The sequence below is a fragment of the Amphibalanus amphitrite genome, unplaced genomic scaffold (genome assembly GCF_019059575.1).
Source record: "Amphibalanus amphitrite isolate SeventyFive unplaced genomic scaffold, NRLGWU_Aamphi_draft 000007F_arrow, whole genome shotgun sequence".
NCBI classification, from domain to species: Eukaryota; Metazoa; Arthropoda; class Thecostraca; order Balanomorpha; family Balanidae; genus Amphibalanus; species Amphibalanus amphitrite.
Genome location: NW_024881503.1, coordinates 1,216,355 through 1,277,430, shown reverse-complemented (window position 1 = coordinate 1,277,430; position 61,076 = coordinate 1,216,355). Strand labels below are relative to the sequence as shown.

Sequence of the window (61,076 nt, the reverse complement as noted above, 5' to 3'; positions counted from 1 at the left end):
TAATGTTTAAACGTCTCATGATTAACGAAAAACGACTGAACTACTTACCATGGGTGGAGCTTTTCCAGGGAAGTTGGTGGGGCAAAAAGTCGTCAAACGTTCAATGTCAAATCGCTAAGCTGGATAAGGTGCCCTGGTGCAACACTGAATCAATTATTTCATTACAGAGATAATATTATGCATTACACAGACATCTCAGTTCCTCAAAGCGAAGAAGACTGGTTTGCTTAGCATCAAAGTCCTGCAAACCAGCTAAAGTTGGTGGGTCGAAACGCTTATTGGTGGGGCAAAATGGCAAGGGCAGCCATTTTGCCAGTTCAGTTGGTAGCCATTTCAGTTGGTTCAGTTGCAGCCATTTCAGTTGGTAGGGCAGCCGCCCTACCAACTGAATAGGAAGCTCCGCCCCTGCTACTAACGATTTTAGATAAACAGTTTACGAAGTTCATTGCGGGAATGGATGGTGCCGTCAGCCGTCTGCAATAGGTCCGTAAGCGTGCACTGTTTACTTACTAACTGCAGTTGTAGCCGCTTTTAGCCGCTAAATCTGTCCGCATTAGACTGAGCCTTAAAATAGCAAACACAATTCTATGCTACCTGGAGTATACCTAAACGTGAGAACAAAGTGCAATAGCTGCGTACATTTATCGTAAGAGCGTTAATTGCTAAATCACTAAATCGGTATTAACCTTCCTATATTAAACCTCGCTTGTTTTTTGCCATTGCCTTTTTAAGGTGTTTAGCGTGCAGGGGTACGTAGGACCCCCCTCCCCCAGACGTTTGGCCCCTGATCGAGAAAATAAGAGCTTTGCGAAAAAAACTAGCGTGTTCCCCGTAACAAGAGGAAGCCAATGATAACCAATGCTAAGGTCCTAGCACATAAGTTGACATTCCACTTTCCAGGTCAGGTCAACGACCCCAAAGGTCGAAAAAAAATTAGACAGGCTAGAACATTTATTAAAAAGCTGTTAATGTGGGGTTGTTACGGGGTATTTAGGGGTCGTGCTTATGAATTTCATGTCAGTTTTGATCAAAGAGGATGTATGTGTTACAGGCAATGTGTGGAAATGCCTGACCGACCAGACATTCTATAGAATCCCTTACCGCTTAGGTGGCTTAAGCTCCCAGGCATTCTATAGAACGCCTAAGTATTTTGATTGTCCGAAATAACACTTCAAAATTTACGGGTCAGTGGCAGTAATGCTATTTGTTTACCTAATTTTCTTTGTTGGCCTAGGCCGGTCGTCACCTCAAACCATTTCAGGGCAATGAGATGAGAGGAAGCCAGGGAGAAATTGAGCTATGCCGACCACCAAATGGTGCACCGCAAGCAACAATTGATCCCGAATTCCGTTGGCACGGGAGAGCCACGGTGCAAGGCACAGGGCAACCATTCGTTTAAAGGGACTATCACACCTTCAAAAAAGTACCGTTTAGGATTCGGAAATGTTACTCATGATATTTTGACGAATTCTGCAAGTTTTTACGCGTTTTCATCGTATACTTTTTGAGATATTGCGACTTTCATATTTCATCGTGACGTCATTTATATCGAATCTGTGACGTAATGAAGGATTTAATTCATGTCAATGTGAGGGGAAATTTGGCAGCAAATATATTTGCTCTCAAATATGACGCGGCTCATACAATAACAAGAGTGTCTCTGATTGGCTTATTCGTAAATCAAGTGATACTTCACTTGAATGTGTGACAGGCGTTCAAAAGGCAAATGAGTAATGACGTCATCAAATGGCCGTTAATAGTTAAGAGATAGGGCCTTAGCTAAGGCCCACTTTTCAAATGAAGGGAACGAATTTCTTTAACACCACGAAACTGAGGATATTGCGACCAGGATATATAGTGGTTTCTGAACCTGGCCGCCAACTTGGCTATCTCAACTCAGAACTAATGCAAAGGTCCCTTAAACGGTTACCCTCGGAGGATTATGCTGCTACAGATACGAAGCTGCACTAGTAGAGTGTTGGCTGGGTGGATGGGCCGTAGGTTTGAATCGAACGTGATTACGAATGACGATGGCTTTGTTCTGATGTTAAAAATGACAGTGAAGAATATAGCAAAAGGTCACATCTTATGTCGTCATAAGCACTTCGTGTAATTACTCCCAATATACATGGACAGCTCTACCTACACTGTAATGTCAGGGAATAACCTGAATAAATGGTTCATTATTCCACGCCCGGCGGGAGCCGGATTAAGTGTTGTTCGATCTCCCCTTGCAGCGTGACTTCTGGGCCATGCGGTGTTCGAAAGGTCGTCAAAAATCAAAATTATGGAATTTTACCCCTATAATGCTTTGGCAATGTTCGATAGGATGTCAAATCTAAAGCAAATAGCAAAGCTATTGTCACTGGCGGATCCAGGGGGGCCACGGGGGCCATGCCCCCCCCCCCCCCAAGGCCTAAAGTGGCCTGTTTGGCCCCCCCCCCAAAAACGTCAGAAAAATTGCTAAGAAAATATACCTTGATAGAGGTTTTTAGCCACTTGGTGAAGTAAACCTTTCCACAGCATAATATGGAAGCAATATGGTAGCAGTGAGGGTCAGTCAAAAGTTGCGCGAGCGGAGTCGACCTTCAAAAAAAGACTGTTGTTGGCACGTGTTTATGGCGCGGCAGCTGGTAGTTGGCGGTGTTTCGCGTGGTGTGGCATCACTGGCGGATCCGGGGGGGGGGGGGCACGGGAGCCTGAGGTGCCCCTGACAGGCCCGTGGTGCCCTTGCTAGGCCTGTGGTGCCCCTGGACCCTGTCAGGCCTGTGTTGCCTCTGGCGGGCCTAGGGTGCCCCTGCTAGGCCGCTGGTGCCCCTGGGCCCTGACAGGACTGTGGTGCCCCTGACAGGCCCAATGTGCCCCTGCAAGGCCGGTGGTGCCCCTGGAAGGCCTGTGGTACCCCTGCTAGGCCTCTGGTGCCCCTGACTGGTCCATGGTGCCCCTGCGAGGCCAGCGGCGCCCCTGGCAGGTCTCTGGTGTCTCTGACAGACCTGGGGTGCCCCTGACAAGCCTGTGGGGCCCCTCACAGGCCCGTGGTGCCCTTGCTAGGCCTGTGGTGCCCCTGGCGGGCTGGTGGTGTCCCTGCTAGGCCGGTGGTGCCCCTGACAGGCCTGTGGTTCCCCCGGGCGTACCAAGGGGGGGGGGGGTCATGACCCATGTGGCCCCCCTTGGATCTGCCACTGATACATAATATATATTGATTTGTGAAGGCGTTATGGCTTATGCAATATGCAATTGCAGGCACTTGGTAATTGGTATCCCTCACTTATCCCTCATTGGGGGCTCTGGCGGGCTCCTGAGGGCCCACGTCTATCTCCGGGAGCCCTAGACAGGCTCCTTTGGGTCCTTTCAGTCCACTATAGCATAAGAGGTCTCCATGCGAGTCCTATACATCTGAGGGCGTACCCTGACGTCTGAGGTACCCAACTGCAGCCCCAATGGTCTCTTACACTGGCGGATCCAGGGAGGGGGCATTTAGGGCCATGCCCCCTTCCCAGAGGCCTAAAGTGGCCCGTTTGCCCCCTCCCCCAAACGATAATGAAACATAGTTCAATCAGTGCGTGGCCCAGGAGCCGAGTTAGACAGGGGGTGTTTTACCACCTCCCGGCCCGCAAAGGGACACAAGCACTGACTGGAAGCGGGTTAACTGGTCGACAAAAGCAATGGTAAGTGTTTACAAAGTAATATAAAGGCATGGGTCGGGTGGGCTACCATTTATATATTTTTCTTTTTAGTTTAAAAAAAATATTCATAGTGTCAGGGCTGTGACGAAAAATAAGTGCCCTAAATCCGATGAGAAAACAGGATTTGGGGTACCCTAGGTTTGGTTCCTGCATGAGTTGGCCCCCCCAAAAAAACGCAAGCCTGGATCCGCCAGTGGCTATTGTTAGGTCAGGCCAATTTTCGGCCATTTTTGGCTCGTAGCCGTTTGCTCCAGTTTGACCTCCGATGCCTTAGAGGGCAAACACCTCCAAAAATGGACGATTTATGAAACTTTTTTTCCATGCAAATTTTTTTACCAAAGGCGTTTCCGATATTAACATTACCACCATCGTCTTTCTAGCGTTAAGATAAATAGGTACCAGACATGGGCACGGATCCCAGACGACCAAACACGAAAATCAAGATGACCACTAGATTAGTGGTCTTTAAGCGTGGAATTATGGTGGAAAACATGGCTAATAGATGTCTCTCAACGAACCAACTATTTTGCATTCCCTCAGAGTTCACAGTTCTGAGAAAATCCCTCAAGATCCATCTCGGATCCATGGTCACGAATCATGGATCCGAGATGGATCTTGAGGGATTTTCTCAGAACTGTTAACCCTGAAGGAATGCAAAATAGTTGGTTCATTGAGAGGCTTCTATGAGCCACGTTTTCCACCATAATTTCATGCTTGAAGACCGTCAATCTAATGGCCATCTCGATTTCCGTGATTGGTTGTCTGGGATCCGTGCACATGTCTGATAGGTACTATGTACTCTCAGAATGAAAGCCTGAGATAATCTACAGTTTGACCTAATAAGGTTAGATTGAATACCTGACCGGAAAATTTGACTGGATAAACATGAATGACTGAATGAACATTTTACTGAATGAACATAAATAGCTGACCGCAAGGTAGTCCGGCAGAAAATAATAATGTTACATCATTAACCCGCGCCCCGTAGGGGGGGGGGGCGAAACGTCCCCCCCCCCCTGTCTCTTTCCGTCGATATCTCCTAAACGGCTGCAGGTATCACACCAAACTTTCAGGACCCCTTCCGGGCATCAATTTTACACATTGTGAATAAAAATTGTTCCAGAGACTAAAATAGGTTGGCCACAAATGACGTCAGAATGACGTCATGTTCTGCCATTTTCGACCGAAAAAGAGCTTCGCGAGAAGAGCTGTCAGGCCTACAGCTTTGAAGATACAGAAAAAATGATCAATACATAAAAGGTGTATAATTGACAGAACTACAAAAGTGATGTCTTGGATTCTTGAAATTTTTGGATTATGGCCCCAAAAATAAAAAGTGACTTTTTGAATATATTAGCCAAAAAATAAAAAAATTGAGTTAAAAAAACAGAATATATATGATAGTACCTACCGTCTTTTATCTACATAGCAAATTTCAGATCGATATCGCTTTTTTGGCCAAGTTATAGCGAAAACCTGTTCAAATATGATGACGTCAAATTTTCAAACTCAATTTTTGGCAATTCTAGAACACGTAGGGCAAAACAAAGACCACCATTAGACTCCCCGTGACGAGCTGCATCGATAGCGGCGCTGAGAGAGGGTCCGTCGGCACAGCGCTCGGCCAGAGGCGCTGCCATATGGAAGCAGCTACTGGAGCTCACCGCCGGGGACCGAACGGTCACCCTCCAGTGGGTTCCATCCCACTGCGAGATCCCGGGGAACGAGTCCGCCGACGCCCTGGCAAACGAGGCTGCGACGCTGGCACAAGAAGACGTCATGCTCGATGTAGACACCATCTACCGAGCCGCAGTCCGCACCGCCAGAGACCGCGCCGCAAGGGACAGGCCGACATACCCGGACCCCGACCGCAAAGCCGCAACCGGGTGGTACAGAGAGCTCATGGGTGCAAGATGGCCATCACCTCTCACCAACATGGACAGGACGACAGCAGTAGACGTCCACCAGATCCGCACTGGGCGCTGGAGCGGCTCGGCGCAGTTTCTCCATTCTATCGGACGAAACCCATCTACGGACTGCCCACAGTGCAGGAACCTTGACTGCCCTGCAGCTCGTTGCCCGCTGTGCGGCGAACAAGCTGACACACCACGACACATCCTGCTGACCTGCCCGGGACTGATGGGGGTTCGCCTCAGAATCCCGGCTGTCGGCAACATACTGCCGACGGTGGAGGAGGTCAGGCGCGGCGACACGGTGGCGGCCCTGGTGGCCGCCTTCAGGGCCCTCCAGAGCTAAGAAGCTACACCGCGGCTCTGCGGCGGATGGAGGGGACAACAACAACAGCAACAGCTGCATCGAATCGATGCCCATTTTATGCAAAAATATCAACTTTGAAATTTAACCTAATTTAACCTGATATTGACCTGGACTTCACCAGAACGTAACCTAAGCTGGCCCCAAAGGCTGCCTGACCCAAATAATCGCATTTGTCATATAGCATGGACCATAAAACATGCATCACATGACACTTTCATATTGTGACCCCCAGTGACCTGGCCTCTGTGACCTGACCTGGTATCAGTGACCTCAGATAGCAAAGTATGTGTTTCTCGAACAATTAACCATCGATAATTTCAATAACTTACCAATTTACTCGATTTCACAACACATTTCTTGAAATGCCTGTGAACGGTGAAAATCCGATCTTTGACCTGACCTGTGACGCCATCGGTTTGACCTAGGTAAATGAAATTTGGTCACAAGGTAGTTCCCCGGTGGGGCTATCGAACGCCGTTTGAATTTTGAAAATCAGCCGGTAAATTTCCGAGATCTTAGGGGGGGGGACTGAAACGCCCCCCTTGTTGATATATATATATATATATATATATATATATATATATATATATATATATATATATTTATTTATTTCCTTATTTATTATATATAATTATAATATAATTATATAATTATATAATTATATTATAATTATATTTAAGTTGTAATTATATTATAATTATATTAAAGTTATAATTGATACTATATATCATAGAATTATATTAATTGTATAATATAATAATAACTATATATAATAATTCAGACATGATTATTGTCTTAAAATAATCATGTCTGTGCTCATAATCGTACACAACATACACTAATTTGTTGGAAAGATAAGTGTATTTCCTAGGCATTATATAAAATGCCTAGGGATTCTATAGAATGCCTGGTCGGTCAGGCATTCTATAGAATGCCTGATTCCACACATTGCCTGTAACATACCTATGCATGTATTTGGAGCTGGTCGGGTCAGGTGAGGTCAGGTCAACCAAAACTACTTCTCAAATGTTCAAATAGATGGTAAAACGTAATCAGCTCCAAACAAACTACCCTAGAAGCATGAAATATTCGAAAAAGTGAACCAAGGTCATTTGAGTTCAATAACCTTGGCCTGACATTCACATGACCTTGACACCCACCAAAATGCATGAGACAAACATCAACTCACATATCGGAACGTTTACAACCACAAAAAGGCCATGGAAACGCATAGATACTGGATAGTGTGCGCTGACATACGCCGAATCGCGATTCCGGTCTGATACGGTCTCGAGAAAGAGATCACAGGTCAAAGCTATTAGGATCAGGGTCATCAAATGTTCAGAGTAGACGTAAAATTGATTAACGAGGGTACTGAAAATTGTTATCTTTCTTAAACGGCCGCTTTATCGCTCGCAAAAAAAAAACGAGAAGTAGGCCTTTTCAACCCCAAAAGTGCCAAGGAGTCGAGCGGACTCGATGTCGAAATTCATACGCATGAATCGTGTGAAGTTTCGCTGTACCGCTTTTTCCAGTGGGCTCGTGAAATCAGAAGCGCGTGCCTTTACCGAAACGTCGTTACCTATGCGCTTGATTTTCCCCCAAAGGGCGTTTGCTTACCCAGATTGCCCAGCCGAAATGCTGTTTCGAAAAGGGCAGTCTGTTCGACGATATCTGACGACATCCTGGTAGTAGGGTAGGTAGATACCTACTAGATAGTGGGCAGCATCAGATGCCGCCCGTGTTCCGCACGCTTGATTATTAGCACTCGAGAGCATTTTAGAAGCACCGACTACCGAATCGACAACTTATACTTTATCGGTACCTACATAAATAAATATATAAAGAAATAAAACATGTATATGTTTTTATTGAGCCGGTCCCGTAACTCAATGCAATGAGTCTCCTGACGGGCATGGTTCGGGTCGGTGGCAGGCCAGCGGAAGTCACTGAGGGAGACGGGCCGTGCGCAGCTATGTGCCTGTGTGTACACTAAACTTCGGACTCAAAATTTCTGCCATAGACAAAGAATTGCGCGATCGGGAGATGAAGGCAGGGCCAATACAACAAGCTCTGCTTAGCGGGGCCTCTGTCCTTGTAAATCCTTCCATTCAAAAGGTTCGGACTAAATTTATGCATAAAAGAACGCCGAACAATGGTGAATAGCAATGCCTACTATTGACTGTAGCCTGTAGCGCCACACACGGCGCTACACACAAGGCGGCGCAGTTTTCTCTCGGATACATAGGTATTACATAGGTATTATGTAACAGTAGCTGTGTACCGACAAATAGCTTTTATCGAAGGTAATCATTTGCAGTAATGCGCATTCTAAGCAATAAGCATGCTGTCTCTTAGCAAACGTCTCGCCTATCGGCTCGACGTTTAAAAGAATTGTTTTACCTACTCTCGGTTTAATATATAGCAAGTCATAAATATCTAGGTATGAACTAAATTGTCAACCAAACAAAGATGGTGATAACTGATAAGCACCGTGATATTTATTATTTATAGTCACCGTGATATTTATAGTCACCGTGGGGGGAGTGCAATGGTGAGTGCATCAAGTGCACTGCGCATTTGTAGGGTATTTCTTCATAACGCCAAAAACTATACTACAAAAGAATAAAGAGTTCGCCACCAGATGGCCGCGAGGATTTTTCAGATGCTTTGAACGGCGCAGCAGCGGCGTTAAAATTTACGGTTTGTGTGTTCTTTTTTATGCTTGCCGCTGCCAGCTAAAGTCGGGAATATTTGCTTGTTTTAATCTATATTTATTTTCTTTGTGAATGCTGTTATTTTCTTTGGAATGACGCTCGCAATATATAAAGATTCTTATTACAATTACTGAAACCCTTCAATTAAACGGTCTAAAACAAACTGATGCTGCTTTGCAGATTGCGGACGACCGTGATTGCGGAAAGGAATATCAACAGATGTCAGAATACCGATGACGATTGAACACTTGTTTACTCATTGAAGTGCTCAAGTGTTATGTTGTAGTAGTTGGATCTCTTGTACGGCCTTGGTTGAATTGGAGATAATTTGTTTTCTGAATTTTACTGGGTTATTGATAGCCCTCGAAGATGACAGACCCATACAGTGATAATTTGTTTACCAAATTCTGCACATCAGTTTTCAACACAATCGATAAGCCAGTGACCTGGTTTAGAGGTAGGTGAATAAGTTTTGCAAATATAATCACATTTTAGTTAGGTACTTACCTGGTAGTTACTTAGGTAGTTACTTTTGAAAATGTGTGACACAGTTAATACTTCATTGACTTTTCTCGCTGATCCACAGGCTATAGTTGCTTATTTTTATGTTGTCTTTATTCTTAAATTTAAACTGATAAGCCCAGGGTCCCAGGGGTCGGCAACCTACAGCCTGCGGGTGGGATCTGGCCCATGACCATCTGATGTATGGCCCGTGGCTTGTATCAGCAACTAACTTTGTGTTCTGGCCCATGGTTCCTAATCAGAAATTGACTTTTTCCATATGAAAGTGAATTAAGTGTGCAGACTCTTTTAGAAATTGACTTTCCATACAAAAGTGAATGAAGTGTGCATTGGCACAATACTTTCTCCTACACATACTTAACCTGTTTAATATTTAATATTGTATCATGAGATTTGTCTGCTTATTTCATAGCTGAGACTTAAGCTTCGGTTAGAGCTGTACTGTTCATTACACAGCAATCACACTATAGTAGGACACACAAAAACAACCAGCCATATATGGGCAACAGAGAGGCCCCGTGAAAAAGGAAGACATTACACTCATGTCCCTTAAATGCTGCCATTACTCAAGTGCTGCCAGCCAGCTTGGCTAAGGCTAATACACAACAAATATACCATTTGTAAGTACCATTTGCAAATGCTTCCATCTCTATCTCCACTGCCTCTCTCCACTGCTAGAGGACAGGTTCATGAGGTCCAGTGTCAAACAATCCTGTCTACTGTCAGTTAGATAATTTCAGAAATGAAAATGCATACTTCTTGTTTTAATTTTTACTGTTGCTTGCTGGCAAAATTAGAGTATCTATTTTAAAAGAATTATTTTAGGATCAAGCTTGTTTCTGATCAGATGATACATTAGCTCACACATTCCTTCTATTTTAAACTCCCTTTTTCTTTTCCAGTCTGTCTTAAAAAGGTATGCTTCATCAAATGGCACAGGGCAAAGGATGTGAGCTGTCACATCTAAAATTCATCAATAATGCTGTCATATTTCCCAAGCATTTGGCGTCATTGTGTCAAATTGTCTCCTGCCTGCCAGCTGCTTCCAAATCCCATATTCAGCACACATAAAAAAGGCTGCTAACCCCTGGATGCTAGCCCCTAAACATGCTAACTGGTCTCTTTTTATCACTTATGGGATGACTGATATACCTACTGCTTATGTCCCAAGATCTCCAAGCTAGGCTCCAAAATTAGCATTTTTAGTGAAACATATTCAATGGTTCATGTTGAAATCATTTAACAGGTACTTTATCAAATTATTTGCCTACCAAAAAGTGTCATCAAATCATTGTTTGAATTGGTTGAACAAGTGTCGAAATTAAATTTTAAATTAGTTTGAATCTCACATTACTTCAACAGCCATGAAATCGCACAGCTTATGCCTTCAGTCTTCCCAAAATAGGCACTGAATTTCCTATGCATCTGGAGACATTCGTCCACCCACAGACACAGGCTTCCCTTGGTGTGATTGCCCTCAGTGCCTGTATGCTCCCCTCCTCAGCACTGTGTTGTGGTTCCCAGAGCGTGTGGTGGTGCCAAACCGCAAGGAGTACCCCTGGTACCACCGCAGCTACAACCGGGTGCCGACCATCGACCAGTGCTACACTGACGACCCTGTCTGCTTCTTTGAGGCCAACGAACAGTGGATCAGGGACCGGTGAGAACTGACAATTTCGGGAGAGGTCATTCCAAACAAATGCTTTTTTCCTTCTGACTACCAGTGTTTATAACAGGGTTTCGGAGTCGGAGTCGGAGTCGGAGTCGGAGTCGCCCGGAGTCGTGGCAAGCAGCCAGGAGTCGGAGTCGGAGTCGGAGTCGGTTCGGGAGCCTCGACTCCGACTCCGGAAAGTTAACTGAAGTCTAAAATCCGTGCTATCACTTTTCAGTTGTTTTTAACCAGTGGCCCCACGGCAAAATTCGCTTCCGGTGATCACAAATAAGGTATTTTTTCACACATCTTGTTTTTGTTCTGAAAAGCTAGCGTTACATCTTACAAATTTCAAGTCATGTCATAACCTAGTAGGCAAGCAATTTGTATTCGCGTTATAACTTCTACTATCCAGTGTCAAAGACTTAATGACAACTGTATATTTACTTTCTTCTTTTATCGCTCCAAAAAGTGCCTAACACAAACACAGACCGACATGATGGCGATGCCCGTGGTCATGATACGGCCACACTCGTGCTTCTCGGCGGGTTTTCAAGCTGGCCGCCGGCCGCTGGTCTCTAAAGATTCAGCTGCGTCCACGTGGGAGAAATGGTGACCGCATGAACGAAACCGGAGCGATCTCCCGGTGCGCGAACAGGGTGTCCGGAAAGTTCTGGCGCCTCTTTTGGACGTCGTCTAACGCGCGCTGCGATTATTGGACTTTCAACCAATCACCGCAGATATGACCCCTCGTTCACCGCTCAGCTAGGTGTCGTGTGAAGATGACCTTGAAACCGTTTTCAGTGCTCTAGGTATACGGGCGAAGATGCGCCTTGTCGCTGAGAGCCCGCGCGCGGGGGCCCGGTGCGGCTTGAACGAGGCGCGAGTTGCAGCGCGATGCGGCGTTTCCCGGCGAACGGTTGAGCAGACAAAGGTGCATTCCGGATCGGAAATTTCTTAGAAAATATTCTCAATCAGTTACGACCACGGTATGCCAAAGCTGCTGAGACTGAAGCAGCATTTCAGCGGCAATCGAAGAAAATCGTCCTGCATCGTCAAAACCCGCAGGCGTTTCCGCCCTTATGTCGAGGCCGTCGTCGGCACAGACGGTGGTTACAATGAATGGACACTTAAAGCAGAAGCATGTGGCTTGGTGTTTCTGGTCATTGTTTTGTTCTATTGTTGAGTATCTATGGACCAGAGGCATTTATTTTAAAAATGTTGAAAAGCCAGGACTTTCCAGACACCCTACAGACCTAACATGGCTCGTCATATAACGCGGAATTTTGGCAGCCACTATTGCCCTTTGTATCAGACCCGGAGTCGGAGTCGGAGTCGGAGTCGGAGTCGGTCAGGAGCCCGGAGTCGGAGTCGGAGTCGGAGTCGGAAGAGCACTACCACGACTCCGAAACCCTGGTTTATAATATAGCGGACGCGGTAAATGCAAGATCTAGGTACCCAATCCATGCGGAATTAAGTGGAGTTAGTTTAATGTGGCGGTGACATCTAGAATAACCATCGAACCCCCAAGCGGCACATTTTGTAGTCATCGAGGCCTGTCTTTTTGTAAAACCACGCATGTGCTTCGCGATGTAGTGCGCTGTGTGAGACTTCTGGCTGAACACAATTCACAAATGTCGCAGGCTGGAAACCGACTAAAAGCCTATTTCAAATGGTAAGCACTGCTTTAGACACGAGTTTGGTGAACGGTGAACACAAGTTCCTGTGTTTGCGTGTGAATTGTTTGTGACCGTTTCGTTTTCGCTCCCAGGCAGGTGGATCGTGAGATCGTTAACATCTTGAGACAGAGGTGGCGAGACTGTGCCTTCTATGAGGGCGTCGACGCCCCCGTGAAGTGTGTGGAACTGCAGAAAATCTCCGAAGACGCTGAAACAAACTTCTTCATTAAGTGTAAGTGGCGTGACACTATATCTGCATATGACAAGTTCGATTATTAATTCGTTCCGTACATTTTTTTGCTTAAAGTTCGGCAAGTAACTATTTTTTTAGCCCAGAAATTTTTCCTTAACCGGCCTTTTCTGGTGAGGATAGCATGATCGTGACATGCCTGAGCTCAAACACTCCACAGTTCTACCGGACCCGAAGTTGGATCTCAGCTCATGTTATCGGCTGATGTTATCGGCATTTTTGCACCAGTGTCCTGATTTTCGTGAATTTGGGTGGAAACCCACACCCGAACAGATTCTCTTTGCGACGTCCCGGAAAGCTTAACGACGTCCCTGACAGATAAAAGTCGGCAGGTATATCGAACACCAAAAGCAAACAACAAAAAGAAATATCACCTCTGTGGCCTAAAAACACGGCTGTGCAAAATCACATCCCAAGGCCTCACAAACCCACTCTTATACTCAACTCCCCTTTCCTACTCCGCTGGCCAGCTAACAGTAATGCATACAGTAAACAACGCGGTTTTATTTTCGTTTTCTGTGCGTCAGATATGGAATTGTTTTTTCCTTTACCATGTGAAGGTAATAGCTGCCATATGAAGGAGAAAAGATGTCGAAATAGAGGGATCTGAGGACGTCGTTTTCCACTTTTCAGTTTAAGTAACTGTGCAGTGTATAGATAAAAATTAATCATGCGAATATATTCCTTCGACATTTATCTATAAGCACACAACATACCTTTTGTATCGAATCACTGCAACATATTTAATTATTTTTTCCCCTCAGAAGGTCACAGTAACGGGATAGCGCTGCCCCTCGAGCATGCACTTCAAAGGTAGTTAATTTTGCATATGTTGATACTGGTTGTTGAAAAAGCTTGTGTTTATTTGTTTGAATTAAAATAAAGTTACCGAATTTTAAGTTTTAATTTAAGTATGCCGTCCTTGGCTTAAAAATACACGCAATGTTGGGGACGTCGATTGACCTTGTCATTCCCGTTAAATCGACGTCGGTACAAAAGTGAAAAGTGCACAATGATTTCACATTTTTTAGAGCCAAGAAAAATTCAGCGTCTACCTTGGAGTTTATTTAATTGAATTTCATAACAGGAAGCTATGGAAATTAATTTTCCTAACTTTTCCATCTCTTTGTTTGGACGTCTGTTTTTTACGTCACTCCTCTTGCTCGATATAAATATCCCTCCTATGACGTCAATATTTAGAGATAGCCGTTGGCTCTTGGGCTGATTTTTGTTGAAGCATATTTGTTGTTGACTGTTGTGTACGATCATGGACAAGAACTTAACATCTTCAAAGTGTTGTTTTTGTGTTTGTGGTGAATAATTGAATTTTGTATCGTACTAGGGGTAAACTGGCATTACTTTGTGTCTATATATGATCATTTGAGGTGCCTTGAGGTGCTATTATTAAAAATTGCCAGTGAAAATCGCTAATTTCAAGAGATTTAAGGGATCTTCAGTGGCTTAGGCTCCGCACCGATATCGACGTCCTTTTGAAATAGTGACGTCCTTGCGGCTTCAATCACACTCTCCGGAAAATCAATTTCAGGACACTGTTTTGCACCACCTGTGGCGACACTTTTGCACCGTTTCAGGCTAAGACCGTTGCAATTTTTTGTTAGAATATTAACGGATACGTCTCTCGTTTTGTGTTTTTAGGCCTGTCGATATACTTGATTTTATTCACCAACATTGGTCGGAAGTTTAGTAAGACCTGTCCGCCTGGTACTTATTGTTCCCCCTGAGACCGCCCGGTTGGTAACGTTTTCTCTTCTCTCCGTCAAATGGCCCCGTATTCGTCCGACTGGTAACGTGTTCTTTACATCCGCCCGTGGGTACATACCATTTTCCCTGTATCTTCCCGGCCGGTACGGTTTTCCCCTGTATCCTCCCGACCGGTAACGTTTCCCCGTCTCCCTCTGCCACAGACGGTGACCTGAGTGCGTACGCCAACGTCAAGGACTGCTACATGAAGCAGAAGCACCGTATGCTCTGGGAGCGTCGGCACGGCCCCGTCGGTACGGGAATGAAGACGGAACAGTGACGGGCCGCGAGCGCCGCGCGCAGTGGGGCCGACGGCAGCCCGAGAACACTAGCGAATGCCTGTGTGTATGTAAATAAACTGTGGGGACTGTACTCAGACTGTGGCCACTGTGTGCGAGGGTGTGGGAGGGGTTAGGTGCGCGGACATACGGAGTTAAAGGGTAACGGACAAACGCAGGCCGAACGGTATTGCCAGTAGACCGGCAGTTGCATTTCTTTGAGGACGATGGCACTGTCCCCTTTGTTTACCATCACAGGTCCTTCGGTTATGACATTTAGTGTCCATGCTGGCTTTTGCTATTCGCATGGACTTGCAGATTTAAGGTATTCGAAATTCGAATTACTTAAATAATTCTGAAAGTGAAGCAAAAGCAAAGAGGCGGTTGAGGTCTAAGTCGGCGTGATTTCGCAGCGTGTTATTATTTCAACTTTTTTTTAACGCTATGTCAGCGAGGATGACGACAAAAGCGGTAGTCTGGCAGGCCATGTTAGAGTTCCACGACAGGTGCAACCCACGGCCACGCATATGACGTTACTCGCGCTCGTATTTACTATCGGCGTCAGGCCGCCTGTCTCGTCCGGCGCCGTGACTGCGGTGATATACAGCCGATAGGTCGTGTACAGCCGTGACCGGAGCGGCAGTCGCCAGATGTGGAAAATTTCACCTCCGGGCATTGCCAATGTAAATTTGGGTGTGGTTGAGCGATCGCCTTCTATATCAACGATACAAAACACCGAATTATTGATAATGCGGTCTGACCCCTCTCTGTTCGGTGCAAACCCACCTACTGAGCGACCGCACCATCCCAGTCAGTTGGGTCTCAGTCCGGAGCTGCATAGGACCCTGGAAAACCTGAAATTAGGCCCCTCGCAATCTGCCTGATGATCTTCCAATGGACCTACGGGAGTGACATTTCAGTTATACGAACCTTGCCCAGCTCGCGGTCCTTCGCTGCACCGTTTCCTAAACTGAAATGTATCCCAGACATCGTGTCACTCCAGCGGGTTCGGAGAGAAGAGAATTCTCAGCGTATCCTCCGCATCAAGCATCAATCTTCGTGTCGCGACCATAATTGGTTTCATCCAGGGCTGCGGAGTCGGAGTCAGAGTCGGAGTCGGAGTCGACAGTTGTGACCGGAGTCGAAGTCGGAGTCGGAGTCGATTTTAGAAACCCGAGCCGGAGTCGGAGTCGGAGTCACCGAAAATCTGTCGACTCCGCAGCCCTGCTAGGTCTGCGGAGTCGGAGTCGGGAGTTGGAGTCGGTCGGAGTCGACAATTCTGCCCGGAGTCGGAGTCGGAGCTGGTTTTTGAAAGCCGGAGTCGGAGTCGGAGTCGGAGTCGCCGAAAATCCATCGACTCCGCAGCCCTGGTTTCATCCTCCCAAGGAAAAAGCCCCTCTCCGATGCGTTGCTCATGACTGCTGGGCGCTGGGCGTCCATTCAAGCTTCGGATTCCAATGATTCTCGATCAACAAATTTTCATGTGTAAAGTAGTCTCCTTGGACTTATTTTGGGATTTCATGCCATTCCTTTTTGGTACAACAATTTTGACTGACTGAACCGCATCGTTGCCTCTCGCAGTTTTCATTGCTTTTTATCTGCATCACAATGAAAAGTACCAACAAGCGTGGTACCTTAAAGGGGTGTGGACGATGCTCCCGCCTTACAGCTTTTTATCACGTTTCCTAAATTTGCTTAGGGCTTTAGTCTTCTACGCGATGACAACGACCTAGGCTACTTGGAAACAAATTACGGTGTTTCCAAAAACTTAAGAACTCAGTAGATTCAAAGGTGAAGAAAGACGAGATCATCTTTCAATACTTTGGAATGAGCACAATAGCTGACTGTGGCGGGTGGCCCGCATATTTTCAGTCGCGCCTTATACTTTCGATGGGCAACGGCTATCTCACACGTCTCCTTGGGGAAATGAGAGGTACCAACGAAGTGGTGTAGCAGCTGGACACCTGTTCAACGGCATTTTACCTAGGACATCCGATATTGAATGTATCCTCATCACCGGACCCTCTTTCGCTCCACCATCCGTAACAACCCACCAACCCACATGTCTAGAAATCTAACAGTGCATCACGCCCAATTCACGCTCACGATGACCGTGACTTTGACCCAGCACCAGGACGAGCTGTCACCGCACTGACCGCCCCAGTGCCGAACGATCACCGAGAGACCGAGAGACGAGACGCAGCGGGGCAGACGCCTCTCCCCTCTCCATCACACACCACTCCATCACCGCGGCATCCGCCGCACACACAGAACGAGTCCGTCCCAAAATCACTTTATTCCCGGGAGCCGCGCGGGGCGGCGGCCACGGTTGGGCAGCGTCCGGCGGCAGCATTGTCGGTCGGCCGATCAGCCGGCCGGCCGGCGGCGCCGACTGGCGGCGGTGCGACTGGCCGCCTCACGCGCACCGGGTCTCCTCCGCGGCCGGCGGAGACGCGGAGACGCGCGCGAGGGCGGAGACACACAGCGCACTACCGCGCACTCGCTCGCCTAAGGGATGATCGTGACTTCCTTCTTGACGATCAGTTCCACACTTTCTTCTTCCATCTCGCCGCCGCCGGCACTCAGCGAGTCCGTGTCCACGCCTGGCGACGGAACACACCGGTCAGAACGGGCACCGTCTGCTCGGCTTCAGTCAACTGCATGAGCGCTGTAGCAAGAAGATAGGCTCTCATCTTACAGTATGAGCTACGAAGCAGCGCGCGGATGCGAGCTTACAGTTAGAGGGAGTAAAACCATAACCTACAAACACAATTACAGCAGCAACTCGTGGTTTTAAGGCGCCCGGATTTCAAATGTCATCGGCGTCCATATAGCTGAGCTTACCAACTTTAGCGTTATTCCGACACCGGTTACGTAACGTTCGTTCTATCGCCCGTTACGCTACGTTACGTTACGAATCCCGATCTCTCACCGTCGCGGAGCTGCAGACGGCGCGGCTTCTGCTCCTTCCAGAGCTCGATGCACTTGTTCCTGTACTCGGTGAACGCCTTCACCAGACGCTGGCGGCCCTCGATCAGCTCCTGAGGGCGCGTCAGAGGCAGAACGGTCAGAGAAGGTAGCGGGACGGTACAGTGCATACGTCGCCTATATCTCCAACCGCGCATAAGCGCATCGATTAATCAACAGTTGGATTATTACAAAAGAAAGCTGCTGATGGAACTGTCATAAAAAACATGCATTATTTTGATAATGGACTTTGTCGAATACGATGGCTATCATTATTTATAAATCTGGAAACTCGCTAACATCCCTTTCATGCATAAAGCCAGGCAAACAAAAACATTTCCTTCACGAAAACGTGGACACTAGTCTGTCACCCTTCGTTCGGCGTGACCGCCCCGTCTCCTGTGACCCGCACTGACCTTGGAAGCCCTGCTGGCACGCATCTTGTCCTTCAGATCGAACTGAGCGCCGTACTTGTTCAGATTCTTCTTGATGTTCTTGATCTGGCGCTCTGAGAGCAGCGTCTTGGGCCGCGGCCGCCACTGCACGTTGCACATGCGCTGCACGTTGTGGCGGTGCACGACGCGTCCCTGGAAGGTCCACAGCCAGAATCCGTTGTCGATCTTGTGTCCCCACCAGGAGACGGCGGTGAACACGTAGCGGCCGGTCGGGTCCCACTCGACGTCCGTACACATGAAGTGGTCGTTGGCGCCCATCACCGTGAAGTCGCTGTGAAAGGAGAGAGAGCGGAGAGGTCAGAGGGAGAGCAGCCCTCACCGCGGACGGTAGGGAGTCACCAGCCGACACCAGCGGGCGGTGCCACATGAGGCCTAGCCAGGCTGCTTAGTACGGCTGCATAAGGGCAATATACCGTATGTATGGCATACATATTATATAACTTATATGTATGACGTAAGGATTTTTGGTGACGATTACTTACACAGCTCTTCTCTTCGCTTTCGAAAAATAAAACCAAAAATTCCAAAGTATAAATGTTAATGGCCAAGAACATACGCACATAAAATACAGTACCCATAAGGAAAACAAATGCTAACCAGTTGGCTTGGCAGTGCTACCTAAATTTAAATATGCACGCATTTTAAACGTTGTCCCGAGCCCTTTCCTGACACCCGGCCCACGATCCCGGCCGGGTCTCTGATTTGGTGCCGGTTTTAGTGTAGCACACCAGATTCTGAACAGACATGCAGTCGGTCTGGCCAGCAGTATGTGTGTGCACCCCCTATTCGATTACTACGATAGGAGTCGAACATCGAGTGAAAAAATATGAAGCCATTTAATGGTCGAAAAAAGAATAACGATACTCGGAAACACGCATGATAAATTGAATGCAAGCAGACAAAACGAATAAAACATCCACCGGTCTACCCGAATAGACAGCATGATTACTCACATTATATACATACATTAACTTTCGAAATGGAAGGAAAAAATAGGAATATCCATTTCAAGCAGCCTTGTGTGACTGTCTGACACTCCACTTCGATACGTGAACATCACATGCCTATCTTAAGTCAAACATTAGACGTAATGGTGAGATAACCTTATCAGAAAAAAAAACGAAACCAACTGGCTCTCCATCAGACCACGACGGTAGGCTTTAACTGATAAGACACTTTCATACAAAACGAGCCACGCGGACTGCCATGCTACACGGTGCGCCCGCCACCCGCTCCCACACTGTGCGGACGGCTCCCGCCCCCGCCGCACCACTCACTTGGTGTCGACAAACTCGAAGACGCCGTTCAGGTTGAGCAGACCGGCCAGGATGATGTGCTGTCCGCGCGGCGACCAGAACAGGTGGTTGCACGCCTTCTTCTCGAGCGTCTCTGTTGGACGACGAGTGAAGTCGGTGAGAATCAGGGAGCAATCAGATTTACAGCATAATGCGTGGCGGTAGCTGCTCGCAAGTCACAACCAAGCGGATACAAGTAACGTCTTGCAATAATTTATATCATGCACTCATACGACATATCTCACCATGTCACATTTCCACCATCATTCACTATCGATCCATGAATCTGGTGTATATCACAGCATAAGTCTAAGCGCCTTAGCAGTGTAATTGGGTAGCCGAGAGCGGACGACAGACGCCATCTGACTCACTGAGCAACGCCGGCTCCGTGCCGCTCTTGACGCAGTAGAAGCTGACGTTGTTGGACGTGTTGCTGACCGACGTGACGATGGCGAACTTGGAGCCCACCGGCTCCCAGGCGAACGCCATGATCTTGTCCTTGATCTCCATCGAGTCCACGGGCACGTTCTTCTCCCGCAGGTGGAAGATCTCGAAGTTGTAGTGCACGCCCTGGCGGAGTGAAAATAGCGACCGTGTCAGACCGGAGGCGGCAGCGTGCCAAGTGACGCAGACTGATCCTTACCGATTAACAATGCAGACAAATAGCGTACCAAAACGGTCAAATAGCGTTATCAACGCAGTTACACAACGCGTGAATGCAGCCAAATAGTAAATCAATGCAGTCAGGCTGACATAAAATCTATCAATGTTTACGACGTCTTACCAATGGAATCGACATTACGAATTATTAGTCTTCAGTTTTCACACGATCAAATTAACCTTGTAGAGACACGATGTAGCAACGTGCACCGTCCCCCTTACGACACGTACCACGTATTTGATGGTGTCGTCCTTTTCCTTTTTGGCGCGGTTGTACCTGTCCACCTTGACGCAGAGGTGTTCGCCGGAGCTCTGCCAGTGCATCTTCAGGTCGATCACGGAGAACAGGTTCTTGGTGCGGATCACCTCTCGGCTGAAACAGACCGAGACGGAACGTCAGAATGCAGAACACATTGTTATGGAGCATTGCACACACTGTGTGGAGTTCAAACTGTCAGAGAAGCTGAGACGCGTTCCACATCTGATGTGGAGTCAATGTACAAAACGTCATCGACGAAGCTCATTCCTGCGCCACTTGAGAGCTACCGTTTGCCAAAACCTGTGGGTATGAACGCTGAATTCAAAATTGTCCACGCCAACGAAGGCAATGATGATCCAAATCGGCATCAAGTCATAAAAATGCATTAACAACGCATTGAGTGCGCCATAGATCTATGTGCCGTTAGCCATCCTCGTCATCATTCTCCGGGCCATCCCGCCGACCGTCGACTGACCTGGGTATTTTGAGCAGTGTGACGCGCGCGGGCGTCTCGCCATAGTTGACCTCGGGCACCCAGTACGAGATGATGGTGTCCGACGGCGACCAGCTAAAGTCGCGCACTCCGGGCACCTCCAGACTCTTCTTGTCCAGCAGACCGCATGACTGTACAACCACCGACGGACAGAGTTAGGGCCAGGTAGAGTTAGAGTCAGGTAGAGTTAGGAGTTAGGTTAGGTAGAGAGCTAGGTAAATGAGTCTAATATCATATCTAATCAATCATTGACAAGTCCTTAACTAAAGTAGTCTATGATAGTATCATGTTTTTTTTTAACGTTGTCCCGAGCCCTTTCCTGACACCCGGCCCACGATCCGGGCAGGGTCTCTGATTTGGTGCCGGTTTTAGTGTAGCACATCAGATTCTGAACAGACCTGCAGTCGGTCTGACCAGCAGTATGTGTGTGTGCACTGGGGGAGCTAAAAAACAATCAACCAAGCAAAACAAATAAAGCACAACAGTCAAATAGCCTACCAGACACAGAACCCGACTCGACAAAATATAATACACCCAAAAAGCCTTCCGCTATATTATGCTTATCACAGGAACCCGCCCAGTCGTCCATAGCCCGTCCAGTGACCCAAACAGCCTCTCGCCATCCCGACTGACCGGCGTCTCGTAGATGCTGATGGTCTCCACAGGGCCGTCCTTTCGCTCCACGCGCTGCAGGCGGGCAAAGTACTTGTCGTTGTGACTCCAGCGGAGAGCGGGCCACACGGCAGCGGTCCGGTCGGCGGAGAAGGAGCGCTTCTCCTGGCCGGTGAGCACCTCCCAGACGACGATAGCGTGCGCGCCCGGCTGGCCGTGGCTCTCGGCCATCGGCGAGAACGTCACCAGGTACCTAATGGGAGCACCGAGGGCTCGGTCAGCTACAGATGGTGGACGGAGGTAAGGCAGGCAGCGAACGGCGGGGTGGGCTCGACACTGAGAGAGCCGAGGTAGCGCGAAGGAGTGCCAGAGAGCAGAGGATGTGCCCGGTCATTTGTCAGAAGGGACATACAAACGTCGGAACGATCACTTAACTAAAGACTCGCACAAAACAACCACGACCAAATCGCGAGCCCATATCATAACGAGGAACTGGATAACTACTTCATCATAAAAAGTCCAACTAAGACTAAAATGAAAAACTGGTTTGCAGGTATTATTGACTGGAGAAATTCGCCGTCTCTACTGTTTATCATTGATTCACACGTTTGTACTCACTTTTCACACGGTGAAAAGTCGATGAACTCGACGCCCGGGTGCGAGAAGCGTTTGATCTGTCCGAACTTTTCCCCGCCCCAGAGCGCCACGCCCTTGCCGTGCAGTGTGGCCAGGTAGGTGCCCAGCGGCGACCACTTGATGTACTTCTCCGTCCAGAGCTGGGGGTGGCACGACGGCACAAGGTGAGACAACTCGATCGAAAAGACCGTCCAAAACGTCATCGGGAGGGAGATAGGGTCTCTCACCGCTCATAATCTGAGCCTAGGCATATTAAGTTATCAGTTATGTATGAACACCACTTTGAAAACAAGTTACAGGTAACAGCTAACGTTCTCACTACCGCGTGTAGCGATATACGTTCATGTCCCGAGCCCTTTCCTGACACCCGGCCCACGATCCGGGCCGGGTCTCTGATTTGGTGCCGGTTTCAGTGTAGCACACCAGATTCTGAACAGACCTGCAGTCGGTCTGACCAGCAGTATGCGTGTGCAAAACGGGTTCTATCACCATACCTCGCCGTTTTCGTGAGCTGCCAGTAAAAGAACACTAAATACTAAAGAAATGACAATGGCACATGCAGCTGTAAGCAAATACACCTTACCAAACGTTAGTACGCCGACCTCGACAGGCACTCTACCCATATCGTATATCGCGCCGTACACACACCCGGTCGGGCTGTCGATGTCTCACCTTGCGCTCCTCAATCAGCGTCGGCTCCGGCAGCGAGTTGGAATAGATGGCCGTCGAGCCGCCGGCGTCCGACAGCACCGCGTACTGGTTGAAACAATCCGGCTCCTGGCGACGGGTAGCAGCAGACGTGTTAGCGGACGGGTAGGGTGGCGGTGTTAGCTGCAGCCGGGAGTGAAGTGGCAGCAGGGGCAGCAGACTGCTGTAGTGTGACAGTACGGGCCAAGTATATCAGCGCTACTTGCACACTCTGCTACTCTCGACCCTTATTACAGACCTGAACACTCGAAACCGTTTACAATCTCAAACCACTGTCAGCTATAGCGGCACGAGGAGCGTCGCTGCGACCTCTCGGCCAGGACGGAGCAGGTCACGGCGCGCCGGCCGCGGTCCCACAGCCGAGCTCAGCCCGCGCCGGGCCGGACCTACCTCCAGGAAGTAGTGCAGGTTGCCGAGGTCCGGGTAGGGCTGCGGCTCCGGCGGCTGCCACGTCTCAGAGATGTTGGCGTACCTGCGCGCGCACCACACCCGCGGTATCATCAGCAGTCCAAGACCAGTACGGTGCACAATCCAAGGTCTGTGATATATCATTGCACTCCATAATTATTCATTTGGATCGCACTGCTTGACATTACATTTGCATTCATAAATACGCACTACACAGCGAGGCAGGTACATTCCTTATAACTATTACAGCTTTCAAAATAACTTTACAGGAATCAATAAAACTCTATAGACTTGACAGTTCAGCCGGTGTCCTTACTTCTCGAAATCGGTGAAGAGGTTGACAACAAAGGTGTGCGTCTTGTCCAGCTTGTGTCCGTTTGTTGCCTTGACGGCCTCAGCCGCTTGCTCCGGCCTCTTGTATTCAAAGAACACATAGCTGAGGAAAACATCCATTAGTCAGATGACGATAGTTGACCCACACCCAGCTCAGTGTCATCAAAAAGAAAAAAATATGCATCAAAAGAAAATTTAAGTGGGATAACAAAGCCAAGAATGGCTGATGCACATATCGCATAAAAAAATGTTCTAACAGGATTGGAATATTTCCAAATGTAAAATGATAAAATGCAAATAAAAAAGCGTTGTGTCACTGGCTCCTTACCCTTTTGTCTTGTTGTTGGCATCAATCGGCCAGTACTCGTTGGTGATGGTGCCGTAACTGTTGTACAGCTTCTTAATGATGTTCTGTAGCTTTTCTAGCCTGGTTTTCTGATCAGACCCAGGCCTGCACGATGAAACAGCAATCAGTTATGCTTCGTAATTACATATAATTAAGTGCAGGCAAAAATACATGTCATATAACATAGGTAACAATATCATGTGCAACACAAGAATAGGAACAGGGTCAAGAATGATAATGAAACAAGGTATCTGACTGCAGCTATAGTGGCTGTAAACTTTTGGGAAATTTTAGCAAACATTTTAACTGGTACAAGATTGAATTTTTCGACACTTTCTTGAAAAACATTTGTTCCAAAATTTAAGACAGCTTTGCACCCTATGAATGCTGGCATGATTCCATTCTTTTATCAACTTCTTAGGCAATGGGCAGGTCAACCAAAATGATGGTATAGGTACTAGCTCATTGTAAGCTTTGACATGTTAAAAAGACATTCAAAAAGACAAAACTGACCTATGTTAGGTACAAGTGGAGCTGGTCAGATACTCTAACAATGAGCCACCACTGAGGTGGCAATATGGCTTCCTACTGAAGCAAATGAATAAACTGATTTTATATAAAAGGTACCTATTTGAAATTCTATTCAGCAAATAATATTGTGTCACTTAAGTATGGTAGACTTTTCCTGGAATGTAAAGTTTTCATAAATGTTTTTCATAATCTAATGGTTTAGATCACATTTCATGACTATTGATTAACCATTTAGCAATATATAAAAATCAATGAGTATCAATGAAATTGAACAACTGCAGATGGACACAGGTTACAAATCATATAAGCAAGCCTCATAACAAAGTAAGACACACTAAGACATTATCGATAGAATGATTGCTTACTTTTTCTCTTCTTTGGCCACCTGTGGGATTCCATCTACAACAATGATAGAGTCAAATCCTCCAGTTTCTTTTGGCTTGTGTTGCAGGATATCTCCTAGAAGCTCTGAAACAGACAATGATTATGTTCATGGTCAGAATGAGCCAGTTAAAAACTGAGCATATGTTTTTTCATTGTGTGGTCATGCCAAACGTGTCAAGTTGACTAGGAGTGAAGTAGATACCTATTTTTCTAAAAATGTAACACATGACATAAGTAATGCATTCGATCTTTCACTCTCCTGTGTTCATGATTTATGGAATGTGGAACCTCCACAATTTAATCCTAAAAAGTTTTAATTTGCTTTAAACCAGGGGTGCGGTGCCAGAGCCGGAGCTGGAGCCGGAGTCGCCGGAGCCGGCATATTTTACCCGGAGCCGGAGCTAGAGCCGTGAAACAATATAGCCCGGAGCCGGAGCCGGAGCCGTCAAAAAAAGGGGGCGACTCCGGCTCCTTTTTTTAAGAGGAAAAAATTATTGACCTAGTTCGGTTTGACAGTTCAAGGCAGTAAAACATGTGGTATTTAAATATGAAAATACCCTTGTTATGCAAATACAGAAGCAACGTGACCAATCCCATCGTCTTTTTTCTTCCACCCGTATTCAATTGCATAGGGGATGTACTGAGTATTGGAGCCGGAGCCGGAGCCGCCGGAGCCGGACCATTTTACTCGGAGCAGGAGCCGGAGCCGGAGCCGCCATGGCATTTCACCCGGAGCCGGAGCCGATTTTTTATCCGGAGCCGGAGCCGTCTGAAATTTCCACGGCTCCGCATCCCTGCTTTAACCCTCGCCCGCACATGGGGGGGTTACCACCCCCCCCCCCCCAGGTAGTCTTTCTGCTCTGCACTCAACATTTTTAGAGCTAGAAGCCTGATTTTTTGTATAGCTGCTCCTCTATCCTTTCTTGATGTCCACTGAAAATTTCAAATTTCTGTGCTTTTTGGTTTCGGAGATATGACCTTGTTTTTCAGGTCATGTCATGACCCAAATGACCAATTCTCAACATCTGGCGTTGGCTATGGGCCTTGTGAGCTTTTGACACCTTGATTTCGGCCTTTTTTGCCAGTCTTACCTCCCACCTATCATGGAGCATGTTGTTCGACGATGTACAGATGTCAAGGTCAGGGTCAAGGTCAACCTAGGTCATCTAAAATAATTGCGTTTTTGGCAGGCTGAATTTACTTTCGTGAAGTTTTTTGACTGCATTTTTGGTAAAAGCTTCTCAGATCATGATTTCATGTAATATGGACACATAAACAATCGGTGCACACATCAGTATACACACAGACACACACATACATACAAACACATATAATTGACCTTGACCTAACTTGACCTGAAATGACCTCAGCAGCAAAAATCTGGTCGGGTATTGTGAAAAAGAGGTTCTAGCTGGCTTGGCACCAGAAAACGGCATCGCCATCAGTATATGTTAAGCAGCGCACTTGATATCCAACGGTGACCCAAAACAGCGACATTTTTAGTTTGACCTGACCTGGAAGGTCAATGACTGACCTGAGAAGGTAAAATTGGGCATCATTGGATTCGTCTCTTCCCAAAGAATCTTTTTGGTCTTTACCGCGAAGCTCTATCTCCAACAGGAACGAAATGCTGCAGGGGGTGGCAACCCCCCCCCCCCATGTGCGTTCTAGGATGGAAAAATGACATGTGCGGGCGAGGGTTTAACATGTTACTACACAAAAATACATCTATTGCAGCCATGTCAGCATTTTTTAGGTACTAACAAAGTCATTCAAGTAATCAGTCATTTCACTCCACTTTATCTATCAGGCATAACTACTAAGAAACTACAGAAATATCATCAACAATATTGCTCTGTAGCAGCATTGAGACTACATGGGACAACCTCTGCAACAAGGGCTAGTCACAGTCACAGTCACAACATGTCTCACTATATGACAGTGTCACAATATGACAGTGTCGTGTGATGCATGTTTTATGGTCCATTTTACATCACAAATGCAATTAAGTGGGTCAGGCAACCTTTCAGGGACAGTTAAGGTTATGTCCAGGTAAGGGTCAGGTCAAGGTCAGGTCAACTTAGGTCAAATTTCAAAGTTGATATTTTTGCATAAAATGGGTATCAATTTGATGCAGCTCATCATGGGGAGTCTAGTGATGGTCTTCATTTTGCGCTAGGTGGTGTAGAATTGCTAAAAATGAATTCGAAAATTTGACATAATCAATTTTGAACTTTTTTTGGCTATAAGTTGGCCAAAAGAGGTATCAAACTCAAATTTGGTATGTGGATAGAAGACCATAGGGAATATCACATATATTCCATTTCTTTGATTTTTGAAAAAAAACTTTTTGGCTATAATATCCAAAAGATTACTTTTTAGTTTTTTTGTGGATCAAAATCCGGAAATTCATAAATCTGAGATAGCAGTTTTATAGCCCTGTTAGTTCTACACCTTTTATGTTAACCCGCGCCCCAGTGGCGGTCTCAGCCAACTTCGCCCTAGTGGGGGGGGGGGGGGGGCATATGTTACCACCCACCTCTAACTCAAAAACTAAGAGGGCTAGAAAGACGCGGTAAAAAGCAGTCGATAGCTCTCAATGCGTACGTTTGAAAGTATTTCAGTCATTTTTCACCTTAGAGCAATATTGGGATCACCAGAGGTCATCAAAGGTCAAAATTTGCTAATTGTCATTATATTTTTCAGAAAACATGCCGCTATCTCAGGAACTATGGTAGCTAGAAAAAAACGCATGGAAAAGCAATCGATAGCTTTTGAACTCTTCTTTTGAAAAGGTCATTATCAATATTGACCTCAGGTCAACGGTTTAGCCTCCAGAGGGCAAAAACTCCAAAAATAGCTGTTTTTACGAAAAGTGTTTTTCGACAATAACTTTCGACTACAAAACGCCACGACATTTCTATTGCCAGAATCGTGTTCCCCTTGCCGACACGCGTCGAATGAACTATACTTTGACCTTGAAAGGTCAACTTGAAAATTTGACCTCAGGTCAAGGTCATGACCTTACCGGAAAAGGTCATGTTGCATATCAGTCGATGCGTCTCAACAAGACAAACACAATGAGACCATCCCCAGCGTTCTATCTCTTTCCAATCGCGAGTTATTGGCAAAAAACTGTTTGTAGCCTCAAGTGACCTCGGATGACCTGTCTAGAGGCTATCAGCAAAAATGACACCTTGGTCATCACGAGTGGACTAAATCATTGTGATTCTGAAATATTTGGACTGTTCCGATGCGTACACACGGATCTAGAGGCATTTTCATTTTTCTCCATTGACTTGTAATGGAAAGGTCACGCCACTGACCTGACCTTAGGTCACGGATATAAAAATCCGAGAATACAAATTGTAGGCGCCCATAACAGCATACAATCCACCAAGTTTAAAACCTTTCTGACAAACACTGCAGGCTGGACATGATTGCAAACTTTTTTTTAGGCTTGGTCAGTTAACTTGACCTGGTGACCTGACCTGACATGACCTGGGGTCAAAAATTTCACACATTGTCCAAAATTGATGTACCAAAAGCTACCCCAAGCGGCGCGGCGCTACGCGCCGCGGTTTTTTATTCACACGCAAAAAACGCGACAGGGTGGTAACATATGCCCCCCCCCCCACTGGGGCGAAGGTTAATTTTTTTCTGAACTTTCAAGCTGTAAGCCTGGCAGCTCCTCCTGCAAAATCTTTTGGGGTCAGAAATGGCAGGACATGATATCATTCTGATTTCTGACCTCATTAGTGGCCAACCAATGTGTATGTATGTATGTATTGTATGTATTACAATCATGGACAATCCACATGGGGTGTGGCAATTACAGTCCAAAAAATTATGCCTCTGGAATAGCCTCTAGGAAGTTTTTGGTCAGAATGTGTAAAATTGATGCTCTGAAGAGCCCTGAAAGTTTGGTACCTAACAATATCTTCTGTCATTTAGGAGATATCCACAGAAGAGGACAGGGGGCTATTTGGTAAATATTTACTTTAGGTCCACAATATTGTTTTAACAAAAATAATGCACATTCTTACGCTATTTAATGTCCTGAATTCAGATATGATGCTTAAATGCATCAAAAATGTAAAATAAGATACTAAAACCCCAGCACATTACACCGCACTGCTGCACAATACCAATACACACTGAAGAAAGCACGCTTCCGCGACAAAAACGAAACATACGACGCTGCCCTATAAAAGAAAAAAATGATGCGAATATTCATTAGTTTTCGACGTTATGAAAATGACGTCATAATACCAAAGCACAAGAAAAACAGTGAATAAAAAAGAGAAAATATTTAGCAAAGGTAATAGAGCGTGAGAAAATGATCAGAACATAACCAAACCTTACCTAACCTGACCTACTGATGTTTGCCTACTGGGGGAAAAGGAAAAAGTGACTTGCATGAATAGATTGCAAGCAATGGTAAGTCAAATATTTTTTGGGTTAAGTGGTTATGCATCAGGATACACAACCACTTAACCTAAAAATATTTGACTTACCATTGCCTGTAATCTCTCCTAAGGCATTGCCTTCGGCACTGCACCGCACCGCCACGATTATTTTGACGTCACTTTCCGTACAATTTATTATCATCCGTAATTTCGCTCAACCTTGGTTGAACCCTTTGTAGCGGGTGCGCCGCGCAGACGGTCTTTTGACACGTGCAGTTCCGGTCGGAGGTGGGGCCGTTGGTGGTGATACTGGTGATACTAGTGTACTGGTGCTTTTAAATTGGTTTCTAGAAGAATAAGTATCAGAAATGAAATCAGGAGGTCTTAGAGTATCGTGTGAATGACTTTCATTTACCCCTCTCTTTTGCGGACCTAAAGTAAATAAATACCGGCTATTTCACCCCCTATGGGAGGGGGGGGGGCAAATAACAGACATTGGAGGACCCAGAAGAGCAGAAACAAATGCAGCAATAGTCATGGCTACCTAGGAACTTCTAAAAGCTTTCTCTTCGACCTATCCAAAACCTTAATGGATTTCACTTTCTTATGCATTGCCATGCAAAATATTGCTTTGATTCCTAATTTTCCTATTAAATAGGAAAACAAGAGCACCTAAATTTTGAATAGATACTGTAAGGGGCACATCCCCACATAATCTGCCAATAGCTGTCAACCATATGCTGTCGGCATTATGCACTACCTTGCAATGCTGGAGAAGTGAAGCACAATAAAATTGCATGCTGAGCTATTCATTCATGACATAAAGAGAATATTAAGTAGAATATCATTAAAAAGGCAATCATATCACATTCATAAAACCAACAATGCCGGTTAAAATCGTTGACGATCGGAAACACACCCTCTTCAGCAATGTCGTCTACGAAGTCCTCCGGGTCGCTGAAGTCCGGTTCTTCGACATAGTTGTCTCCGAATTCACTATCATTGCCTATGGACTCAGAATTCTTTCGCCGGGACATTTTTAAAACACTTTAAAATCCGACGGTCCATAAGGCACGAATACAGCTACTCTAGCCGGCCATTCCCAGCTTAGAAAAGAACTCGACCACGCTGGAAAATAAATAAGACGATAGTGGCGCATGGCTGTCATGCTGGTTTATGCTAGTTTGAAATGACAATTTTGTTCATTTTTTTGCAAAGTTTTTCCTTAAAAGATTTCAAATTTATGTGATGATTGCAAATAGTTTGGCAGGAGAAAAAAAAAATAATTAAAAATTAACGAAAATTGGTGATATTGAAGTTGGAAATATAGTATGAAAGTATAGCAGGAAATATAAATAAACTGAGAATTTAGGATCAACTGAAAATAAACCAAAAATATACTAACTGAATGAATGAATGAATGTATTTATCCACGACCCCACTGGGGGTATGGGAACTTGGCTCAAATATGCATAATGTGTACACAATACACACAGGCTTCATACACGTGTCCAGGCGCAGCTGGACATGCATAGTTAGCGTAGTTAGCGACTCCCACTATTTGTACATTTGTCAGTACTAGTGCTACACATGAGCGCATACACACGCATACACACACAAAAACAAATACACATACCTTTGATTACATCGCAATCCGACATGTTGGGGGTTGGGGGGGGGGGTAGAGTCTGAGAGAAGGGAGATGGGCTGGGGGGGGGGGGGCACTTGAGGCTGCAGATTTATGGAAAGGCATCGGTGATGTGCTGGATAAGCCTAGATAGGCGGTGAAGAAGTGTCTTCTTGTTTGTCGAGAAGAGAGCCTTAAATTTAGTTGTGTCGGGATATTTCCAATAGTAGGGCGGGAGCAGAGATGTCCGCTGATCTTTGAAGGCCGGGCATTCCAAAACGTAATGAAATTCATCACCAGGCTTGTTGCTTGAGCACTTTTGACATGCTTTCCAGGTTGAGTTATGTTGGCGTCTGCTTTCGGTGATTGGCAGATTATGGTTGCCACAGCGGAACCGAGAGATTGTACGTCGGCCTTTCAGTCCTAAAATTGTTAAGTACGGTTCAAATCTAAGAGATTCTTTAAAAATTCGATAATTTATGCACAGAGAGTTCGTATGCACAGATTCCGCCCATGTTTGTGTCTCTATGTCGACAAGGCGCGTTTCGAGGGTCATTATCACCTCGGCGTTATTGACAGGGTCCTGAAGCCAGTAATTCCCAAGCCCTGCGTTGTCCAGAATACTTTTCACGCTAGACAGCCAGTGTGGATTGAAGTCTGAATTTTGAAGCTTTTTTAACTGCAATTCCATCAATATCCGAGAAAGTTTGCGCGTGCTCCCATTTTTTAACCTTAGCCAGAAGCCAATGACCCTTTTCTTAATTATAACCTTCAGGGGTATTCTCCCGAGTTCTCCATATGCCATGCAATTTGCTGAGTACTTGCTGATCTGTAACAGATGTTTTATGAATTTCTTGTGAAAGTTTTCCAAATGTTGCACATGATCTAGTCCCCAAATTTCGCATCCATACAATAAAACCGGAACCACCATCTTATCAAATAATTCGCAGCAAGTATTCAGAGGAAGATGAAGAGCTGCTGACATCGAACATACTTTAAAAAGGGCTCGATTAGCCAGTGCCACCTGTTTGAGGACAGCAGCCTTCATTGAGCCATTTGACGAGAACATGGTCCCCAGATAGTTGTACTCAGGGACTATTTCGAGTGCCTCGCCTCCGAGATGGAAAGTTGGCGCCTTTCTTACCCTGCCTCTTGAGAATATAATGACTTTGGTTTTTGCAGTATTGACCTGTAATTGCCACTCTTGGCAGTAGCTATGCACAGCGTCTAATGCTGCCTGTAACTCTGCTGGTGATTCGGCAAGCACAACTGTATCATCGGCGTAAAGTAGACAGAATATTCTAACAAAATATTCCACATATAACAACTATATTTGCCAAGTTTGACCTAGAAAAAGGGCGTCTAAAAAACAGACAAGAATAGCAAACGAACCAATAATGAAAAACGACTGGACCAATCACAATCAAATATCAGTTTTTCAACGCGCCGCAGCTTGAAATGGTACCATTTTTCATATTCTCTAGGCGGGCTAAATTGGTTCAAAACACAAATCATTAACCCGGTTTACATAGCATTTTTGACGAGGCTCTAGCTCGTTAATTTGGCGATAATTTCGATGCAGTGGTCTTCAAATATTTAGAGGGGTCATTTTGTAAATTGTTAAGCACCATTGGTGTTATGCCGTAGCCACTCTCCGAGTTGTGAGCCACTGGCGCGGCCAGCTGACTGGCAGTTGGCTGAGAGTGACGACCATGGCGTGACGTGTCCGTGTGCGCTCGTGCTGTGCCGTGTGTTAGCTATGTCCAGACTCAACGTTCGGGGATAATACATCACACTTGGCGACGAAGATCAGATTGGAGCTCGGCATGGCATAACTTTCAAGATGGAGCACAGAGTGGTTGGCTCGGGAATTTTGGCCTTCGGGACTCAGACTGGATCAGGCGTACAACGCCTCGGATGTGTCGCGGCTTGTGATTGGTCGGTCGCTGGCAAGCCCCGGCTGTGCCCATCGTAGCGATTGGCAGTGAGCCAGAGATTCTGCGGGCGGTGCTGAATCTGGTTTGAGGCGGTTTGAGGCGGTGCCTGGCGGTTCGACGCCAGAGGTTCTCAAACTACACCTTTTGTCGCCCGGCTCGGCGGCGCTGCAGCGAACCGGCGGACCGGCCGCGGGCGGAGACTAGCGGACCGATCGAGGGGGCTGTAGCGGACCGATCGAGGGGGCTGCAGCGGACCGATCGAGGAGGCTACAGCGGACCGATCGAGGAGGCTTCAGCGGACCGACCGAGGGGGCTGAGCGGACCGATCGAGGGGGCTGAGCGGACCGATCAAGGGTACTCAGCGGACCGATCGGCTACAGCGGACCTATCGCGGGAGCTCCACCGGACAACAGCCATGGAGCTGCCAGGAATGCAGCTGTCGGCGGTAGGACAATACCGACCGGGAGAAGACTTCGAAAAATGGCTACGGAATGTGGAGCGTTACCTGATCGCGGCCAATGTCAGAGAAACGGAGCGGAAATGCGCGCTGCTACAGTACCTCGTGGGGCCCGATATAGCGGACCTCAGCGAGGCCCTGCCCGAGCCGGCGGGGGAGGGAAATGAGTTCGAGAAGTTGAAGGAAAAGTTGACTACGTACCTGGCCCCAGTCCGGAACACTGTGACGGAGAGAGCCGAGTTCCATCAAATGACAATGCGAACGGACGAAGATTTCGAGCAGTTCCTCGGGCGGCTGCGCGTCCAAGCGCTGCGCTGCGGCTACACGGCTGCAGAAACGGACCGTGAACTACGAGACCGGTGTGTAGTCGGCAGCAGCCCAGGACTGCGGGAAAAGCTCCTCCAAGAGACGGCGAGCAGGGGAGAGGAGCTCACTCTGGAAAACGTTCGCCGAGCCGCACGGGCCTACAGAGACATGCGGCAGCTGTGCGCCCAGGTGGGAGGAGGCCAGTCGGCGCCGGCAGTTACGGCGCCCGGCAGTGTGGAGCCGATGGTGAACGCTGTGGCAATGGCGGGCAGGTCAGCCCAGCCTCGACGAGGACAGTGCTTTAACTGCGGGTCGCAGCAGCACTGGAAGAGAGACTGCCCGACTCTCCAGCGGGGGCGCGGCGGTGGTGGCAGGAGCAGCACGCACCAGCACGCGGGCAGCAGTCCTCGCCAGCTCGCAGACGGGGACGGCCCGCCGCCCGGAGAGTACCGGCGGAACCAGGCCGCATCTCAGTCGGGACGTCGGGGCCGAGCCAGTCAACCACGGCAGGACCAGAGTACACGCCAGACGGCGATCCGGCGCTGCTACCGGTGTGGCTCCCACACTCACCTGCAGCGGAGGTGCCCGGAGCGCGCTGTGGATCACCTGACAGAAGACGGCGGACGGTGGCTGGAGGACAACCAACTGGAGAGCGGTGTCCTGAAGATTGACATGCGGGGTGAAAGAGCGGACCTTCCTCTCGTCTCAGTACGGATAAACGGGCGAGAAATCAGGATGCTAGTCGACACCGGCTCACCAGTGACGATTGTCGGCAGGGACACAAAGATACCGGGAATGTGCGTGCGAGCGTCAGACCTGAGACTGCAGACATTCACGGGACAACTGGTGCCTCTCCGTGGAGAAACGACCGTGCAAGTCGAGCACGCAGGTCAGACTCGGTCCCTGCGCCTGGTCATCTGTGACCGGCCGGAAACGACACCGCTGCTGGGACGTGACTGGCTCCGCCAGCTGCAGTTGGACTGGCGAGCGGTACACATGGTCAGCGGTCCCTCGGAGGCAGATCCGAGACTGACGCCGGAGACCGTCATCAGGAAGCACGAGTCAGTGTTCGCGGACGGTGTGGGCAAAATGACTGTGAAGGCCCACCTGGCACTGAAGCCCGGCGCTCGCCCAGTGTACAAGAAGGCTAGGCCGGTGCCGTACGCGCTCCTACCCCTGGTCGACAGAGAGCTGGAGCGCTGGGTTCGCGAGGGAATCGCGGAGAAGACCGACTCGGAGCAGGCGCCCACCGGCTGGGGAACGCCGCTGGTGCCGGTGCTGAAGCCGACCGGTCAGGTCAGACTGTGCGCCAACTACAGTCTAACTGTGAACCCGCAGCTCATGGTGACGCCGTACCCGCTCCCGGCGCCGGAGGACCTGTTCGCGAACATCAAGGGCCGAGTGTTCGCCAAACTGGACATCCGTCGGGCGTACGAACACATGGAGCTGGACCAGGAGTCACGTGACCTCACCACCGTGACGACACACCGCGGATCGTTCAGAATGATTCGAATGCCGTACGGAATCGCTAACTGCGGTTTCCTGTTCCAGCAGGCTATGGACAAGATCCTGGAGGGACTGGACGGCTGCGTGTGCTACATGGACGACTGCTTGATCGCAGCCGACAGCGAACAGGAGCTGCTGAGGCGCCTGGATCGGGCGCTGGATCGAATGGAACGCAACGGGCTGAGACTGGAGCGGTCCAAGTGCGTGTTCCTGGCCAGGGAAGTATCGTTCCTGGGGTGGAGGATCACTGCAGACAGCATCAGACCGGAGGAGGACGGCACAACGGCGCTCCTGGACGCGCCGGAGCCGCGAGACGTACAGCAGCTCCGATCCCTACTGGGATCGGTGAACTACTACAGCCGCCTCCTGCCGGGGCTCGCCACGACGCTCGCGCCTCTGTACGCTCTGCTCAAGCGCGGCACACCGTGGCGGTGGACGCCGCAGTGCTCCGCTGCGGTCGCTACAGTGAAGCGGCTGCTGGCCAGCGGGCGCGTGCTGGTTAGGTACGACCCCAGCCTGCCGCTGAAGCTGGTCACGGACGCCAGCTCCACGGGGGTCGGCGCGACCCTTCTGCATCAGATGTCCGACGGCACGGAGCGACCAATCATGTTTGCGTCGAGGACGCTGACACCGACTGAGAGGCGCTACGCAGAGGTTGAGAAGGAAGCGACCGGTGTGCAGTATGGACTCAGACGGTTCCATCGATTCCTGTTCGGGAGGAGATTCACACTCACCGTGGACAACAGGGCTCTGTCACGGATACTCAGCCCCGAGCGCGACCTGCCCGGCCTCTCAGCGGCACGTCTTCAGAGGATCGCCATGGAGTTGGCGGCGTACCAGTATGACGTGGAACTGCGCAAAACGGCAGACATGGCTCTCGCTGACAGTCTGTCTCGGATGGCGCTGCCGGATAGTGAGCAGGAGCAGACGGCAGCAGAGGCGGACACCAGCGGCCTGGACTGCCACCTGATGTTCATGGACGGTGCGGGCCCGCCGCTGACGGCCCGCGAGCTCGAAATCGGCACCCGACGTGACCCACTGCTGGCCAGGGTACTGTCGCATGTCCGACACGGATGGCCATCAGTGACGGAGCCGGAGCTGGCCCCCTACAGACAGCGCGAGACGGAGCTGTCCACCGACCGGGGCGTGCTCCTCTGGGGCGGACGGGCGGTGATACCCCAGAGACTCAGAGAGCGGGTGCTACAGGAGCTACACACTGGACACCTTGGTGGGTCCAAAATGAAACAGCTGGCGAGGCGGTACCTGTGGTGGCCCGGTCTCGATGCCGACCTGGAGGCCATGGCACGGGGCTGCCACTCATGCGCTGAGAAGCGCGGCGCTCCACCCCGAGCGACACTCCACCCGTGGGAGCCCACGTCAGGGCCGTGGCAGCGAATCCATGTCGATTTCGCGGGGCCGGTGGAAAACAAGTACCTGATGGTGGTGTGCGATAGTCACACCAAGTGGGTGGAGGCCATCATCATGACAACGACGTCCGCCGGGCGGACCGTTGAGGAGCTCAGGGAGCTGTTTGCGCGATTCGGAATCCCAGACCAAGTCGTAACCGATAACGGACCTCAGTTCACGTCGACGGAGTTTGGGATCTTCCTCTCCAACAACGGCGTTCGGCAGATCCGCACGGCGCCGTACCACCCAGCCAGTAACGGCGCGGCCGAGCGAGCTGTCGGTGTGTTGAAGAGCGGGCTCCGAGCGACCGCACGGGACGGCGGCTCGCTGCATCAACGTGTGCAGAAGGTGCTGATCGCGTACCGGACAGCTCCACACGCGGTCACAGGTCGGCCGCCGGCGGAGGTAATGTTCGGACGCCCGATCCGCACCAGGCTGGACCGTCTGCACCCCAGCATCATTCGTGACGTAACGGACAGCCAGCAGGACCAGAGAGAAGCGGCCGGGGGACGCCCGCGCGAATTTCAGGTCGGTCAGGCCGTGTGGGCGCGGACGTATGCTGGACCTCAGCGCTGGCGACACGGCCAGGTGATCGGCGTCACGGGCCCCGTATCGTATCAGGTGGACGTCGGTGGGGCCGTGTGGGCGCGCCACGCCGACCAGCTGCTCCCCACCGCCGGCCGAGCACAGCAGCAGACGACAGAACCGACTGCCGGCCGAGCGGAGCAGCAGGAGACAGAACCGGCAGCAGCACAGCAACAGCACCAGTATCAGCTCCCGGCGAATCCTGCAGCACCGTCGCGAGAGCGCCAGCACCCACGCGGTGGGGGCTCCCTCCGAGACGGCGAGAGAGGAGAGGGAGGACAGGAAGAGAGAGCAGAGGAGGAGAGAGCGAACGAGCAAGAGCACGAGGCGGGGGACGGAGCGGCTCAAAACGAGCGGCCTGAGCCGACCGAGCCACTGCGCCGGTCAAAACGGACAATAAACGTGCCGGTCAGATATCGGTAGAGATGGCTGGAGCTATCCGTGCCAGCCGGCGTTTGGTTTAGCCAAGAAGTGCTAACAGCTATTTTCGTTGATTCAAATGTTTCATGTTGTGTTATAGGGGCGGAGGGTGTTATGCCGTAGCCACTCTCCGAGTTGTGAGCCACTGGCGCGGCCAGCTGACTGGCAGTTGGCTGAGAGTGACGACCATGGCGTGACGTGTCCGTGTGCGCTCGTGCTGTGCCGTGTGTTAGCTATGTCCAGACTCAACGTTCGGGGATAATACATCACAATTGGCATCTTTTGCAACATCACGGACGGAGATATAAGCTTGCAACAAACCCTATGTAAACCGGTCTATTGCCAACACCTAAAAACCGTTGCAGCCCAAGCTCCAAAGTCCAAAACAGCTAAACTGCTTTCCATGGAATCGATCAAACCTTTTGACGTGTCGTGCTCTGAAACGGTGCAATTTATGGATTTTGTCAGTTCACTTAAAGTGGACCAAATCGGTTCAAATTTCAAAACATCTAAGGCCGCTGCGGGCGAGCCCATGCTCCTCAACTGTAAAACCAATTTCGATGAAACCTTCATCCTTTGGCGCGCCGTGGTCTGAAACGGAGCGACTTTGGATACTTGTTCGATCTGTTCACAAAAAGTGGACCAAATCGGCTGAAATGGCTGAAACCCATAAAACTTCTAACCCGCGCGGGGCTGGGGGTGGGTAAATTTTACCCCCCCCCCCCCCTGTTATCTCCCGAACTAATGTTCCGATTTGGAAAATTCAAACGCCAATCGAAAGATCTCATCACGAACAACTAAAAACATGTACTTAATTTAAAGTTTGAGCCTTGAGGTCAAGGTCAAGGTCAGGTCAAGGGTACAAATTGCAAGTTTCTACAGTATCGGCCTTGCACCGTAGTTGCCGAAGAATGGACTGAGACTGATTGCCCAAAACGTGTTCTTAGGCTACCAAGACAATATTCGCTGCTTACAATATCATTCAGAGGTCACGGTCAAGGTCAAGTCAGGTCAGGTTAGGTCACCAAAAACAAAATATAGAAAAGGGCATGTGCGACACATGTTTTATGGGTTATTTTATTCATAGAATTCAATAGGCACACTCAATAGGTGATATGGACCACATCTGGATGAATTTCAGCTGTCGAGGTCAGGTCAAGGTCAGGTCAAGTGAGGTCAAATTTTGAAGTTGGTTGAAGTTGGAAGGCCTAATTAAAAGGTGTCTATCTGATGCAGTTTTCACGGCGAATCGAATGGTGCTATTTTTTCCGTACGAGGTCTAGAACTTCCAAAAAATTCATTTTTCAAAATTTTTGTGTGTCGTGACGTCATGAAATTTTTAATAACTCCCACATTTGTGAACCGATTCTTCTAAAAATTGGTATGTAGGTGCACATAGACCACATCTCTGACATATATTCCGGTTTTTTCGATACACTCAAAATTTTGGATTTTATAATTATTTTCCCAAAAAAGTCAGTTTAATTTTTTAGAAAAAATGGCCAAAATCCAAAATTTTCCGAGATAGCCATTTGATAGACAAAGTAGAATTACGTATAACCTTTTTGTTACGTCTTGATTCTTTTAAAAATGAAGATGTTAGCGGCGTTTGAAATTTTGCCGTTTTTGAGGCGAAAATGGCGAACATGACGTCACTAAAACGTCAATTTCTCAAAAATTTTCCGACGGATTTCGCTCAAATTTTCAGGGAACGTGTCAAATTGATGTAGGAAAAGGTACTGAAAGATTGGCGGCGCTGCGTGCCGCCGTTTTTGAGTTATTGCAAAAATTCGCGAGGGTGGGTAAAATTTACCCCCCCCCCAGCCCCGCGCGGGCTAAGGACGAGCCCAATGCTCCGAAACTACCTACCAACTACCTCCGAACTCCCTACCTCCAAGTGAACAAAACCGGTCCAATATCCCCTTAAAAGCGTGGGGTTCGGTAACAGTCATTGCCTAAACATAAAGATTCTCAGAAAAACCATAAAAGGTGAAGATTCGGTTGATTGCATAGACAGCTTTTTAGAAAACGCGCGTCACCAAAAGTTGCAGTATTTTAAAAATATTCATAAAATAACACAAACCTTCGCATCGCCCGGCAAATTGCAGCAGTAGGTGTGGGAGAGGGGATATATCGATATTGGAAAGGATTTAGCTTTTTTTAGAATTTTATCAAGACCTGTGTACGCAGGCTCGTCTAGCTGGTCAAGCTCGGGTAAGATTGATGGGTTCGGCCCGAGGGTCAAGGCGGGGAAGTACACCTCGCCTTGTACCACAAATGTCACAACCGCGCCAAATGGTATCCTTTTGAGGCTTGAAGGCTAAAACATAGTCACCGTGGCTAAAACCATTCAACCACGCATTCAAAGCTTAAGAATTACTTTTTATAGAATAATCTTACCCTTTGGTATTGCTGCCCATTGCTCTGGTGTAGAATTTCAACAAGGGCATGCAATATTGAAGCACAGAGCAGCATTCGGCATGTTTTCTGAATCTAACCGGTTTCAAAGACATCTCATCCTGATTCCTGTCATCAGGGATTACAAGATAAACAGAATTCAGATTAGTTACATATTCAAGCAATTATTGAGATATGTAATTTGTCTCTTTTTTTATGTAATTTGTCTCATTTCTATATCATTCAATCCCTGATGAGGACGTGAGGTTGCAAAATAACCTCGCAGTCGGCGCGCCCCTAACCCCCAACAAACAAACAAACAAACAAACAAACAAAAGAGGATGTGAGGTCTTTGAAACTGGTTGGATTTACAATAATATGCTGTTCTGTGCTTTAATATATATTTTATTAATCTTCCTATCTTAAACAATGAGCAGATGAAGAAAGATTGTGTTGGATGTGGGAGGGTAGTGCAGGCATACTCACCAAGCATTATGAAACTATTTGAAAAATGGTTTCCCTTGCCTTAGGCATTGGAGTCCAATCACAACTAGCCTTGGTGTTAATTTTAAGCCACCTAGTTAATTCCATTACCTACAAATTGTTCAGCTGTCTCGTATTCCAAAATACTTCTAGACATAATGACATCATCTCACCTAACCTACAATGAAAACATCTGACATGCTGATGAGTTCAGAAGAATATGAGAATATGAGTATGTTGAAATTATTTTCAGCTTGTAAAAAAACCCTGTTCTTAGCATAATTTATCCTTATTTCACTATCATTTGACCATGCTATGAAGATAAACTAATTTTTGAACCCTATAATATTTTTTATATTGCTCAAATATGCCATCTCTCACCTCCAATGTTGAAATTATCTCATCTTTACATCTTGCCTACTTTAGGTGTTTTATTTCTATTGCTGTTGTTTAACCCTCGCCGGCACAGGCAATTTTGCGTCCATCGACGGCAATCGGGGGGGGGGGGGGGGTACGACCCCCCTTGCGTTTGGCCCCTGATCGAGCTAGAGCTTCGCGGAAAAAACGAGCGTGCTGCCCGTCACGAGAGGAAGCCAAATCCGATGATACCCAATTTTAAGGTCATAGGTCATCGGTTCACCTTCCAGGTCAGGTCAACGACCCAAAAGTCGGGAAAATCGGGACCTGTTAGAAAGTCGTAGTGTGGCTGCTATGGTTTTTTTTCGGGGTGCTTATCACGAATATCGTGCTGGTTTTGATCACAGATGATATCTTTAAGCATTTAGACCAGGTCGGGTCAGGTCAGGTCAGGTCAACCAGTAGGGGTCGTGACGGGTATTCGTAGTACGTGTCAACCGCCTCTAACAGCTTCGTAACATGTTACGAAGGCACCAAAACTACTTCGTAAATGTCCTTGTTAAATTCTAATTCAGCTCCAAAAACTAGCCTAGTAACATGTAAAACTCGAAAAAGTGAACCGAGGTCATGAAAGGTCAATGACATGACCTGACCTTCGGTTGACCTTGACATCCACCCTAATGCATGGGATTAACATCAAATCACATGTTTTAACGGTTGGAACCACGAAAAGCTTGCAAACGCGCGGCTAATGCGAGCCGACATACGCCGAATCGCGATTCCGGCCAAACATGGTCTCGGAAAGTAGGTCACAGGTCAAAGGTCATTTGGGTCAGGGTCATGAAATTTTCAGGGTAGGTGTAAAATTGATCAAGGCGATGGTACTGAAAGTTTCGTGGCGATCGGCCGCTTTTTACGCGAGTTATTCGCGAAAACCTTAGGGGGCGGGTTGCATGGACCCCCCCCCCCCTTGTGCCGGCGAGGGTTTAGGTAATTAGGCCAAAATGTACCCAAGCTAATTATTGAACGTTGTTCCGATGGTGCTTGCTGGAATAAAATATCTGTTCAATGAGATTCTTCTGACATCTCAGCACAAGTGCTGCTGGAATTCCAGTGACATTTTTATTTTGTGGATACGCTCGTGAAATTTTAATGATTCGTCTGCAATGCATCCTTAGCATTTATCAGACTCCCTGCCATTTTCATCAAGAGCCCGTCTTTTTCAGGCAGCGGCCATGAGTGTTCAGGCTGGGCAAAAGAAGACGCCTAACGAATTCCTGAAGCAGGTTATCGGAAGACCAGTCGTGGTCAAGCTCAACAACGGCATCGACTACAGAGGTGCGTAACTGCGTACAGTTTCACGTATCTACCCAGACGAGCAACTTTGAGCAGACTTTTTTGGGGGGAGGGGGAATGTCGACCATTTAACCCAGAGGCATTGAGGATTAAGGTATTTTTATGTTTCCTCATAAGTGTGCTAAAACGAGGACGTAATTCAAGTTTCCGTTTTCAGAAAGGATCCGTAGTGTGCCAATTTTAGGCCTTGCGACGATTGCTTCAATCAACTGATGAAGAACGCTCCTAATACCTGTTTCCTCTCGGAGCGAGTTTTTTCTCCATACTCTCTCCCCCTCCCAAACCTGATCTGGTGCGCTAAGACCTGAACCCTCCACAGGTGTGCTAGCCTGTCTGGACGGCTACATGAACATTGCGTTAGAGCAGACCGAGGAGTACAACAACGGGCAGCTGAAGAACAAGTACGGCGACGCGTTCATCCGCGGCAACAACGTCCTCTACATCAGCACACAAAAGCGGCGATGAACCTCCGACTCCCGAACTGCCTCAGCCCGCCCCCTCCGGGCGGCGGCTCCGCGCTGTGACCCCTCTCATGTGCACATCTTGGTTTTGTTCATATATTTTGTATCAATAAAAAACAAAGGCCAGTGCGGTGGCGGAGCGGAACACATTCAACACACACACCCGGAGACGGAATAACGGACACGCGGCTCGGCTCTGCCGGGCCGCCGCAGGTGGATTTGTGAACGTCCATGACGCGCAGGCGCTGGGGAGGCGGCTCCGGAGCCCAGGGCACCGGCCGCTCCCCCTATCACAGGCCGCCATGACCGCGGCGCACTCGGAATCTCCTCTCACAATGCATCGCCTATGAGGCGATCAAAGCTCGGTCTTCTTGGCCTTTCCGGCGCGGTCCCAGCCCTTGAGCTCGCTGCTGGCGTGCTTGGCCAGGTACTTGATGAAGTCGTCCAGCTCGCGACCTCCCTGTAACACGGTGGGCGCGCCGTAAAACATGTGCCACTGGCCCTGAATGGTGATACAGCGACTCGGGGGGGGGGGGGGGGGGTTACTTTACATAATTGGCGTCACGGCATTACCTTATCGTTATATTAGTCGTTTATCTGTATTCTATGATTGTGAGGCACGTCCTCCCTGTACCTCTAAAAAGCAATCGGGCAAAGACAAGTCCCCAGGAAAGGTTAAAGCTCTCACAGATTCGATACGAAATGTATGATCTGATGACGAGTAGCCATGATTAATAGTTGCAAGCTGTTGTTTTAAGGTTCAGCTTCTTCATAAAATCAACATGAGGAACGAACAACGAACGAACTCAACCTAACAACAGTAAATTATCAACGTATCAGGAAGGGTCAGGCTAAGGATATCAGGGAGGATAAAGCCACGTCCTCGACTCATGGGCGCGTTGTCCCCTGACCTGGTATTGCTGCGGCTTGTCCTTCTTGTCCTTGGGCAGGAAGAACAGCGTGGGGAAGCCGCGGACCTCGTAGCCCGACGGCACGTCGTTGGCCGTGGCGTCCATCTTCACAATGGCCACATCCTCGTCCTTCAGCTGCGGAGGCACAAGACGTGCGCTGTCAGCTGTCAGCCTACTCTCTAAAACGCACCCGCAAACAACGACCAAAAACATCCCATATTTCAGATAAAACGGCTGCGAACCAATGTCCCGCCGAAAGTGGTCTCCTTTGACAAACTATAAAAACTGCCCGGACAGAGTGCGCCCGACGTCATACCTTGGTGCCCAGCTCGTCGAAGACGGGCGCCAGCTTCTTGCAGTGTCCGCACCAGGGCGCGTAGAACTCGATCAGCGTGTCCTTGCCGTTGTTGGTGACGACCTCGTCGAAGTTCTTGCTAACGGCCACGGTGACCGGTCCGTCGTTGGACGCCGGAACCGGCTCTGACTTGAGGTACGGCTCCAGCTTACCGGCCTGGGGACATCGAAACGGAAGTGAAATCGATGTTCCGGTTGACTACAGTCGTTAGGACAGACAGAATATGACCAAGTTACATAAGCCAGCCGGGAACATACCATTAAAGCATGATTTTTTAAAGCAAATCACAACTAAACGGTCATTTTTTAATGGAAAAATTGAGCCATTTTTACAAGTAAGCAGTGTCGTCCAGTGGGGATGGAACCGTCCACTCCCGGCCTGACGAAACGGCAGTCCGACACACAACTACCGTCCTGACTCAGCTAATGCCGAAATTACGTAATCTGGACGGGGCTTTCTCGGAAAGGTAATCCAAATTAAGTCACGGCACGGGACTTTCACAGAGAAGTAATCCAAATTAACAGTCAAGGTAGGTAACCCAAGCATTTGAAAAAGTAATCCACATTAACATTTGAACAAAAAAAGAGAACAAAATTAGTTCAAAGGAAATACAGCCCTTCGCTCCCGCATGCTTGCGCCGCTGTACGGTACCCACGCTAGCCCCACTGCAGCCGTCAGCTGGCGCCACCTACCGAAAAGTCCTCGACGAACTTCTGCAGCGCGTCAATGCTGAAGTCCTCCTCCATAACGAACTTGCTGTTCTTGGCGTCGCGGGCGCAGACGACGGGCTTGTCTCCGCTGACGAAGCCCCTGCCGTACTCCTCCAGCTCGTGCTGGAAGTCGTTGTGCTGCGAGACGCCGAAGGTAATGCCCTGGCCGGCGAAGGCCTTGGCCACCTTCATCACACGGTTACGCCAGTAGTTGGTGCCTACCGACGAATAGATACGATAGATCAGCACACAAAACGATCGGAGGTAAAGTGATAAGATAACCTGTAATAACTCCGTTTGCCAGCACAACTACGTAAAATTCACTGCAAGCTAACTTATGTTAAATTAAAATCAAGTCCGAAAAGTTTAAGCTTTTAACCCGCGCCCGGCTGGGGGTCCTGGATTTCCACGCCCTGCTGGGGGGGGGGGGGGGTGTTTGAACACCCCCCCTTCTAACTCGGCTCCTGGGCCACGTAGCGATACGCGGAAGGCGGCGTTCGAAAGAGCGTCAAAAATAATGAGGAAATCACTTCGGTCAATTTTTTGGTCAGGTCAAAGGTCAGGTCACCAGAGGTCATTGAAGGCAAAATTTCGCCGATTTCCAGGTCGAATGTCGACAATTTCCAAGAAGCCAACGCATAACTCGAGAACCAATAGAGCTACAGCGCCGCGGAAAAGCGAATTCGATAGCCCTATTAACGCCCTTTCTGAGTAATTCTCTCAGATTTGACCTAACGTCAACGGTTTTGCCTGCAGGGGGCAAAAACTGCAAAAATAGCCGATTTTTTCGGAAACAGTTTTTCTGCAATAACTTTTGACCCAAGCCTTGTACGAGCTTACTTTTACCGGCATCGTGTTCCTCTCGTCAAGACGCATCGAATGAACTATAACTTGACCTTGAAAGGTCAACTTGAAAATTTGACCTCAGGTCAAGGTCATGACCTGACCGGAAAGGGTCATGTTGCATATCAGTCGATCCGTATCGTCGAGCTGAACACATCTAAGGCGTTTTCATCGCTCTAGCATGCCTCTATCAAAAGTTATTTGCGAAAAACTGTTAGATACCATTCGTGACCTAAGATGACCTCAGGGCATAAACAGGGGTCACGGACACCATTTTCATGTTCAGTGTGTCTAAACCACTTGTAATTCAGTGTTTGGGAGTGTTTATAATGTCTTTCGTCCAAAAGAGGCGCATTTCAATTTTCTCCCATTGACTTATAATGGGGAGGTCGCAAAATTGACCTGACCTTAGGTCATCGATATCAAAATTCTGAGATAAACATTTTGTACATGCTATTGCTCTTAGCAATCGCTGAAAGTTTCAAAGCGATCGGTCACTCGGTGTAGCTATGACAGACATTGAAACTTTTTATGAGGTGAGGTCACTTCAAGTGACCTGGTGACCTGACCTTGAATGACCTTGGTCTGAAATTTTCACAACATGTGTAGAATTGATGTATGATAAGGTGTACCAAAAACGGCGGCGCTCCGCGCCGCCGTTTTTGAGATATTAGCGAAAAACCACAAGGGGGGGTGTTCAAACACCCCCCCCCCCAGCAGGGCGCGGGTTAAAGCCGACCCGTTCTCCTCGATGAGATTCATAGCATCCGGGCCGAGATGAAATCTAAGTCGTGAACCGAATGCCTATACAAGTATTACCACATCGGCAGTAAAAGTACACCGTGGTACGTAGCTAGCGATATTCAAGGCACTCGACACCAGAACAGTCAGCTCAGCAAGGGTCAAACAGGATACGACACACGATCACTGTTATCAAACGTCCATGATCTACTGCTTACCCTTGGGGTTCTTCACATAGTCGACGTTGAAGTATGCGACGATGAGGGGCGCCTTGAAGTCGGCCACGTTATCGGTGGTCCGGTGGCCGACCAGGCCGTGGCTGCAGGGAGTCGGGTTTAAGTCAGACGTCTTGAACCTTCCGCCACTCGCCACCTCTGAATAAATGCGATTTAAATCGAGATGTCTATCCAAGGTCAAAAACTCACATTCGCCGCCTCTGGCCGGGACACACACGGTACTCACTAGTTCTCCTTGATGAAGGCCTCGATCTCGGCGCGATCGGTCGAGTCAGTCTTCAGCGAGCTCTCCTCGAACGTGTTCTTGAGGTGTTTGGGCCGGAACAGGACGAGCACGTCCTCGCCGTGCTTCTCCAGCAGGGCGGCGTCCGACGTGTGGCCGAAGCGCACCTTCTCGCGCAGCTTATCAGACACCTGTCGCGGCAAACGCGGCGGCTGTGACACGACTGACGGCGCACACGCCATGTCAATGAGCATTATTACGCACGCTATATGTATGTAACTCCCTAAGCCAATGTAGGAAATGAGGCCCTTTGCTGGTCTCAGTCGGGTCCAAACAATTTGATTCTCCTTTACAAATATATTCTCCGGCACCTAAAATCTCTTAAATTTCCAGCCTGTGTGATAACTGCCATTATTACGCCTAAAAGATGCAGTTATAGCATTGAGAGAACACAATTTATCAACTGTCACATATTTTAGTACGCCAAACATATGATTTTCCTGTTGAATGTTCTAAAAGCTGGCCGATTCTCCGGCCAGATTTTATTCTCCGGGACCAGGACCAAAATTCCCAATTCCAACATTGCCCTAAGCTTGTTCTAATGGCAGCACAAAACGTCCACGATTTGTTCAAGGAACGGCTAAGTCATGAATTCAGTTCGGTATAGGTGCAGTATAATCGGTCGACAGACATCTTAATCCTCGCATGTGTAGGGGGGAGGGGGGTGGGTTACACCTACTTTGAAAATTTAATGACCCTGACCCAAGTGACCTTTGACCTGTGACCTATTTCTCGAGGTCATGTTTGGCCGGAATCGCGATTCAGCGTATGCCAGCTCACATTATCCACGCGTTTTCAGTCTTTTTGTGATTATAAACGTCCAAACATGTGAAATGATGTTTTTCCCATGCATTACGGTAGGTGTTAAGGTCTCCTGAAGGTTAGGTCAGGTCATTGACCTTTGATGACCTCGGGTCACTTTTTCGAGTTTTACACGTTTCTAGGGTAGTTTTTCGGGCTGATTTCGAATTTAGCATCCATTTGAACATTCACGAAGTACTTTTAGTGCCTTCGTAACATGTTACGACACCGTCAGTGGTAGTTGACTATGTACGGTTTGTACTATGTACGGAGAGGCAGGACGCCTAATGGTTGACCTGGCCTGATCTGACCCGACCTGGCCTAAATGGATAAAGGCATCATCTGCGATCAAAACTAACATGATATTCGTGATCAGCACCCCGAAAAAATCCTTATCAGCTTCACTCTACGAAGCTCTAACAGGTTCCGATTTTCCCGACTTTTGGGTCATTGACCTGACCTGGAAGGTCAACCAATGACCTAGGACCTTAAAATTGGGTATCATCGGCTTCCTCTCGTCACGGGCATCACGCTGTTTTTTTTCGTGAAGCTCTAGCTCGATCAGGGCCCAAACGGCAAGGGGGGTCCACCCCCCCCCCCCCCCCTACACGTTAGAAGCTGGCAAACGCCGCACACATGCGAGGGTAAGTAAGGACAATAGGAAAAGCATGATCTTACTTTCTCAAAGACTGGCTTCAGGCTGCCCCCCTCTTTGAGGAAGGCGACGACGGCGACCTCCGGCTTCTCGAGGAACTTCTCGAAGTCGGCGGCGGTGAGCTCCTTGGAGGCGGGCCCCACCTGGGCGGCCATGTACTTCACGATGCCGTCTGCGGATAGGGGCCACTGCCTGTTAGTCCGTGTACCGGACGGTGCATGGCGGTCGCGGTGAATATACAAACGGTAACGGCGAGTGCGGAACGGAGACATATTCTGTATTGTTTTCATCGATATCGGTAACGATTAGCTTATGGAACAGAGAACACGCCCTCAGACAACGTATCAGTCAGGAGCGGTCAGCAGCATTGGAAAGGTTGTAAAAAAATATCGAGCACTTGGGACCATTCAATATCGTCACAGGTCAGCTCACTAGGTCGATTACATATCAAAGGTCAAATAAATTTCCCGATTGACATTGATGACAGACTCATCATACCATTGTGGCTTCTGGCTACTAAGACCTAAAAACAAAGAAACGGAAAAATCGAAAGCTCTATAACATCTCTTTTCCTATTAACCCGCGCCCGGCTGGGGGTCCTGGATTTCCACGCCCTGCTGGGGGGGGGGGGGTGTTTGAACACCCCCCCCCTTGTAACTCGGCTCCTGGGCCACGTAGCGATACGCAGAAGGCGGCGTTCGAAAGAGCGTCAAAAATAATGACGAAATCACTTTGGTCAATTTTTTGGTCAGGTCAAAGGTCAGGTCACCAGAGGTCATTGAAGGCAAAATTTCGCCGATTTCCAGGTCGAATGTCGAAAATTTCCAAGAAGCCAACGCATAACTCGAGAACCAATAGAGCTACAGCGCTGCGGAAAAGCGCATTCGATAGCCCTATTAAAGCCCTTTCTGAGTAATTCTCTCAGATTTGACCTAACGTCAACGGTTTTGCCTGCAGGGGGCAAAAACTGCAAAAATAGCGGATTTTTTCGGAAACAGTTTTTCTGCAATAACTTTTGACCCAAGCCTTGTACGAGCTTACTTTTACCGGCATCGTGTTCCTCTCGTCAAGACGCATCGAATGAACTATAAGTTGACCTTGAAAGGTCAACTTGAAAATTTGACCTCAGGTCAAGGTCATGACCTGACCGGAAAGGGTCATGTTGCATATCAGTCGATCCGTATCGTCGAGCTGAACACATCTAAGGCGTTTTCATCGCTCTAGCATGCCTCTATCAAGTTATTTGCGAAAAACTGTTAGATACCATTCGTGACCTAAGATGACCTCAGGGCATAAACAAGGGTCACGGACACCATTTTCATGTTCAGTGTGTCTAAACCACTTGTAATTCGGTGTTTGGGAGTGTTTATAATGTCTTTTGTCCAAAAGAGGCGCATTTCAATTTTCTCCCATTGACTTATAATGGGGAGGTCGCAAAATTGACCTGACCTTAGGTCATCGATATCAAAATTCTGAGATATACATTTTGTACATGCTATTGCTCTTAGCAATCGCTGAAAGTTTCAAAGCGATCGGTCACTCGGTGTAGCTATGACAGACATTGAAACTTTTTATGAGGTGAGGTCACTTCAAGTGACCTGGTGACCTGACCTTGAATGACCTTGGTCTGAAATTTTCACAACATGTGTAGAATTGATGTATGATAAGGTGTACCAAAAACGGCGGCGCTCCGCGCCGCCGTTTTTGAGATATTCGCGAAAAACCACAAGGGGGGGGTGTTCAAACACCCCCCCCCCCCCAGCAGGGCGCGGGTTAAATTTCATCGGGTTTCTCCACACCGATTGAGCTACAAAGAACATAAGACGAAACAAATCTCTCAGATTCCCTCTGAAAGACATTTCACGATGCGCACGCCATCGATCGGCTCACCCAGCAATGTTTTTTATCATAGAGGCGCCGACTGAGCAGAGGAGTTTGATCTTACATGGACAGTTTTGCTATCTGACCTCAGGTTAAGACCATGAGGTGAAGAGAGATGGTCTATTGTTCATCATTCATCAGGCTATTCCTTGATCTACACGCTGCCTTCTGGAAATTTTCACAGAAACCCCTCCAGCAGATCGTCATCACCCACCTCTGAGCTAGTTAACCATTCAATCATCGATACTTGTAAGGGCACTTACTCGACTCCCTCGGTCCATTGTATTCCTGGGACATTTCGCCGCCCTTAAATATCTTCAGGGTGGGATATCCTCTGACAGAGAACCGGTTGCATGTCTCCTTGCCAGCCTCTGTGCAGTCGACCTGAAAGCCAAAACAGTCAGGTCACTCATCGAAGCAATTTAAAGTTTTAAATAAAGCAATCTCAAGATTACACTGCAAAGGTTGAATTGTAATTACAATTTCTGGGTTGAAATTGGTTTCAACTGCAAAATGTTCACTAGGTGATCTCCTTTCTCATTGGCCACATCCCCCCACCTGCTGGCCATATATGAAGGGAGCATGACTCTCCTGAACTGGATCAAAGAGATTGAAAAATCTTTTTATAAATTTAGCTCGAATGTTTGAATGGACGGATTGACAGAGCCGGAGCCCACGCTAAGCAGAGCTTGTTGCGTAGACCCCCGACCCCTACCGTCCGATCGCGTACTTCCTGGTAACGGGAGAATTTAGATGCCAAAGCTTAACATGCCCTTCAAAGCTGGACACGGCCTGTCTCACTCAACTGACTTCAACTGACTGCGGCTGCTCCCACCAACCGCAGACCATCCCCGTCAGGAGTCTCAAATATCGAGCGCCGGAGCGACTCGAACCCGGGCTGTCACTACCGGGAGTCCAGCGCGGGAGTCCAGCGCTCTACCAACTGAGCTATGGGACAGGCTAAACATGAATTTATGAGGCCTGAATTCATGTACAACAATGGTGCCTATGTCTATCTAAGCCAAAATTAGTGTTATTTTCAGCTATAATGTGCTTTAGCCAGTACATGACTGTCCTTTGTCCTTGTCTAGAGTAGGTACATTTAAAACTTTTGCAGCAAAAAAGTTTGATGTCTTACCTTTGCAAGTGCCACAGGTGGGTCATTTGAAATAAGACTTTTCGCAGCTAGTTCAAATTCTGGCTTAAGCTTCTTGCAGTGTCCACACCTAAAAAGGTCATATGTAAGGCTCAAGAACATGCATCAATCAGCAGTACCATGAATGACATTTGGAAAATAAATTCAAACAACCTTTTTACTTTAGTTTCAGCATCCCTCACTCATCATTCATTTACAACACAAATGTTTGAGACTGACTACTGAGACTAGATTTTAAAGGAGACTCCCCCCCCCCCCGTGGACCAATCACTTGTTGTAAGTCCACAGTGCAAGTACAAACTGGACTTCCATTAGCTAGGTTACCTACTTAATAATACAGTGATTTCCTCATTCCTGCAAAACCTGACATAATGCAGGACATGCTCATAATTTCCACGATGACCATGCGTAGCACAGCTTTGGCTTATAAGGCGGCACCTTAGGTACCTAGGTACCTGTGTAAATATATATACCTACTTATAGCATTCATGTTAGTGTTTATCATGTGGAATTTCCACAGGTCCCTGGACCCCGGGATTCTGGCCCAGTCAAGCCCCCTGCTAGGTACCTACGGCTCTTGCGAGATTAAGAGGTAGGTTTTGCACTTTTACACTTCCAGTTATATCTCAGAAACTAATCGATCTATGATGAAGCCATTTTACACGAGCATGGCCGGCTTGTGAACCAACAAGTCTATCACATCTTCAACACTTAAAAGCTTAAGACGACAAAGATATAGCCTGAAGTACACTAAATTTTCTAGGTGCAAAACCTACCGCTAAAACCTGCGAGACCTATAACTACCTCCCACTTCAGTCTCAGGTATTAGCTCAAGTGGCATATCTTTAAGTATGAGTAGCCATTCATAAAACATATCATGAATAACTGAATTACTCCTGTACAGCTGAAAATGACTACGAATTAACTATGTTATAGACATACTTACCAGGGAGCATAGAACATAACCAGGACTGTGTCATGCTCAGCAACACCGCTATCAAAATCGCTGTCACCTAGCTCAATGACAGCATCACTTAGGGCAGATGAGATGACCACTGCAAAGATCAACAATTTGAACATTGTGAAAAAAGGTTAATTACTTTTGACGCAAACCCTATGAAACACCTCCCGCCAACACACAGAGACAACAGAGCAACAGAGTCGATTTGGAAACCGGCAAAAGATATTCGACAACTCTGACGCGTCTGTCGCCGCAACACGTATGGCCGCCGGTTCGTTGGCGAGCGCTGATTGGTTGACGTGGCATTCGGGGTCGTCGGAAGCAGTCGGCAGCTTCCTAAGGCCGTGACGTTCTTCGATGACGTCATGTAGTGTCGTGTTGTTATTTTAAAGGACAGACAAAATCGTAGAGTAACCCTGATCTCTAGCACGGATGAATTAAGTAGAAGAAAACGCTGGCAGATTCATGGCAATTGGCAGGCATCAGAGACTGAGAAAGTGCTTCTCCATATACCCAGCCATCAATTTGGTTTGGCTCAGCTCAAGTCCGTTTTGCCCCAGCAACTCCGACTTACTAGACTTGAGCCGGTGAAAACGGGGTAAAAGTATACATTGAGTCCGAGTGGCTGTTAAAAGATAAAGTTTTCATATTCTTACATTATTTGACATCCTGAATCCAAAAATGATACTTATATGTCTTGGAAATAAAAGAAAAAACATAATCAAACCTGACCTAACCTTACCTATTTACCTACAACCTACCAACCTACAACCTACAAACCTACAACCTAACCTAACCTAACCTACAAACCTACCAACCTAACACCTAAAACCTACAAACCTACAACCTAACCTAACCTAAAACCTAAATTTTTTGCTGTTACATATTTGTATCAACAGCGTCACAATTGTCCACTCGGACCTAATATATACTAATACCGAAAACGGAATGCCGTCATAGCCGGGGTCTGGGTCGATATGGCTCTATTCCGGTAAGCCGGCCTTTGCCGTAGCCAGTGGAGGCGGAATACCTTCAATTAAAGGGACTATCCCACCTTTAACATGGGGTTTGAGTTGAGATAGCCAAGTTTGCGGCGAGGTTCAGAAACCACTATCTATCTAGGTTGCAACCCCCGCGGCCTCTTGGTGTTGAAGAAATTCGTTCCCTTCATTTGAAAATGGGCCTTGCGCAAGGCCCTATCTTCAACATGGAGCGACCGTTAGTGTGACGTCACCTCGTTTAGTCATTCTGATTTAAATGGGTTTGTTCGTTGAAAAATCGCTTAAAACTTGGTCTGAACTTTGTTGTGGTGCCTACAGAGTAAAAAGAATCAGCTTTATGACAGTAATGTGGCCTGGGGAAGGAGGTAATTTTGGGCTGTGACGTCACATATTTGAAAGTTTGTGTTTGGAATATGGGAAGCCTAAGATGTTTAATGAAAAATAAATGCCAGAACCGTGTTCCTGGTCATCCAATCTATAAAGTCGGGCACAATTTAACTGGTTTTTAACAACATTTTAGAAGGTGGGATAGTCCCTTTAAGGGGGGGCACTGCCGACTTTTGGTCCCATTCTTTCATAGGCGCGGGAACCGGGGGAGCAGTGGGGGCAGCTTGCCCCCCCAACTCTGGGGCTCTGGGGGCGGTGCCCCCACAACTTTGAGACGGAATACCGCACTTTTTTTGCAAATGTTTTCTTTTTTTGTTGAAAAAGCCAAGGGATGAAAAATAAGTGGCCTAAAACCGGTGAGAAAAGTAGATTTGGGGGTACCCTAGGTTGATTTCTATTATGGTGTGCCCCCCCCCCCCCCCAGTCTGAAAGTAGTTCCCGCGCCCCTGCATTCTTTCCATGCAACGCCCATAGGGCTAATTAAGCTCCGCCCTCCTGGCGGACGGAGCGGTGACCTTGGCCGGTCAGTCGGATGCGTGGAGCCGACGGGGCAGAAGCTGCCGGACCCGAGGCCGTATGCCGGACCGGGGCGGCTCGCATTGGACGTGGCTGCCTTGCGGTTGCCGTTGCAGTAATAACGATAGGGGAGAGCGGGGCAATGGCGGACGGTGGGTAATGCCGGCCACCCGTCTCTAGTGAGTACTTTGTCCATCACTAATCAGCTGATGTTGTTTACATTTCAGTTGAGCGCCATTCTATCACGTGGTGCAAGTTTGTCACGGTAGCTCCATTATTTTCATTTTTATAGCGTTAAATGTGTTTTTCGTATCTGATTTTTAATTTTTGTTGCATCTATTTGCTGACTGTGAAATGTGTTAACGCATTTTCAGAAGTGCTGCTTTGCAATGACCTTCAATTAAGCCTTTCTTAGGCGACTGCTGGATGTGAGGCGTTTGCGACGCAATGCCTTTGACTGCTGCCTGCTTTCTTAAAATAAAGCGGACCTCGGGGTAATACCGGACACGTGTCCGGAATGACTCCACGCGGTTTTGTTTGCGACTTCTGTCGTTAAAGCTCAACGTTTCGGGTTGCTGTGTTTACGGCTGTGTTAGTTTGCTTGCTGTTTACGGTTGTGTTAGTTTGCTGCTCTGTTGGCGCCGCGCTGTTGTGTTGCAGCGAGTGCAATGTTGTGTTGCAGTGCAGTGCACTGTTAACTGCTGAATACAGTTGTCGTTTCTTAATTCTCACTTAAATTTCCATCGAAAGAACGGTTTAAGGATGAATACCAGTGACGATATTTCGATTTTTTGTGCTATTGCACTTAGTGGCCGGCATTACCCCTCGCTTTTTTGCACCTCCATTTTTCACCACATTTTCGCGTAGGCTCTGAATCTGTCATCAGTGATCTGAGATACTAAAACTGGGTGTTATCTGAAAGCCTATTCCTTTGGCTTTAACCACAGTCAAAATCACCATAAAATAGCTTCAAATAGCTAAGCTATTGAGCAAAATGCTTATGGTGTCGCCATTGCCCCACTCTCCCCTACAGCAGAAACTAGCGCTCGTAATTAGCGCACTAGCCTTCGTTATTGCATTTATCGCAAATTAGCCTACACCACATCAATCAATAAAGATATGCGTATTGCGTAAGTTACAAGTTCAGTAAGTTCAGGGCTAGTGACTGCATTTTTGCTTAATTGAACGTCATCAAAAAAAAAAACGTTGATGTTAATTGACTGTGAAGTGTGAACTGATGCAAGACGTCGGTCAGCCTACGTCAAATTTGCAAGACATGATAAACAGTTAAACCGTAGCATTTAAGAAATGTGGTTGCAATATGAAATATATTATGCTTATGCGTATGCTTGAGATGGACTCATGCGATCGCGGTGCAACATGAACACCTTCAGAACTAACCCATTTATAATTGGCTAGATTGAGGTCACCGGACTGACTTGACCCCAGGCTTTCCTGTTGAACTGCAAATAATTAAAATACCTGTAAGTAAGTAGCCTACTGCCTCATTACACTATGCAACAAAAAAATGAAGGATTTTCTGTGCTTGGAAAGCGACCGAATTTTTCTTATTCATTGGGTCCTATCATAACCGAAATGGGCATTTGTTTTGATCTGAAAATGCTTTTCCGGTTTTCAGAGACGATTTTCGATTTTTGGCCCCGAAATTCGGTTTTTGGCCCACCGTGTCCGGTGTAATTGAAAAATCGACTCGTGGTAACTTTCATCGCCTTTCCTATGCCACAAGCTTTCGAATGATATCCGGTTTTGCATATTTCAAAACCGGATATCATTCGAAAGCGTAAAAATAACGTCATAAATCTATGTTAAAGTAAGAAAATGTTTAAATTTTGTAAGAATTTGACATTTTTTCGATTTCATTTCAATATAGAGAAAGCTAAAGACCCTATCCAAATTCTTAGCCCAATTCCTTGAAGAGCATTCAATTTCCGTTCGGAAGGTACTTTTTTAGTGCATTTTATCGGATTCCTGTGGCGTCCAGATTGAGTTAACCTTAACACATATCCTAGGTCATATCACATAGCACTAACCTGATAACGTATGTTAACGCCATAGGGTCAGCGAGGGGTCAACTGAGGTCATGTTGTTGACCCCTTGTGACCTCGGGTCACACGCAGGAACTTACTTTTGAGCAGTCCTGTCGCTCAGAATCTTGATCTGTACCTCCATTTGTTAGAATGGTTCTTCATGCACTGAACACATATTGTCATGGAAATGGTTGGGGGCCCGTTTTTTCAGTGACTCAATCTGGACGCCACAGTAAACCGATAAAATGCACTAAAATAGTACCTTCCGAACGGAAATTGAATGCTCTTCAAGGAACTGGGCTCAGAATTTGGAAAGATTTTTTTAGTTTTTCTCTATTTTTAAATGAAATCGAAAAAATGTCAAATTTTTTACAAAATTTCAACATTTCTTATTTAACATAGATTTATGACGTTATTTTTACACGCAAATATGCAAAACCGGATATCATTCGAAAGCTTGTGGCATAGGAAAGGCGATGAAAGTTACCACGAGTCGATTATACTCAATTACGCCGGACACGGTGGGCCAAAAACCGAATTTCGGGGCCAAAAAACGAAAATCGTCTCTGAAAACCGGAAAAGCATTTTCAGATCAAAACAAATGCCCATTTCGGTTATAATGACACCCAATGAGTTCAAAAAAATCGGTCGTTACTCAGGAACAAAATGACTGCTGCATAGTGTTATTGGAGGGCTTGAAAAGTTACTTAAGTTTCACAAAAAGACGCTATTTTTTAACTACAGCCTATGCGCTTCTTTCCCTTATTCTGATGTCACCTTTCTACAATGCGCAATAAATCGCCCATCACATTTCTGCTCCCTTCTCAACGCTTCCCGAATTACGAACACAGCTCTTAGAGCGATGTCTTAGGCAATCGGAAGTGCTCGCAACTCATCATCCTTACTCCGTTGTTTTCTGCATAGGTATAACAGCGTCTTCAGAAACAGCGATTGACGCAGCCAACCGTATCGATATTTTCGAGTAGTGCAGAGGCTTCGCATGTCATGGGTGACAGAACAATGGCACGACCTGACCATGATATAAGCGCCAGAATGTGCATTCATTCAGACATTCAGATAGTGTATGACTCAGCTCTCTATTTAAGGTTGGTTCTGGGGAGGTCGATATCCTCATTATGATTATTCTTCATATTCTGAGCTGGATCGGTGTTAATATACCAAAAAGAGAGAAGCGGTTACCAACTCCCCCAAATGAAGAGCAAACTTTCGCTCAGACACTTCCTGTCGATTCCATGTACGTTTCCAGCGCGCGGCCCCCGTGCGACCTCCCCGCGGTGCTGCCGCTGACTGAGCCGGCATAGACCCCAGGGGTAGCCAGTAACAGTTGGTAGCATTCGGCCAAATGGGCGGTCAAAAACTACTACCCCATAGGATTTCCATGTTAAATCGACCTTTTTCAAGCGAGCCTCACACGTAAGCTAAAAGATAAAGTGCCAATATGATTGTGGGGAAAGGTAGCCTCAAGCTTCCTCTACAACCTTTTTATCTAGCGTTTTTCGATGCGGAGGCCATAACAGGTCCAAAAAGCATTGCGCGCTGCCCGAGGTACAAAAAGCCCCTCCATGAGAGCACAAGTTCCTGCGCATGCGCACATTGCCTCAACCCTGTACCGGCGTAAGTTAGTGATACTGCTCACAGACTCGATCAGCCAATCAGCGTCCCCGATTACATAAATAGATGTCGCTAGCATCACGTAAACCCTGCTTGCGAACACGTTTTGAGAATGAAACAGCTGCGCCATTTCTGTCTTCCGTTGATTCCTTCCATCTTAGTATCAACTATACCCTTTTCAACTAACTAGACTAAGTTTAAAACTATGGTTAGTATGTTATTTCTGGTACATATAATTTAAAAATAACTGCTTTATGAATTTGGCTTTACTCTTCGGAATAGAATACTCTATTTTTTCCATATTCAAAAAATATATCACCTACCATGTAACTCATCCAGGTAAAATGGGCGCTTTCCGCGTCGTTGGTGTAGGTACCCGTTGTTCTATATACCCTGATAGACCCAGCGCGGTCACGGCCAGTGGGCGGAGTTTAGTTGGGCCCGGCGCAACGTGATTGGCCAGCGCTCCCATCCAATCCGCTGCGGTAGCGAACGAGCCTCTATCCGGGTGCAAAATCTTATTAGCATTACGAGCCTATGACAAGTGCTCTACCTAAATATTGATATTTTGTTAAGAGACCATATTGATGAAAATTGGCGCTTGAGCTGAAATGTCTAATGTCAAAATTTCAAGCCAATTAGACAAAAACTGAATAAATTATCGCCGAAAAACAGGGTCTCATCGGGTCTGAAATACATAGTAATTGCTTATATGCCTACTTTGTCATGTTATCAGAGAGCATCATCGATTTAAACACTGAAATAAATTCATAAGAAGAAGATATTTGCTGTAAAAGAGGTAAGGTGCAGATTTGGTCAAATTAGGTGCATTCGCCGGATAGCCCGTCGTGAAAACGGCTAATGGGGCATTCCACGATAGATCGTACCACTTTTTTCCAATTTGACACCCTTATCTCTCGGAATTTGACGAGAATTGGTCTCAGGGGTAATCAGGGGCTCTGAATCCACCTGTAACAATTTTAGGCTTATCAGATAAGTATTTTTTGAGTTATGGTGTATGATATTTTTTGGATCTTGCTTTGCAGCGCTAAGTTTGGCGGGCTGTAACTCTAAGACGTATTATTCAAATACCAAATGTCATATAACATTGAAATTGCAATCAAACAGAGATTAATATGCATTTTTTAAATTTCGAAAAATACGCTTTTTTGATGTATGACATATCGAGTTTTCTTTCATTTGTATTTTTTGGACTTAAGGACCAAATTTTTTGGAATTTTTATTTCTTTAAAAAAATATTTGGCTCATTGTTAATAAGTATGCAAAAAATTAGGAAGGTGTTCTTTCTATAAATGTATTTATTTTACGTCACGATAACGGTTTCGAATAGTGATTTCGGGAGGGGAGCTTACAAATGGCGTGGTAAAGCTGCCTAGTGACATCACGGGTTACTGAAATTTCAATTGAAGTCTGAGTCATCTGAAAAAAGTGAAAAGAGGGTTCATCCAACCCTCTTTCCTATAAGCGCGAGGGTGAAAAAGGCTGTTTGGTTCTGACATTGTTTTGGACGCCAATGACCATAGCTGTCCGAGATAAAAGTTAAAGGACGCATACATGGTGTCCTCCAGAGGTCTCACAACTTGTATATCTGGGAATTTTTTAAGGTTACATGAGGTCAGGTCGGTCACGTGACATCACTGTTATAACTCAATGGGGAAATATAAAAACTGTTATTTTGGCGCCGGGAATGATCTAAAACTATCTCACGTACTTGGTATCGTGATTTCATGCACTCCTTGCAAAGTCCAATGCTTCACTTTTGCATTGGTAACCTTGCGTGACGTCATTTATGACGTCACTAGGGTCGTACGAGTTTTTCGTCAATAACTCCAGATCAAATGGAGCTAGAGAGTCGGGAAAGCCACCAATGGACTCGGGAAGACCTTCCGAAGCGAATGATATGCCATATGATACCCTTTGCCCAGCTTCGTGACCTGAGGGGCTCTGACCTGACCTTGACCCGAGGTCAACTACTTAAGTTGACCTCACCCTAGCAAAAAATATACCATTCGATGCACCTGAGCTAGGCGAACACAATGATGCCAAAATCGCGGCTCTGCGGCCATTTTTTTGCGAAGTTATTTACTAAAAACCGAACCCGTAACTTCAGTCACTTGACCTGACCTCAGACGCTACAGGTTAACTTGAGACCTTATAATCGGGTACCAATCGCTGGGACTTGTAACGGCACACACGCTCGTTTTTTCCGCGAGGCTCTAGCTCTATTAGAAGCGAAACGGCGTGCTGGGGTCGTATCAACCCCTCCGAAACCCATTTTGTTTGCGGGAAAATGAGGAACTTATAGAAAGAACACCTTTCTAATTTTTTTGCATGTCGATTTGCAATGACATGAAGTTTATTTTGAAAAAATAAAAATGTGAAAAATTTTGGTCCCAAAAGTCATTAGAGGCAAATGAAAAAAGATTAAGATTTTTGCTCAACAATGAAAATTTTTCTTTGGAATTTTTAAAAAGTAATATTTTTTTTTGATTCATCGCAAGCTAAGTGTTGTTTACTGTTTGTTTGTTGCTCAACCCGTTTTTAAGTTAGAGGCCATCCAACTCACCGTTACAAACCGAAGTTAAAAAAATGTAATGCAATATAACTCAAAAACTTTTGATCTGAGAAGTCTGATATTTTGCCAGGCGTCTTTGGGGCCTATGATTACCCCTAGGACCGATTTTCATTAAAATCTGAGAGATGAGGGTGACGGGCCTGGTACGATCTATCGTGGAATGCCCCTAATATCTTGCAACGCTGGTGCAGAATCTTTGCGCGGCGGCGCCCAGCCCTACCTACTTACCGCAAGCGGAAGTCTCGGAATATGGATTCATTTATCGAGGGTTCGCATCCCGGAAACGCCGAGTTTAAATGAAAAAGTTCACTTTTGACATGGGGTTTTGAACTGGAATAGCAGTTCCGTAGTTTGAGTGAGACAAGCACAAATCAGGAGCTTTTACAGCCCAACGATCACCCTAGACAGAGATACCTAATTCATTTCTCGTCCCGAAAGGTGCCTTGCTGAGGAATGTGTGCCTTGTAGGGGTCATTTCGCTCTTTTAAAACTGAATAGTGAATAGTTCTTCCTATATTAAAATATAGAAAACAAACCTTCATAAAAAGCTTTTATTTTCTTAGTTGATCATTTTGAGCATAAAAAAATCATAAATCCATTGAAAAAAAAACGAATTTCGTGAAAGTGAACTATTCCCTTTCATATGTTCCACATACCTATGTTACATATCAAGCTTGTGGTACTATATATGGCCTTGCTTGTGGTCACTTCCTTCGGCGGTTCGCTCCTTCGTTCAGAAATTTACGT

General features: G+C 47.2%; 5 protein-coding genes across 10 annotated transcripts; 3 read left to right on the top strand and 2 right to left on the bottom strand.

The window, feature by feature from the left end:
- Window positions 1-8,684: 8,684 nt before the first annotated feature.
- On the top strand, window positions 8,685-14,915 carry LOC122378703 (NADH dehydrogenase [ubiquinone] 1 beta subcomplex subunit 10-like). Its single transcript, XM_043360134.1, has 4 exons — window positions 8,685-9,137; window positions 10,727-10,862; window positions 12,625-12,764; window positions 14,708-14,915. Exons 1-4 carry the CDS (start codon window positions 9,050-9,052, stop codon window positions 14,821-14,823), a joined length of 480 nt encoding a protein of 159 aa, XP_043216069.1. The 5' UTR covers window positions 8,685-9,049; the 3' UTR covers window positions 14,824-14,915.
- A 2,183-nt stretch (window positions 14,916-17,098) lies between these two features.
- On the bottom strand, window positions 17,099-30,474 carry LOC122378699 (eukaryotic translation initiation factor 3 subunit B-like). The gene is made up of 15 exons (XM_043360121.1): window positions 30,237-30,474; window positions 24,890-24,992; window positions 23,976-24,098; window positions 23,631-23,750; window positions 23,297-23,378; window positions 22,871-22,975; window positions 22,181-22,338; window positions 21,584-21,815; window positions 20,933-21,081; window positions 20,430-20,571; window positions 19,910-20,108; window positions 19,521-19,632; window positions 18,205-18,514; window positions 17,754-17,862; window positions 17,099-17,424 (listed from the first exon to the last, which is right to left on the bottom strand). Exons 1-15 carry the CDS (start codon window positions 30,352-30,354, stop codon window positions 17,330-17,332), a joined length of 2,157 nt encoding a protein of 718 aa, XP_043216056.1. The 5' UTR covers window positions 30,355-30,474; the 3' UTR covers window positions 17,099-17,329.
- Window positions 30,475-31,151: 677 nt separating this feature from the next.
- LOC122378688 (U6 snRNA-associated Sm-like protein LSm6) lies at window positions 31,152-42,742 on the top strand. Of its 6 annotated transcripts, none has more exons than XM_043360076.1 (3): window positions 31,152-31,224; window positions 42,026-42,137; window positions 42,475-42,742. In XM_043360076.1, exons 2-3 carry the CDS (start codon window positions 42,035-42,037, stop codon window positions 42,618-42,620), a joined length of 249 nt encoding a protein of 82 aa, XP_043216011.1. In that variant the 5' UTR covers window positions 31,152-31,224; window positions 42,026-42,034; the 3' UTR covers window positions 42,621-42,742. The 6 variants fall into 6 exon arrangements, with proteins under 6 accessions (XP_043216011.1, XP_043216032.1, XP_043215991.1 ...); XM_043360097.1 differs by lacking the exon at window positions 31,152-31,224 and adding an exon at window positions 39,637-39,669; XM_043360056.1 differs by lacking the exon at window positions 31,152-31,224 and adding an exon at window positions 39,642-39,776.
- On the top strand, window positions 33,297-37,565 carry LOC122378473 (uncharacterized protein K02A2.6-like). The gene has a single exon (XM_043359571.1). It carries the CDS (start codon window positions 33,297-33,299, stop codon window positions 37,563-37,565), a length of 4,269 nt encoding a protein of 1,422 aa, XP_043215506.1.
- Window positions 42,697-52,491, bottom strand: LOC122378686 (protein disulfide-isomerase A3-like). The gene is made up of 10 exons (XM_043360041.1): window positions 52,135-52,491; window positions 51,171-51,258; window positions 50,296-50,416; window positions 48,175-48,323; window positions 46,639-46,826; window positions 46,395-46,495; window positions 44,575-44,810; window positions 43,844-44,038; window positions 43,528-43,662; window positions 42,697-43,076 (listed from the first exon to the last, which is right to left on the bottom strand). Exons 1-10 carry the CDS (start codon window positions 52,266-52,268, stop codon window positions 42,972-42,974), a joined length of 1,452 nt encoding a protein of 483 aa, XP_043215976.1. The 5' UTR covers window positions 52,269-52,491; the 3' UTR covers window positions 42,697-42,971.
- Window positions 52,492-61,076: the final 8,585 nt, after the last annotated feature.

Coding starts and splice junctions, on each gene's coding strand:
- LOC122378703 (XM_043360134.1), top strand. CDS start 9,050: ATGACAGACCCATACAGTGATAATTTGTTTACCAAATTCTGCACATCA. Junction 9,138..10,726: donor GCCAGTGACCTGGTTTAGAG/GTAGGTGAATAA, acceptor TGTGGTTCCCAG/AGCGTGTGGTGGTGCCAAAC. Junction 12,765..14,707: donor AACAAACTTCTTCATTAAGT/GTAAGTGGCGTG, acceptor CCTCTGCCACAG/ACGGTGACCTGAGTGCGTAC.
- LOC122378699 (XM_043360121.1), bottom strand. CDS start 30,354: ATGTCCCGGCGAAAGAATTCTGAGTCCATAGGCAATGATAGTGAATTC. Junction 19,633..19,909: donor CACGGAGCCGGCGTTGCTCA/GTGAGTCAGATG, acceptor GTCGTCCAACAG/AGACGCTCGAGAAGAAGGCG. Junction 18,515..19,520: donor TTCGAGTTTGTCGACACCAA/GTGAGTGGTGCG, acceptor CTCCTTTCACAG/CGACTTCACGGTGATGGGCG.
- LOC122378473 (XM_043359571.1), top strand. CDS start 33,297: ATGGAGCTGCCAGGAATGCAGCTGTCGGCGGTAGGACAATACCGACCG.
- LOC122378688 (XM_043360076.1), top strand. CDS start 42,035: ATGAGTGTTCAGGCTGGGCAAAAGAAGACGCCTAACGAATTCCTGAAG. Junction 42,138..42,474: donor CAACGGCATCGACTACAGAG/GTGCGTAACTGC, acceptor AACCCTCCACAG/GTGTGCTAGCCTGTCTGGAC.
- LOC122378686 (XM_043360041.1), bottom strand. CDS start 52,268: ATGTTCAAATTGTTGATCTTTGCAGTGGTCATCTCATCTGCCCTAAGT. Junction 50,417..51,170: donor CACCTGTGGCACTTGCAAAG/GTAAGACATCAA, acceptor TTTGGCTTTCAG/GTCGACTGCACAGAGGCTGG. Junction 48,324..50,295: donor CAATGGACCGAGGGAGTCGA/GTAAGTGCCCTT, acceptor CCCTATCCGCAG/ACGGCATCGTGAAGTACATG.